This window comes from Aedes aegypti, chromosome 2 (assembly GCF_002204515.2).
Source record: "Aedes aegypti strain LVP_AGWG chromosome 2, AaegL5.0 Primary Assembly, whole genome shotgun sequence".
NCBI classification, from domain to species: domain Eukaryota; kingdom Metazoa; phylum Arthropoda; class Insecta; order Diptera; family Culicidae; genus Aedes; species Aedes aegypti.
Genome location: NC_035108.1, coordinates 411,528,387 through 411,600,475, shown reverse-complemented (window position 1 = coordinate 411,600,475; position 72,089 = coordinate 411,528,387). Strand labels below are relative to the sequence as shown.

General features: G+C 36.7%; 2 protein-coding genes across 4 annotated transcripts; one reads left to right on the top strand and one right to left on the bottom strand.

Annotated features, from left to right (window-relative positions):
• The first annotated feature begins 26,039 nt into the window (after window positions 1–26,039).
• On the top strand, window positions 26,040–49,059 carry LOC5569069 (diacylglycerol O-acyltransferase 1). 3 transcript variants are annotated; one of them, XM_021847341.1, is made up of 10 exons: window positions 26,040–26,715; window positions 26,779–26,885; window positions 37,905–38,073; window positions 46,905–47,033; window positions 47,100–47,191; window positions 47,253–47,414; window positions 47,591–47,737; window positions 47,855–48,201; window positions 48,263–48,429; window positions 48,490–49,059. In XM_021847341.1, the coding sequence occupies exons 3-10, from the start codon at window positions 37,958–37,960 to the stop codon at window positions 48,809–48,811; spliced, it is 1,482 nt and encodes a 493-aa protein (XP_021703033.1). In that variant the 5' UTR covers window positions 26,040–26,715; window positions 26,779–26,885; window positions 37,905–37,957; the 3' UTR covers window positions 48,812–49,059. The 3 variants fall into 3 exon arrangements, with proteins under 3 accessions (XP_021703033.1, XP_021703034.1, XP_021703032.1); XM_021847342.1 differs by lacking the exon at window positions 26,779–26,885; XM_021847340.1 differs by having other exon boundaries at window positions 26,177–26,885.
• A 15,012-nt stretch (window positions 49,060–64,071) lies between these two features.
• Window positions 64,072–64,515, bottom strand: LOC110675224 (histone H3.3 type 1). Its single transcript, XM_021839650.1, has 3 exons — window positions 64,315–64,515; window positions 64,159–64,250; window positions 64,072–64,096 (listed from the first exon to the last, which is right to left on the bottom strand). The coding sequence occupies exons 1-3, from the start codon at window positions 64,513–64,515 to the stop codon at window positions 64,072–64,074; spliced, it is 318 nt and encodes a 105-aa protein (XP_021695342.1).
• Between the last annotated feature and the right edge of the window lie 7,574 nt (window positions 64,516–72,089).

Genomic DNA, 72,089 nt, shown 5'->3' with positions numbered 1-72,089 from the left:
TTAGATATATCGTATTCACGTGATCGTAACCCACTAGCTGTTGTTGTCCCATCATAAGCATGTTCTGCAATAGTTTTAAACTTGTCCGTCCATTTGTTCGCTTTGCATGTTAGGCACATAAGAAGTGGCTCCTTATTGTACCGCCAGCTTTATGTTGTGTTAATTTGTGGCTTTTTGTCAATTAGTTTTATCTAAATCTCACTCGATGTAATAACTATGTGTCCCTAGACTAGTTACAATATTTTTGTTGTTTTTCTCAGGCTGGCCCTTCAGGCTTGTCCTGATTTTTTTAACCTGACTGGGGATGAACCTGCCTACGGCAGAAAATCCCTTCAATAAAAAGTAATTCAATTCAATTCAGCTTCATTTTTAACCACTAGAAAAATAAAATAGAAAAGGGATAACTTTTTTGTTTCTCGATATTTTTGCACCATTTTTTAAAAAACTCTTCTAGTTTGTGAGTCAGTGTCGATATTGATGATTGGTGGTCTGGTTCTGAAGGTATTCCAATGTTCCATGGGGGACCGACCATTTCCATGTACAATGTCTCAAGCGGCTATTTTGTTTTACGTCAATTTATCGAAAAAAATACGAAATGAGGTTTTTTGAAGTTTTCAAGATCTTTATTTGGCCAGCGTGGTATCAGTAACATAAATGCTTATTACTCAAAGACGGCTGCACAAAATTGCTTCATTTTTTTACAACATACTCTCATTGATGTATTGTTCTGAAGAAGGAATATCCGCATACGATAAAAAATCTGTAGCCTGAGTTATATACGTGGGTTATGGTTACGCAGGTCCCCCAAGGGATTTCGAAATATCTCTGGATCCAGATGACCAATGATCAATGTTGATACAGATTCTAAAACTAGAAGAGTTTTTTGAGAACTTGTGAAAATTTGGTGCAAAAATACCGAGAAACAAAAAAGTTTCCACGATTTGATTTTTTTCATGCGGTAAAAAATATTCAAATCGCGATAACTTTTTCGTTTCTCGATATTTTTGCACCATTCTTTCACAAGTTCTCAAAAAACTCTTCTAGTTTTCGAATATGTGTCGATATTGATAATTTGTCATCTGGATCCGGAGATATTCAAAAATTCCTTGGGGGACCAACGCATAGCGTCGTTAAGTAAACCGCAAGAATGTTCATAATAATGTAGAACTTTTGTTTTTATTGAAAAACTATTACATGGTCATGTGAAATAATTCTGAACCTCTTTATAAGCTTAGCATACTTCCAGATCGCATAGAAAAAATATATCAAATATCATATCCTTGAAAAAATTATACATGAATGCTCTGACCTTTCGTAAGTGGATGGCGATGAAAACACCTGCCCGAACTTGCCCGATCGCAAGAATAGCCTAAACGCAATACCTCTGTTTTTTTGAAAATTTAAAAAAAATCAAACAAAATACTATTTTTACCATCAAATTTTCACCAGACCAGCTTTATGTTATTTAATAGAATAATCATAAGTTATATATGGTATTTAAATTGAAAAATTACAAGCACAACTTAAAAATTTCGTTTTGAAGCACATTTAATTAAAAAATTGCCTACATTTCAAAAATAGTAGGCCTTGGAACAACTACAGGTGGTTTCCGCGTTTTTTTGATTCTGCCCCAGTGTGCACCATATATTACACAGTATTATAATTTGGATACTTTATATCGAACATGTATAAGTGGGTTTGATATATTTTTGAGAGGAATGATACAAAGGCAGTTATATTTATTTTACAATTTAGGCACTTTTTTATTATGATTTTAGTTATCTTAACAATATTCTGCATCAAGATTGTAACAACCGATGTTCGATAAAATTATCAAAAGCTGTTATAATTTGCTGCTGTTTTGCAATTACCCTCTGTCTGTGCCTTGGGCCAAATTGACCTCAACTTAAATCGTGATAAATACACGCAATTTCAATCAATTTTAGATTTTTCTACTGTTTTAGAAAGAAAAATAAAGTCAGTTTTACTAAAAAAATATGAAAAAAGGGAAGTGTTTCATGGCGGGGAGGAGTTATTGTAAAAATGGTAAAAAATCGTGAAATTTGGAAACTTTGAATGCTTATATCTCAGAAAGATTTTTACATAAAACTGTAATTTCTTCGGTAAAGATTTGCAACTGGGATGGGACTACTATGTTGCACATTGGATAGTTAGGTATTTCACCGCATGATGGTGCTATCAGGTCCGTCCCACTCGCGCTCAAATTGGGTACCACTTCTAGTACTGCATTTGGTCCCTCGGTAGTGCAAAAGGTACCCAAACTTGACAGATCGCAGTACACTTTTCACGGCATTCTAGATTACCTTATGAGCCATTAAATTTTGGGCAACTGCAAGGGACATGGAGGTCTTTAATTTGTCTTTGGTGCTATCTCAGAAAACAATATTTTTTGATCCCCCAAATTTAATAATTCTATAAAAATTCTTTTCAAGATATTTGAAAAAAAAAATCTATTTGAGAAGCAAACTACTCGTGGAAACGAAAAACGTGTGAAACAAAATTCACAAATCCTAACAAAAAAAGGCACAGCCCTTTAAAGTTCTCTGGAGCATATTGACCCTATAAAACAGACAAAGACAAATTTAGAGTGGTACTAGTTGTATTACCACGCAGTAGGCTGTTCGTTGATGCTATGCACAAGTACCGTACAAAGTGACAGTTTTGTCCCTTCTTAGTTTTTTCGGCTTTCCCGGTAAGTTTCCTCAATTTCAAACACGTTGCAACACTAGGCACACGAAAAAAAAATCTGAATCCAATAAATTGATTTCTAACCATCTCGTGACGCACAAACACCATTTCATTTCTATTAATATAGACGATACAAGATACATAGAATACCCCCAAAAATCATCAGATAAACGATCAAAATCAAAATAGATTCTGAAACAAGAGTGTTTTAACTAGTGAAATAAATATCGAAAAAAACATAAAAAAATAACCTAAAAATAATCGGGATTCAAATACTTTTGGTGTGAAAACATATTTTTGGAACTCGTCAGAGCATAAGCAAGGATCATTCGAAAACACGTTTTTGCTCCACACTGCCCTTGTGATTCTAGGTCAGATGCTTATTTGCCTTCTAAATAAGCAGATTAAGCTAAAAACCCTTCAAATATTGCATGGTAAATACTGTGAGAATAACCAATAAATTTATTTAATCGATCATAATTTTTGCCCATGTGCTCCTGAGGGAAGAATTGAACAAATACCCCAAGATATACTTTTTAACTACAATTCTGTATCAGTGTCCTGCATGATTATTGAGAATCTGTCCTAAATAAGACGAGTAAGACGAAACTAAATAAAGCTGGTAAACAGTAAGTTGTAAACGCAAGATGTTCTTGTTTTTAATAAAAAAAAAACGTTTTAATGGACAGAATGCATAGAGCGAAATTGTTGAATTATGCCATCGTTAAATTGGATATGGGACCTTCATTAGCCGAGTGGTCAGAGTCCACGGCTACAGAGCAAAGGCATGCTGTCGGTGTCTGGGTTCGATTCCCGGTTGGTCCAGAATCTTTTCGTAATGGATATTTTCTTGACTTCACTGGGCATAGAGTATCATTATACCTGCCAAACGATATGCGAATGCGAAAATGGCAACTTTGGCAAAGAAAGCTCTCAGCTTATAACTGTGGAAGTACTCATTGAACACTAAGCTTTGAAGCAGGCTCTGTCCCAGGACGGAAGTAATGCCAATTATCAGAAGAAGAAGATAATGAAATATGTAGTCAAACATGCCGTTTTTTATAATCCTTCATCTGGAAACATATTTTTAAAGAGATTTATGAAATTTGACTAACAACAGTCAGCTTACAGTTAGTGAAACAAGAAATCAATCTACAGTAATGGGCAGAATCGCATTCATAGACGGCCGAGGGTGCCATGGCCTCTACAAATAACGACTTAAATATTTTAATCAAAATGATTAGAATATGTAAATGCAAGGCCGAAACGCAAGTATGGTTTTGATCGCTTTTGGTCAATTATGTGTTATACATACTAAAAAAATCTTTGCTCTAGTTAGTTGTAGAAGTATTAAATTCTTACAGTATATCAAGTGAGTTTTCAGTCAGTGTTTTGTTCAGGTGAATCTGAATAGTTTTTCAGTGTAAGAAAAATCTAAATGTCGTAAAAAATACTATTGCATAAAGTTAAAAAATCTGAAAAAAAAAAATCAAAGTCGTTTTTAAAATTAGGTTGTTGGTCATTTACACCCTTTAACACTTTAACTTCCTTACTTGAAAACGATGAAGTGGTGTCAACTTTTCTATTCAATTTAAAATGGTGCTAATCACATCAAAAGATACATTCAAGAATAGTAGGCTATTGAAAAACGCTATGGAACATTCCATACAAAATGACAGCTCCGTTCACGCTCGTTTTTTCCAAATTTCCCGGTGAATATCCTGGGATTTTTATACACACGAACACGTCAGAACCCTTGATAAACAAAACGGAGAAAGAATAATTTAAATCCGTTGACCCGTTCGTAAGTCATTTCGTGACATACAAACACCATTCCATTTTTATTTATATAGATTATGGAAAGTGTACCAGTTATGGCTATAGTGGTTCCCTATTTGGCCATACGTGTTTTCTCGAAAACTTTCACATTTGCAATATTTTTGAATGTGTTAACATCAAGAAATATTTAATATTTAACTACTTAAACACACAGATTGACAAAAAATTAAAAGATTTTCAAATGATCAAGTATGGCGAAATAGGGAACCATTATGTCCATTACTGGTACACCTAGTATTGCATTAAGACTATGAACATTCTATTAACTACTCTAATTTTACCGAAGGATCACCTAAAAATATTAGAGGTGTATAAAAATGCCCAAAAACACACGAAGTGAACGCGAAAGTTTCTTTTTTTTCTTTTTTTGCCAAAAACATTTTTTGATTCTTAGAAAAATACACTTAAAAAATATGGGAAAGTTTCTCAGCATTGGATGGACCTTATTTTTTTTATTGCGTCATAAATAACGTTATCTTATATTCTTTGAAGGAAACGTGTGAAATTTTGACGGAAAATCTGAAAATTATTTAGTGTAGGTGTATAAATGTTATGGACATAATGGTTCCTTATTTCGCCATACGTGATTACTTGACTATCTTCACATTTTGAAAAATTTTGTGTGTTTTAATAGTAAGATTTAAGATCAATCTTGATGTCAAATCATTCAAAAAGATTTAAAATGTGATTGTTATTAAAATATAACATTGGGCCAAATAGGGAACCACCCAAGCAACACACATGTTATAATAGAGTATTTTTAAACTATATATGACCAGATTTGGTCATATATCAGTTGATAATACTCAATTATAACATGTGTGCTACTCGGACACTATGGCCATAACTGGTACACTTTCCCTAATTAAAATAAAATAGTCGACTTGAAATCGTGCAAAATGTTCGGGTAAACAAAATTCAAAAAATACATTACTCAAAATACCCACTAAGTAAGAAGAATTCATTGCCTTTCGAATGCACCATAGAAAGTTTTAATTAGAAAAAAAAATATCCCAAATATATAGACGAAAAACTTTTGTATGTTTTCGGGAGGGGGGGGGTGAACCCAAAATTTCGTAGAGGAGTGTATTAAATAGCAAAGCAGGTAAATCTCAGTTCATTTCCAAGTCCTAAAATTGTATTTTTCAATGATAATCCATCCAGCTTTTTACGCTAGACATGCCATAACTTTTGAATCACCCCTATTTGACGGTTCTTAAATACACTATAATTTTTTATAGTTGGATCGTAGCAATCTTTGTGTTGAAGTATTTTTTTCATGTTGACGAACAACACATATATTCGTGTTTCCAGGATACCGAATCCCAAAAAAGTTTCATATTTTAAATCCTTGTTATATTTTTTTGTTTTCTCTAATGCCAGTTTTATTTATTTTAGGAGGATGAAACTGTTGCAAAATTCATAAACTGAAAAGGAATTTCTAAATACAAAATTACTTCTGAATCTGAATGTATGCCAGTGATTCCGATTAATCTACCAGAACAAACTGATTTGTTGTTGATCAATTTGTCATTGATTGTCACGATTTCATTCAATATCATGGGGGATAGGTAGATGAGAGTAAATGACAAGTCCTACGTTATTCGCAGCTGCGTAAGGTACTGGTTGCTCTACCGTTACCAATAGAGCAAAAATGTTATATGGGTTTGTGTTGGTCAAGCAAGTTTGTGGGATAGAAATACCTGTTAGAATCAGGGAGAGCTTTCTGGGCGAGCTGGCGAATCTAGCAAAAGCGTGCGGAAGTTTGTGCTCTGGGTTAAGTCATTTGACAAAGGAGACTAAGGTTGTAACTTGGGACATGATGACGTACACTGTGGCTTTCCGTAAACCTTAGAAATTAGTAATTTATTCATGTATTTATTGATACATGGGAGAATTATCTTCCTTTACTCCTTTACCAGCAAATATTTGTATATATCTAAATGTATTATTTCGATGCCCGATGATTGAAAATAAAGGGAAATCCTGCGGTATACAAATCGACTACCAGCTCAAAGCGTATTGTTTCTATATGAAAGTGTGCAATTTTCGCTTCTGTAAATTATCCAGAATCCTAATATGATCAGCATTTCAATAACATCGATTATCGCAAACGAATGGCCGAGGAACAATGATAGGTAGGATAATTTCAGTATTTTGACGTAGTGTGACCATGTTGATGTAACTTTGCGTGTTCAAATCAATCCCATCATCCAAATAATCTGAAATTCGTTCACACCAGAAGAATTGTTGTGACTCCTAATAATTGGTTGCCTAAAATTGTACAAAATAAGTAAAAATTATAAGAAAATGGTTAAAAATATAAAATTCAATACGAAGATGTTGTAGATGCACACATCATCAAGCGAAAATTATTGACAGTTCGATCAACACTATGAAATCATTGCCTACTAAGACCTCGCTATAAAATCTATAGGCAAGAAATGTCAAAATCAAATCACCCCTTGTTGATTTATAGCCAGCGTAAAAAGCTGGATATCTAAAAGTCTTTTTGAACCAAGTAAAATTTTTGATAACTTTAAAGCTGTTCAAAGCTGCAAATCGATGACTGGTAATAAAAACTTCATCCTTTGACAGATACGCGTATTTCGACCTCACGTATCTGTCAAAGGATACAAACTCTAGTGGAATTAAGTGGTATAGTACTAAATTTGTTTTTTTCATCTACTTATAGGTATTCTACTAAACAGCTCGAAGATTTATTATCATCAGGAAAATAATATTTATTGCTTTTTTAAAAAAAGGCCCCCACATTTGTAAATCTGGTTCCAGTATTGGGCAACACATTTGCAACTTTTTAGATCTTCCATCAAAATGATTAACTTTGGTAGGCTAGAACCAAAGACAAATTAAAGACCCCCATATCTCTTGAAGTTGCCCAAAATTTAATGGCTCATAAGGTAATCTAGAATGCCGTGAAAAATGTACTGCGATCTGTCAAACTTGGGTACCTTTTGCACTACCGAGGGACCAAATGCAGTACTAGAAGTGGTACCCAATCTGAGCACGAGTGAGACGGACCTGCTAGAACCCAGTTATTAATGGACCAATTTGGATAAAATTTGTCACAGCATGTCAGGCATAATTTGAGTGTCAACATATATTTTTTTAGAAATTTTACAATCACGAGTTCAAAAGTAATAACGAATTGACTGCATTGAAATGTTTGACGAAAAATTGTAAACGATTTATTTAAAAACATGAAAGCCCCATACCAAAACTGGCTTAAGCATGCTTGTTCACCTTGTCTAAATCTACAACTTTGCTTGAAATACAATGATTCTTTCAATCTCTTGAGTTATGTCATTTAGTAAATTTGTCATAAGATTCTCTATGCTTTTCAATTCGTGACGTTCAGTGAAAATTTGATTCAAATCGGTTCATATGTTCATATGAGTTGAAATTGACCATTTTGCATGGAAAATCGAAAAGGTTGCAAATGTTTTGTCCAACACTGTACATACATTCAAAATAACATTCAACTGCCCTAAACCGAACCAGATCTGCAAATTAAATTACGTAAACTAATGACTGTCGCTCAGCTTTGCTGACAGCAACCGATAATGACCATCACCAGAACTCTGGCACGTGGTCTAAGCAAATGCGTCCTGATTGAGTGATTATGTTTTAATAATTACAGTTATTAGATCCTAATCACCATTATGTTGAATGTCCTGCTTTTCAGAAACGGTCCAGTTTGCAGAAGCCACAATAATAGGCAGTTTAAGCGGAACCGGCGAGGCAACTAGCAGTGCAGTCAAACAGGTCAGGAGGAAACCATTGGCCACCAGATTGCGGTTTGTATACAAAAGGCACGCTGCAAATCGCGTGAACAAATCCGGATGCATCCTTCTATTGTCAACAATCAAATTATTAGTGTCCAACATATTCCTCGCATTGGTACTCACGTCAAACCTCACACCAAACATCTATTTGGCGGTAGCGGAGACTGGGGAGACTTGATTACCTTTTCTTGATGTGGCTGTAACTCTAAAAATAAATAAAATAAATAAAATTCCACTAGAGTTTTCCTTTAGCAGATACGCGTATTTAAACCTCAACTGTGAGGCCGTCTTCAATGTCGTGTACTAGACTCGACTCGAGTCTAGTACACGACACTGAAGACGGCCTTACAATTGAGGTCGAAATACGCGTATCTGTCAGAGGATACAAACTCTAGTGGAATTAAATGGTATAGCACTAAATTCGGTTTTTCATCTACTTCTGCAGGCAAATTATAATTTGACGTGATTCCTGCACAAGATCTCTAGTAATCATGTTTTTCAATATCGTACATTACGAAATGACTCTACATATCGTTAAAAGTACTCAAAATTTAGTTCTTTCAACTGTATGTCTAATGGAGCGATTTAAAAAGTTAGGTGACACTTGATGTTTTTTAAACACATATAGGTATTTGGCTTTCATACCATTGAGTCCTCAAATTAAAGGGGACTAGTTGAAAATTCAGGATTGATCCAAATTTTTTAGCAAATACTTTCAATTTTCAGAGTCTCGAATCATATTATTTACTATAAATACTGAAGCCAAGTAATGTAACCCATAACATATTTATCATTAGAAAGATCACAATTCTAAGAAAATATCAGATTCCAAACAGTTTATTTTTTGTACTAACAACCCAACAAACATTTTTTTTTTTTTTTTTTTTTTGTTGGGTTGGTAGAGCCACTACGTCCATTAGATTGAACTTTTGTGGCATGTCCCTTTTTACTGTTCGCATCATTGAGAAGAACTAAAAGCTGGCCATGGCCATGAGTCAGGCGAGCAGCTTAAGCACCTTGACGCGTCTTTTCCCAGTCAGGCAAAATAGAGTTTATAAAACTCACAACCTTTTTGGGATTTGCAGTCCAAATTTCACTTGGTTGTAAATAACCCCCGTTTAGAAATTTGGATCTGCGCTTGTATAAAGCACTACAACTGCAGAGCAGATGTTCCGAGGTTTCACGTTCCATGTCACAGAAACGACAGATATCATTCTGAACCTGGCCAATTTTCTTCAAATGACATCTACTCGGACAGTGTCCAGTTATTAGGCCAGTGTAGACACAGAGAGCTCTCTTGTTGAGCTCTATAAGTCTTTTAGTGACAGTCATATTTGGAACTAAAAATCGTTTAGATTGATTACACCTTGTGGTGACCATCCAATTAGTCATCACCTTTTGTTGTTCCCATCTTTTCAATTCCATATTTAGTGCACAGTGCGATATGCCACAGAATGGTTCCGGGCCCATGAACTGTGAATCTGAACCTTGTTTAGCAAGCTCGTCTGCCATTTCATTACCTTCTATGCCATTGTGCCCTGGAACCCAATATAAACTTACCGAGTTCTTTTGGCACACCTTTCGCAATGAAAGAATGCATTCCCAGACAAGTTTTGATGAGCATTTATATGAGTTCAACGCTTTTAATGCAGCTTGGCTGTCAGAAAAAATACAGATATTTGCGTGTCGGTATTTTCGTCTAAGACAGATATTAGCGCATTCTAGTATAGCAAAAATCTCCGCTTGAAATACAGTTGGGTAGTTTCCCATCGCCACTGAACCGTGTGTCCCAGGGCCGTAGACTCCTGCTCCAGTTTTTGCCCCAATCTTTGAGCCATCCGTGAAGAATTTTATGGAGCCTTGACGAACATTGGGACCTCCAACATCCCAATCCGCACGCGTCGTATCGCATACATTGTAAGGGATATCATAGTTGTCCACAGTTTTCATCCAGTCTTCATGCATATTCATCACTGACCCACATTGTATGTGTTGTGAAATACTCAAGTGTCCGATAAGATCACCAGATTTGAAATTGTTCGATCTGTTGAGCCTTAGAAAACTCTTCTCCGCTTCTAATTGTACAAATTCGTACAACGGTAGCAGATGAAGAATAGCATCTAATGCTTTTGATGGAGTGTTTCGCATCGCTCCTGTTGTAGCAATGGTTACAAGTCGTTGAAGTTTTGATAGCTTTGCTTGTGCTGTGGCTTCTTTTGTTTTCGGCCACCATACTAGCGAAGCATATGTTACTTTTGGGCGAATTATGGAAGAGAAAATCCACATTATCATTTTTGGTTTCAAGCCCCATCTTCTACCAAAAATTTTGGAGCAAATCCAAGACGAACTGGTTGCTTTACCAATCACATATTCAATATGAGCATTCCAAGTCAACTTTGCATCCAAGATCACTCCCAAGTATTTAACCTGTTCACTAAGGTGCATTTGTACTCCTCCAAGCATGAAAGCTTTTAGGATGAACTTCCTTTTCCTTGTGAAAGGGATAATTACTACCTTTGAAGGATTTATGTTGAGGCCCTCCTGAATACACCATGAATGGATAAAATTTAGAGCCATCTGCATTCTTTTTGAAATGATATTGTCAAACTTTCCTCTCACTATAATGACTACATCATCCGCAAATCCCACAACCTCGAAACCCCTCTCTTCTAAACTTCTCAGAAGATCATCTACGACTAAGGACCACAATAGAGGTGAGAGGACTCCACCCTGTGGTCAACCTTTTGTAGCCCTTACTGATATAGATGAGCTTCCTAGCTCTGAAGTGATTTCTCTATTTGTAAGCATATTAGTAATCCATTTGATAATACTTGTGTCAAAATTTCTTTTCTTCATGGAGCATACCATGGAAGAATAAGAAGCATTGTCAAAAGCTCCTTCAATGTCCAAGAATGAGCAAAGTGCTATTTCTTTTATGGAAAGAGTTTTTTCTACTTTTGTTACGAGAGTGTGAAGTGCCGTAACTGTTGACTTACCAGGTTGATAAGCAAACTGCAAGTCAGATAGAGGACACTTCTGCATGTATGTTGAATTGATAAAATCATACAACACTTTTTCCATAGTCTTCAATAACATGGAAGAAAGACTAATGGGCCTATAAGATTTGGGATGCGTCCTATCCCGCTTTCCATTTTTTGGAATAAAAATAACTTTTACTGGTCTCCAAATGGATGACATTTTAGTGGAATAATAGTTGAACAAACCACTCTAAAGTTTATTTCAGCTGAATAAACTGTTGTTCAGCTGGGAAGTTTTGAATATTTGAGACAATTTGTTAAAATTACACGAGTTATTGATATTTAAATAAGTTGTTCAAAATATCTTTGTTGAAGTTATATTTGAATTATTTTAAACAAACTGCTCCTAAAATCTAATGGATTTCCAGCTCTGACATTGTTTATCAGTCAGACATAGTACTGCAAAAAAATATTAATAATAATGCAAAAATAAGGTTGGATCAAGTCTCCCCGGAGATCGAGTTTACCCAGTCTCCCCTACCGGATGAGCAGCTCGAAAATTGCCAAACATTAGTTTACGATCGATTATATTTTAATGCCAAACACTGCCGGACTTCTGCATCACTCGGTGTTCGAATTGGCATTTTAATGCGGGTCAGAAGTGTTGTTGTTGATCGAAATTTTTGGCCACACTTGAACAAACATACAGTGATTAAGATTTTTATCGATTAGCGACGTCAACATGGCAAAATAATCACCATTTAATCCGCAGCAGCAGCACCGGATAAACCCTCCCCCATTGTTGGCGGAGTAATTTAATTTGCGGCTTGGGGATAACAGGACCCCGACATTAATGGGATGAGAAACATCATTTCCGGCCAGCAAATTATCGCAGACCATCGGGCGCCGCGCTATCCATATTGTGGCAATTGGGTGCAATCTATCACAAAGTTAAGCTCGATAATCGCTCAGAACAGAGGATGCGGATGGCCGGCAATGAGGACCAGAGGAGAGCTACTAGTCAATTTTATCGGTACTCATCAGCAGTTCTCTAATAAAAAGAATTTTTTTCTTTTCAATTACATGTACCGTTTTGATTCATATTACGAACAGCAAATTCTGGACACTCTACTTTGTATGGGAAACATTTCACACGAAATGTTTCAATTTTTCCGTTCAAAAGTTCTCAATTTCAAGACTTGTTTTAGTAAGCTTTTTTCCATAAATATCTTTGAAAATTTACAATGCCCAACTACCTTAGATGTCACTTTAGTCGTTTGACGATTTCAATTGATGATTTGACTGTTCCATCCATGAGCTGTCCGGAATTCGTGTCCGGAATATGGGGCAAAAGTGAGGAAGCGTCCAGAATAAGAATCATGAAAAGGCCACACATTTTGATTTATTTAAAATTATTCAATTTGCGGAAGCGTATTGTTTACCCACCATTCGAAAGTTAAGGGACTCCGACGCTTGATAACGCTAAAGAATCATACAGAATGATTTATTTTGTATGCTCTATGCTGGGTTATACTTCACTAAGGCCTTAAGTGTCCGTAATATGAATCAAAACGGTATTACCGTACAAAATGATATTATCTCTAATTTCAAGCCACATGTGTCGTTTTGGAAGCATTACAGTTATCACGAACGTAGAAACATGTACTTTAACCAAAGTAGCAATATTTTTTCGCTAAAATTTCAATAAATAATCTCTTGCCATTCTCTAATGAGTCTTTAAGATTGTGGTAACATTTGGTTTTAATTGTGGAATGTTTCAAGAGTTGTTTGTAAAAACTACACATCTGTGGATAACGTGTGTGCCAGGCGGAAAACTTTAGAACAATGCATGTGGCTAAAAATTGAGGTAAATGAAAAAAACATCGATCTATACTTTGGTGCTGTCATGGCTCACTCAAATTATAAAATTTTTGTATGGACAAAAGTCCACGAGGGGGGTTGTGAAAATCTAAAAACATGACTATGTAGTTAATGGACAACCTTATAGGTAAATCTTTTGAACCTCAAAACAAACGTCATATAGTAAACCAGTTTGGACACCTCTGATAGAGCTAGTTGGTGTGTCAAGTGCCGGCAGCTCAGTGTGAATCAGAGGAAAACATATTTATCAGGCTGGCAAATGACTTAATTTATTTAAGGCACTGTTATCCAGTCTCCCAAAAGAAAAGCGAAAAAGCAATCATTGCCGATGATTTTTCTTGTTAGGATGTTTCCCTTTTTATGCTTTGTGCTAGCGACTGTTTGTACCACGAAGGACTCGAGTGCCATGTGAGATTGCAGTAGTTATCTATATCTGGTCCACTTTCCTCCAGCACGTGGCTGGTGTAATCATAAAGTTTCAGTAGGAGCTGGGTGATCTGTGTGGTTTCTTCTATAATGGTGATAATGATTGTATCAGTTATGTTGAGCACTAAGTTAGAAACTGTTCAGGGTGCTATCTTATGCCATTAATCGCCTACTTCTACAAACGACCTTAATAATGGCTTTCGGTTGTGCAGTTGATTTATTCTTTGCTAATTTGAACAATGATTGACCCTAAAATTATCGATTAAAGAAAGGCAGATTTTATTACATCTCTTATACACAGAATTACACGTATGAATGCACTTCGGTGCAAAGAAAAAAAAAACTACAAAAATTCACAGAATTATGTTATCCCTTTCTCTGTGCGATGGGGTAAAATCGATCCCAAATTTAAATTGTATTAACTTCACGGAATTTCAATCGATTTTCTATTTTTCTGCTGTTTTGGAAAGAGCATTTATTTCCATTTTACTTAAAAATATAAGAAAATTCAAAAGAGGGGGAGGGTCTTGCTGGGAAGTGTTATTGTGAAAACAGGAAATTAAAAAAAAACTGAAACTTTAGACGCTTATATCTCAGAAACAGTTTTGCATAAAACTATACTTCATTCGTTAAAGATTTGCAACAGGGGTAGGGCTATTATGTTACACATTGGTTAGTTGGGAACTCCACCGCATGATGGCGGAACGTCGGATAACAACTGCAGCAGAGAAATTCGAAGACGTATAATTGCCGGAAGTCGTGCTTACTACAGACTCCACAAGACCTCGCGGTCTGGTAAACTTCACCTCCGTACTAATTGTACCATGTACAAGACGCTGATAAGACCGGTAGCCTTATACGGGCAAGATACGTGGACAATGCTCGAAAAGGACCTGCAAGCGCTAGGAATTTTTGAACGATGTCTGCTTAAGACGATCTTTGGCGATGTATGTGAATGAAATTTTTGCCATATTTTGAAAAAAATATCAGAACTTCAAGTAAAAATGTTGAAAACAAAAACAGTACGATCAACAATTCAATATTTTCGGTTTGAGGCAATAGTTTGTATCAAACTATTATATATTGACAATTTTGATTTTATATCAAATGTGAATTTTTATAATGATAACACCATTTAAAAAGTGCGATCAACCCATGTTACAGAAACAAATGAAGCGAAACCAATGTTGTTAGGGTAGAATTACCAATTATCGCTATAGTACCAATTATGGTAACAGTGGGAACAACAAGCGATTTATGATGTTGTTTCACTAGAATATAACGGTCAGTATTCGCAGGTATGATAAAACTATTTGTTACCGATGATAATTAGGCCTTGATAAGAACATTTGTGCAATGCTCTTTGAAAAACAAACGTGCAATGATCTTCGAAAAACGAAATATTGCATTACGCATATGTCTGATACTTAGCAGTTTGCTAAAGGACATCCACACAGAAATTTATGCTTTCGTCCGGTAAAACTACTTCAACCGAATGAAAAATTGTTTAGTGAGTACAAACGAGCAAAGCTATGGCTATAACTGGTAAAAATAATGTAGGGGAAGACGGGGTAAGACCGCCCACCTAAGCAATTTAATTTAAAAGTCAAAATCAAGAAACAATAAATCCTTTTCCCACTAAGCATGTCGTTTTTTAAAGCCTTAGGCATGATCAAAAATATCACATGAGTTTTATTTGTTAAACATTATTTATTTCTTGAAGTTTGAAAAAGTGATGTCTTATCACGATTATTTTTAGTGACGTGGTAAAACCGCCCACCCACGAGGTAAAAGCGACCACCACGATTTTCGTATACAATTTTCCGAAAAAAAATATATCAGTTCCCTGTGATTCTAAAAAGTATGATGTTTTATGATTTCTACATTGATTAACGTGGATATTGAATAATTTTTAGTGTTAATTTATTTCCATTTTACTTAAAAATATAAGAAAATTCAAAAGGGGGGGAGGGTCTTGCTGGGAAGTGTTATTGTGAAAACAGGAAATTAAAAAAAACTGAAACTTTAGACGCTTATATCTCAGAAACAGTTTTGCATAAAACTATACTTCATTCGTTAAAGATTTGCAACAGGGGTAGGGCTATTATGTTACACATTGGTTAGTTGGGAATTCCACCGCATGATGGCGCCATCACAAAAAACATTATTCTTGTATCCCCCGCTTTTTATAATTTTTGAAGACAGTTTTTCAAGATATTTGAAAAAAGTTCATGTGCAAAATAAACAACTACGCTCAAATGCGTGAAAAAAATTACAAATCGATTCACTTACAAAAAAGTTTCAGCCCTTCAAAATTCTTCCCCAGAAAACAGACAGATGGTTAATAATGTTTGCTGTTTATCCATTTGTTATCTAGAAAAAAGATGAGGAAATTAGAACAACATTACTTGTTTTTAAAAAACATGTTGGTCTATATTTATTAAATTTGGTTAATAAAATTGATTTGAAAAGGATATAAATATTAAGATTATTCTAATGTTTAATATGAATGATAACAAAAGTTGATCCAATGAATGATCCAAAAGACAGGACTGGTAGTAGGTTTCTTCTGTAAAAAGTCTATTTTTAATGAAAGGCCACTAAAAATGACAATTCTTTAAAGGAAGCTTAGAAGAATTTCTCCTGAATTTGCTCTCGTAAATCCTGCTAAAGCTACTACCTTAATTAATTTTCTCAGGTATTACTTTGATATTTTTCAAAAACTATCCTAGAATTTCTTCCAAATATTGTTCACTAATCCTTCAACTGAATTCTTCAGTTATTACTCTAAGAGATCTTCCAAGGATTTACAGAATTTCTTCCAAGGATATCTTCAAAAAAATATTCCATAGTTTAAAAAAATAGCTCAAGATTTTTTTCAAGAATTCCACCTCCAGTTCATGTATATTCATCCACGTTGCCTCCCAGAAATCCAAAATCCTTGAGGAGTTCTTCAAACCAATCATTTTTTTAGGAATTCCTCCAACATTTCATCCAAGAATTACTCTACAGGGTTTTTTTTTTTTTTCAATAATTCCTCCGATCATCCCTACACAAATTTTGTGTTTCATGAAATTCCTCCGGAATAGTATGCTGAGCTACTTGGGCATTTCCATGATTCACTTTGGCATGGAGGGTAGGGTGCGACGTATTTTTCAAAAGTTCTCAAATCCATAAATTCGTGTGCTCTTATGAATTAAAATCACATTAAAAGAGAAAACTCAAAGTTTGAGCAAAAAATATTAAGATTTAGAAGTGGCGCAAGCGTCTTGAAGGTCAATTTTCTAGTTATAAAAATGGCCTTCTTGAAGTCACCATAACTTTGCTTTTTTTTTCTAACCAATTTTGAAACTTGAATTTAAAATTAAATTGAAAAAAACCTTGTAGAACACCAAATTTGTCTAAAATCAAAATTAGTTTTTGTGAAATTTAGTGAAATTTTGTTGAGTTTGTTGTTGTGCATGTAGTTTTCAACATGGTCAAACATATTTTTGTTTCAAAATAATTTAAAAACTGATACAAAGTCCTTTTCATAAATTTAACAAATGAAAAAAAACAGTTCCAGCTTTTCAAATATTGTTTTACTGTTTTTTTTTTTCATTTTTTAAATTTATTAAAAGGACTTTGCATCAGTTTTTAAATAATTTTGAAACAAAAATATGTTTGCACATGTTGAAAACTATATGCACAGCAACAAACTCGTAATTAAAGCAAAGTGCGTTATAAATTTAATTTTTATATTAAAAATGCAGAAAAAATGACATTTGGACATGACCTCAGAAAATCCGGAACATCTCCGGTGTCCAGTGGCCAATATGCATGGCCAAGGAAGTTCCTAAAACTGGACCAAATTTGCCGTCGACTGCTTCCAGATGCAACCAATTTCATCCATTTTTTATAAAGTTATAAGCATTTGAATTTGAGCAAAATTTTGCCTATCTCAATCATTTTGCCTATCCCCCGTATATCTCGATCTTCCCTATCTCCATGGTCCCTTCGATATTGAGATGTGAAGAGGCGACTGTATTATTATAATTATTTTTCCATTATCTTGGCAAATTATCTAGGGAATCTTCTAAAACTTCCTCAAGAGATCAAGAGTTATTTCAGAGATCCTAGTTCATCAAGAGTAACTTTAATGCTTTAAACTTTTTCGGAGGTTACTTTTGAATATTCTTTAGAAATACCTCACGGATTTATTTTTCACATTCCTGGAAGAATTCCTAAAAATAATCAAGACTTACTTAAGACAATGTCAAAGAATTACTGGAGGAATTTCTGTAGAAATATTAGAAGGAATCTCTGGAGCAATATCTGAATGTATCTTTAGAGAAATTCCTAGTTCAAATTTTTATAAATCCTGAACTCCTTTTGAAATTTCCGGAGTAATATCTGAACATTTGGACAAATATCTGAACAAGGTTTCAATGGAATTCCTATGGAGAATTACAAAAAAATACATATAGTAATACTTGTCATAATGTCACGAGGAATTCTAATAAGTCTTAGATCTTAGAGAAATCTTATCTGATCTCCACTGATGCTATGAAGAGTCAAACTAACTCCTATTGTGTTTCGTTTTGTTTTCTTGGTTCCTGTTTGATCTCATTTCGGCCTCTTGTTGGTTCCTTTGAGGTAATTTTTTCAGACAAGATGTCTCTAATTTTCCTCCTTGACTCGTTTGAAATACGCAAAGGACTTAGACAAGGCGATGGTCTTTCGTGCCTCCTGTTCAATATTGCGCTAGAAGATGTTGTGAAACGGCCTGCTTCAACATTCGGGGCACGATCTTTAATAAATCAGCCAGTTCATCTGTTTTGCTGACGACGTGGACATCGTCGGAAGAACGTTCCAGGTGGTTTCTGAACAGTATACCAGGCTGAAATGTGAAACAGACCAGGTTGGATTCAAGGTAAATACGTCGAAGGCGAAATATCTGCTGGCTGGAAGAACCAAGCGCGATAGAGATCGCTTGATGATCGACTGAGATGAGTTCGAGGTGGTGGGCGAATTTGTCTACCTCGCATTCATTAACAACTGCAGCAGAGAAATTCAAAGACGTATAATTGCTGGAAGTCGTTGTTTTTTTTTAATTTCTTTATTAGTATCATTCCAAGCATTACATTCATCATTTCTTATATCTAGGTGTTCTGTGTTATTAGACAACACTATCATCCTAATTTGGTAAAACAAATCTAAGATTTTATTAACATTTTGTTAACAACATATTACATTTCATTTGCCGTAGCAGTTCAGATTTTTTACAGGTGAGTTGATTTCACCTGCTTATAAGAGAAAAAAAAAACGCTTTGAATATACTTAACCTAACTTAACCTAAACATATAACACATTAATCGTGGCAATAGAAGATTGTAACGATTTTTGCCTGAAATTATTGATTATTTTATTTGACATTTGTTCCAATGTTTCAACATTAGATATTCTATGTAACTCATTGGTACTATACCAGGGAGGAAGCCTCAGAATCATTTTCAAAATTTTATTTTGAATTCTCTGCAGAGCTTTCTTCCTGGTATTACAACAGCTAGTCCATATTGGTACAGCATACAACATGGCTGGCCTGAAAATTTGTTTGAATATCAACAGCTTGTTCTTAAGACAAAGTTTTGATTTTCTATTAATAAGGGGATAGAGACATTTTACATATTTATTACATTTGGCTTGAATGCCCTCAATGTGATTTTTAAAAGTTAAATTCTTATCTAGCATGAGCACTAGATACTTAACTTCATCTGACCAATTTATTGGAACCCCTCTCATCGTGACAACATGTCTACTTGAAGGTTTCAAATAAAGAGCTTTTGGTTTATGTGGGAATATTATTAGTTGAGATTTGGAAGCATTAAATGAAATCTTCCATTTATGCAAGTATGAAGAAAAAATATCCAAACTTTTTTGCAATCGACTACAGATGACACGCAAGCTTCGTCCTCTGGCGGAGAGGCCTGTGTCATCCGCAAACAAAGATTTTTGACATCCCTGAGGTAACTCAGGTAAGTCAGATGTGAAAATATTGTATAATATTGGTCCCAAAATGCTGTCTTGAGGAACACCAGCTCTTACAGGAAGTCTTTCAGATCTGGAGTTCTGATAATTAACCTGAAGTGTACGATTTGACAGATAACTTTGAACTATTCTAACAATGTATGTTGGAAAATTAAAGTTTTTCAATTTTACGATCAAACCAGAGCAGACCAGTAGAGTAGCCTTCAGATTTGTTGGGACGGATCAAATTTGTTACACGTAAAAGTTGATGAGTGGTCGAATGTTCATGGCGGAATCCGAACTGTTCATTGGCAAAAATTGAATTTTCGTTGATGTGGGCCATCATTCTGTTCAAAATAACCTTTTCAAAAAGTTTACTAATGGAGGAAAGCAAACTGATTGGACGATAGCTAGAAGCTTCTGCAGGATTTTTGTCTGGTTTTAAAATTGGAACAACCTTAGCATTTTTCCATTTGTCAGGAAAATATGCTAATTGAAAACATTTGTTATATATATCAACTAAAAATGATAAGCTACTTTCTGGAAGTTTCTTGATGAGGATGTAAAAAATTCCATCATCGCCAGGAGCTTTCATATTTTTGAATTTTTTTAATAATAGTTCTCACTTCTTCCAAATCAGTCTCCCAGGCATTTTCGAAAACGTTCTCTTGATTGAGAATATTTTCGAACTCCTGAGTAACTTGATTTTTAATTGGACTAGTAAGTCCTAAATTAAAATTGTGTGCACTTTCAAACTGCATAGTAAGTTTTTGAGCTTTTTCGCAATTAGTTAGTAATAATTTGTTTTCCTCTTTCAATGCCGGTATTGGCTTCTGAGGTTTTTTCAAGATTTTAGATAATTTCCAAAAGGGCTTAGAGCCAGGGTCCAATTGAGAAATTTTATTTTCAAAATTTTTGTTTCTTAATTGAGCAAAACGTTTCTTGATTTCTTTCTGCAAATCCTGCCATATAATTTTCATAGCAGGATCACGAGTGCGTTGAAATTGCCTTCTCCTCACGTTTTTAAGACGGATCAAAAGTTTAAGATCATTGTCTTGCAATGTTCCTGGCTTCAACAATGGAATTTGTTAAAGTTTCAAGAGCATTGTCAACATCAATTTTAGTTTCTAAAGAAATGTTAACATCAAGATTAGAGTCAACATACGTTTCATATATATTCCAGTCGGCTCGTAAATAATTGAAAGTGGAGCTGATAGGATTGAGAATCGCTTCATACGATATTTGAAATGTAACAGGGACATGATCAGAATCAAAATCAGCATGAGTAATCAGTTGGCTACAAAGATGACTAGAGTCGGTTAAGACCAAGTCAATCGTAGATGGATTTCTAGAAGAGGAAAAACATGTAGGGCTATCAGGGTATTGAATTGAGAAATATCCTGAAGAACACTCATCAAATAAAATTCTGCCGTTGGAATTACTTTGAAAATTATTCCATGACCGATGTTTGGCATTAAAGTCATCAATGATAAAAAGTTTTGCCTTATTGCGAGTCAACTTTCGCAAGTCAGTTTGGAGCAAATTATCTTGCTGTCCAGAGCATTGAAAAGGCAAATAGGCAGCTATGAAAGTATATTTACCAAACTGTGTTTCAACAGAAACACCTAAAGTTTCAAAAACTTTAGTTTCAAATGACGAAAACAGTTGATGTTTTATACGCCTATGAATGATGATTGCAACTCCATCAAGTCGATCATTTCGATAAACAAAAAAGTTAGGATCTTTTTTTAGTTTGGATCCATGTTTTAAATAAGTTTCGGTAATAACTGCTATATGCACGTTATTAGCTGTAAGAAAATTAAAAAGCTTTACCATTCAGAGAACGAGCATTCCAATTTAAAATATTTAAATTATTATTTGGATCCATTAGAAAAACGTAATCCAATAACAATTTGATTTGTAAATTTGACACCTACTTGGACTGCTTCAGTCATAGTGGTGGCTTTGAACATTGCATCAATCATTAGATTCAATTGTTCAGTTAGAAAATTAAAATCAGAGGCAGACATATCATCTGATGATTTCCCATTGGAATTTTCGGTAGACGAAGAAGTATGGTAGGAGTTACCTGTGGCGGTAGGGTTTTTTTCCATTTGATTTGAAACAAGTAGAATGGGTACTCATGGAACGAATAGGGGAAGAGTTCAAATTACCTGCTACGATATCGGCAAAGGATTTACCGTGGGTAGATACATTCGAAATTGAAAGATTCGAACGGCTACCCATCGGATTAAAATTTGTTTGTGAATGAGCATGATTATGGTCTTCCTGGTGGGTATGATTCCTAATCAAGCGATCGTTAACTGAAAAATGAGCATTGTTCGATACTCTACCAGGCAAATTCCGGAAACGACCGTTATCGTAACGGATATTATCCTTCATCTACCTGGCACGAGCCTCAACGACTCTTTTGCGTGAAATGCATTCCCAAAAGTTAGATTTGTGAGGGCCCTTGCAATTGGCGCATTCAAACTTTCTGGTATCTTCTTTCACAGGACAGTCGTCCTTAGCGTGAGAAGAACCCCCGCAAATCATGCATTTAGCATCCATGCGACAATTTTTTGTACCATGACCCCACTTTTGTCACCGACGGCACTGAGTGGGGTTCTGGTAATTTCCTCCAGGTTTCTGGAAATGTTCCCACGTCACACGGACATCGAACATAAGTTTAGCTTTTTCTAAAGCTTTAATATTATTTAGTTCTTTTTTGTTAAAGTGAACTAAATAATATTCTTGAGAAAGCCCTTTCCGAACAATGCCAGATTGGGTTCTCTTTTTCATAATGATTACTTGGACTGGGGAAAATCCAAGTAAATCATTTATTCCATTTCTTATCTCTTCAGGTGACTTATAGTCACTTGAGAGACCTTTCAAGACAACTTTGAACAAACGTTCTGTTTTATCATCATAAGTGAAAAATTTGTGCTTCTTCTCTTCAAGATGTCTGAGAAGAAGTTCGCGATCTTTAAGAGTTTCCGGCAAAACGCGACAGTCTCCTTTCTTTGCGATTTGGAAGGAAACCTTGATTCCCCTAATGGAGTTCAAGATCTCCTGCCTAAATCCCCCAAATTCGGAACAACCGACCACGATAGGCGGCACTCTTTGCTTCCTCACTTGAATCAAAGAGCCTGGGCTAGAGGCTGCTTCAATTTGGTGTTCGGAAAATTTGTCTAGAGCATCGAATTGATTGCTCATTTCGATACAATTATTCATTTCACCCTTGGAAGAAACTTCGCATTCCGGGGAAGCGTCCTTTCTTCCATTCTTGCCACGTGTAGTGACAGTTTTAAAACCCACTTTTTTGGAAGGAAGTAGTGAATTCAGAGATTCACCCTTCCTTTTGTTAGTTGTTGATACCATGTTTAGTTAATAAACGAGAAAGACGTGACCTTCGAGAGGTTTTTTCCCTAGACAGCGTCCAAGAAGGATTACCACCGCTAGCTTTCGCCAACGGGTCCAACGAAAAATCGAAGGCACGGGTCCAAACAAGGATCGTAAAGGGATCAATAGTAGAAAAAATAGTACTGAAAAGTACTGTTTTAGTAGCACTGAAAAGTACCGTTTTTAATTTTAGCACTGAAAAGTACTGTTTTATTGCTTTAGGTAGTTTTTAAGAAAACTTCCAAGAGCAGAGAGAATTCGTGTACGCACAGCACGAAGGTACGATGCGCACTGCACACCTCCGTACTAATTGTACCATGTATAAGACGCTGATAAGACCGGTAGCCCTCTACGGGCAAGACTCTTGCCGCAAGAGACGTGGACAATGCTCGAAAAGGACCTGCAAGCGCTAGGAATTTTTGAACGATGTGTGCTTAAGACGAACTTTGGCGAAGTATGTGAATGAAATTTTTGCCATATTTGCTGAGTGAGTTGGCCTTGTTTTTTAGTATAAATTTGAAAAAAATGTCAGAACTTCAAGTAAAAATGTTGAAAACAAAAACAGAAATTTTTGTTTTCGTCCGGTAAAACTACTTCAACCGAATGAAAAATTGTTTAGTGAGTACAAACGAGCAAAGCTATGGCTATAACTGGTAAAAATAATGTAGGGGAAGACGGGGTAAGACCGCCCGCCTAAGCAATTTAATTCAAAAGTCAAAATCAAGAATCAATGAATCCTTTCCCGACTAAGAATGTCGTTTTTTAAAGCCTTAGGCATGATAAAAAATACCACATGAGTTTTATTTGTAAAAAAAAAAATTATTTCTTGAAGTTTGAAAAAGTGATGTCTTATCACGATTATTTTCAGTGACGGGGTAAAACCGCCCACCCACGAGGTAAAAGCGACCACCACGATTTTCGTATACAATTTTCCGAATCAGTTCCCTGTGATTCTAAAAAGTATGATGTTTTATGATTTCTACATTGATTAACGTGGATATTGAATAATTTTTAGTGTTAATTTATTTATAAAAAACTTAGTTATATACTTAGTAGCACCTTGAAAACCCCATATTTTTGGAAAATATGCGTGTTTGGCTTGTATTTTTAACAAAATTGATTTTATTTTACTTGAATAGTAATGTACAACATAGTAACAACTTTTAAATGTTTTAGACATTTTATTTGGTATAAATTAGGGGTGGCGGTCTCACTCCATCAACAGTGGTCGGTTTTACCCCGCTTGCGCAATTTTCACTACTAGGGCCTTATTTCAAAGATAAATATTTACAATTCATATTTCACTTTACTGAAGCATATTTCACATTTCTGTTAAGGCGAAGTAGCCCGTCATTCGTTTTAGCAGCAATGATGACTTTGTTGCGTGCAATTTCAAAGTGATTAAACTCATTCTTGATAGTTTATATTGACTTGAAAAAGTATCATTGTACGCGCAAACATGCATAAAGTATGCTGATACTTTTTCAGCTGTGTCAGTGCAAAACCAACTGATTTTCTTTGATTCGAAATCGTGTGATGAATTAGCAACAATCATCAACGGTGCGTATAAATTTCAATGATGGCCTACTTCGCCTTAAAGCATGGACGGGTAATTTGTTATGTTTTTACAAAAAAATCCCTTCCGAAATCCTTAAGAGAGCATCTGTTAAATTTAGATCAAATTAAATATCGACGAGCAAAAACTTTGTTTTTGATATTTATTATGAATAAAAATCACCCGAAATGTTGAAAATCTTATGTTTTTGGAAAGTGCTTGATAAACTTTTAAGAAAATCGCCATTTCCATGCCAAACTGAAGGTGGTCCGTCTTACCCCGGCGGGCGCTCTATCTTCCCCTATAAGAACTCAATTATGGCGCTTACCCCGTTTTTCCCTATAAGAACTCAATTATGGCGATACCCTGGAGGCGGTTTAATGTTTACTTTTTTTTCGTCCAATGAAATAAGAAGTAAAGCTTTTTTATAGGTGACTTCAATGACAAGACGGTACCGTAAGGCATTATATTCAAGTTTTATGCTAAATTACTAGGATTATTAAATAATACGATCGAAAACGTCCACTAGCAGCAGCTGTTAATTTCAAGTTAGAGAGCACCCTACTCAATTTTTGAATTTTCGCTCTTTTTCCCCCGAAATCGCATACCGGGACGGGAATGTGTGCTCATTTACGCTGTTTTGTATCACATTTTGAATTTTCACAACATTTCGACGCCTTTTCGGAATTTTATTTGCTCCCATCAATGCATTGGGATTAATTGCAAAATTGAAAAACGAACTGAGCATTTAAACAAAATCCATCTATTGGAACCTTTAGAAAACAATTGCAAATATTCGAGCTTTAGCACACAAAAGCTTCAGCTATCCGTTCTACAAATGTTCCCGCTATGCTTCGAGCTTTACACCAATCGCTTTCCCAGTTAGTTACAAGCTTTTGGATAACGAGAAGAACTATGTCTGTGTATGCATGGTAAGAACGTCGCTGCTGATAACATAAGTTCTCTCCTACACCGAAGTGGTAGTATGTGTATGTTCTGCACATAATTTCTTATGTTGTCACGTAGTCGTAGGACAACATAGGTCATGTGTCCGTGGATGGTTTGTTATTATTTTTGTTGATATACAGCGCACCTATGCTTTGCGCGTGTCATGCAAAATATCTGAGATAGATTTAACACACAAACAATTTGATATCATTGTTCTCAGTCAAATTCTGCTATCTGTTGGGGAAACTGCTATTCAACAAACTAATATGTTTTTGTTACTTTTAATAAACAGTTCGTAAACATTGGAGTATCTATCGTTGCGCCGGTTTCCTTAGTAGTAGTACAACCTATAGTACATCGCATCCAATAAACAAACAGAGAGTGAGACGCCTCATTTAGTCTCTCGGCCTATCTATATTGAAAGAATATACTGTAGATCGCTTCAACCTATACCGAACCCAGCACACTAAGAACCCTCCCTAGTTGCCTGCTTCAGTCCAGTACGTGCATTTGGGTCGTATTGATGGTTAATTTCACCACCACCCGCTTCATCGTCATCTCGCGTGCGTCGTCATAAATACCTACTGACTTTGAACACAGATAACTCCGCTCTCAGTTCGCATCCGAACGCCATAGTACTTTAGACTACAGACAGCGCAGTCCATTTTTTTGTGTTTCGTCCGTGCAACGATTCTTCCGACCGATCACTTCCATGTTGTATTTCTCGTCGACTGATAATAGGCATTAACCGAGCAGCAATATAAATGCCTTGAGATAGTACGCTGCTGATAAGCGACAGTTAATGTGCTTCGCCCAAGTTCGATTCCGGTGTTGGGGGAAAAAAGTGAAGCTGCTCTCGGGCGTTCAGTTAGAATGCAACAGTTGCAAGTGAAGCACTGATAGTAACAAAAAAGTGTAACGAGCATTGTTTTGTGTTATATAACTCCAGAGATTCGTCAAACATGTGTGCTCGTTCTTATTGTGACCTCGTATAACAATAGCATAGGAGTCAGTGAATATCATTTGCATCCAATCGAGTCGCAGCTCTTTGCGCATAGGAAGTGTAGAGTGTGAAGACATAAACATAAACCTATACTGCAATGAAGTTGGATTTGCACTTTTGATTATCGTTAATTGTGAGGAATTGTCACCGTCCAACATCATCGTAAGTGCTGTTCTTACTGTTCTCAATGAGGGAGTGAACCGAAACCGGTTTTCTGTATCGTAGTGTTTCGTACTATACCAACGTGCAAGTGCCTTGAGCAGGGTCATTAGGAGATTTAATGATCTCCATCAATTAGAGGTGTGCACTTTTTGCCCGCTAACTTACTCAAGGTCAGTATAATGTACGCGAAATGTGCTGCTCTAAGCAGTTTGATGCGTGATAATGGTCAAAATTCAGGAAATACTGTAACGTCACTAACTAGAGCGTAATTAAATTACCGGACAGCTGAACGAACAGTGGAGATGTAAACATGAAAACAGCAACGGGATCGAAGGTTATTCGCATCGGATAGTTGTTGACATGCTCAGGAGGGAAACATATAAAATGAGCAAGCAAAATAAACCATCCAAAGTGGAAAATTTATCATTCTATTTACGAAAGGTATTTCCCATGGAAAAAAAATAGAAGGCACCTATTTTATGACATGCATGTGACCTGCTGTAATCTCGAGATGAAAATAGACAACATGAACATAATTTGGGATAGCATCCAAAATCCATTGGAAATCAGCAATTGAATCAATAAACATCCAAACTATTCTCATCATGATTCTCACTGACAGATACATGATGATCTTTTCTTCATCATAAATGGTCCGTGTTCAGTCAGACCAGACTAGGTGACTTTTTATTCTTGTAAAGATTAGTAAAGGACTTCGATATTTTTTATTTTTATCATGCTATTTTAATGCAGATGTTTCATCAAACAGATAAATTATCATGTTACGACATATATTTTTTTGTTTTTCCTTATGCTTTGAGTACGTTTTGTAGACAACATTAAAAATTACATGGCCCAGTCAAACGATCAAATAGCGTTGTGAAATAACGTGCCAATCCATTCATATACTCTAAAGCAGTGGTTTTCAAACTACGGCCCTTGGGCTGCATGGAGCCCTCAAGATCTTTGAATGCAGTTCGAAGAGTGATTCCGTAAAACGTACAAGGAAACTGTTCATCATTCAAATTATAATGAAGCATAAAGTATTTTAAGGCGCTTGATGAGCTTAGTATGTAGGTAATAAGAATTTGAAGAACGATTAGTATGTATTGCTATTTTAAACGATTCAACGTTGCATTTAATTTGAAAGATCACTATTACAACACCAATTACAAAAGCTAATTTTATTCTGCTCATAAATCTCAAGAATCCGATAAGATTTTCTAAGCTTCCTAAGCTTCTAAGGAATTCTTGAGATTTCCTTTAGTGTCATAAAATTTTGCTGAGATTTCATTGAAAATGCTGAAGATTCCGCTGCAAATTCCCAAGATTCAATTCAAGAGTTTTTAGAATTCACTAGCATCCCGCTATCAATCCCAAACTTCCACTGAAACTGCGCAAAGGATCCTGGGAATTCTCAGCGGGACTGATAAAAATCCTCAGGATTCCTCAGAGAATCTCTGTAGTTATCTACGAAATATTTTATTCTAATAAGAATCTTTAAGGTGAAGATGAATCGAAGCCAAGTCTCAAATTTTCAAGAGCACGAATCTGGAGAACCAAACATCCGTTCAAGCTGAAAACTTAATCGATAGGTCACTAGCTGGTTGCGAAAAAATCTAAGAGTTCTACATGAAACATAAATGACTGCACAATAGATCAATAGAGTATCTTAAGAATCCTCAAGTATCTCATGCTCTCGAACAAGGAATAATCAGAATGCAGGATCCCGTTAATAGTTTTCAGAATCTTACTAGAAATCCCTGATTCGTACTATGATTTCACTGAGAATCTGAAATCTTCTATTATATTATTTCAAAATACACATCGACATTCTAGAAATTGTTGTTACAATTTTACCATTTTAGTGAGGCCCTTGACGGTTAGTTCCAGCTGCTTTTTTGTAAAAAATAATTTGGTATTAGTTTTCAATATATATTGCTATGAACTTTCAGCTGGACTAACGAGACAACAAATTTTGTTCGGTAAGATAAGGGAAAAACACCAAAACACAAACAAAAAGGAAAAAAGTCACCATGTCCCATAATGAAAAGCATCCGCATATCAGTCCCACTACAGATTTCCGCACTAACACAAAAATGATCCGTGTTTTGGTCATTTTCATATTTTCTTTTTCCGGGAATCGAAGTAAAAATCAAATTGTGGAAGTTCCATTGAGATTAAAACATTGTTCAATATCCTTGTAGGAGCTGGATCCTATTCTTGGCACTTTTGATTCACTTCACTGCCCATAATCGCATAACAGTCCCATGTCGACTTTTGACCGATTTGCGTTTTTTGCATAAATCAACTCAACATCGTCAGAAGATCGATAAAAAATGCTAAAAAAGTAGCCTTTGTTCCTAACTTGTACAAAAACAAACCCCACTTGTGTTGTCCCATCTTGAAAATATTCGCATAACAGTCACATCAAAGTCCGTATAGTGGCCGGGCTCAGAAGGGGGCACCACTTCTAGTACTACATACGGTCTCTCGGTACTACTAGTTATTCACTTATGTGTAACGAAGTAAAGGGAAATCAATTATACAGTGAAACCTCCATGAGTCGATGTTCTATGTCTTAGTATTGGTTCATGGAACCATACTTAAACAAAATTTCACGGTAACTATGACGACTCGCTCAAACAGCATTCCAAAGCATTTCTGTTCCTTGACTCGATCTTTCCATGAGTCTATGGTCCCTTCAGATATCGACTCATGGAGGTTTGACTGTATTTAATACACACTTGCTTACGGCATTGTAAATGTCATGTATTCACGTTTTTCGAAAATATTTTTAAATTAGTGGATATCACACATAATTATGTATTTTCAATTACGATGCATTACAGATTTTCATTTCATATTAATCTTATTTTATGTCCGTACTTAACCATTTGGGTGGTACAAGGTGGTAAAAATAAATAAGGAACAACAATAATAAAATAAAGTTCATTCTACATTTTTCATTTAAATTATGTAATGATTTTTTGCTGGATTAACTAGACTCGTCCTGAATCAGGTTGTTCTGGAATATCTCGAATCATTGACGTGTGTTTTGAGAAAGTATTCAATCCTATGTTTTTGTTTATCTGGTGATTCATCCATGGACATACAGTAAACTATCCGTATCTCGATATCGAGTTATAGAACGTGTAGTAAATGTGGGTTTTTTAAGGATACCTCAATGGTCCCTTTAACCAAAGTTACACTGATTTTGTGTTCTTTAACACGATATTTCCCTAACTCGATAGTCGCCTTAACATCGAGTTACGGAGAGTTGACTGTACTATAATTACTATTTTTTACGGCCAAAGAACATAAATAGCAAATGAAACATCCAGTGCACTAATAACAATGAGTGTTATAGTAGCTGTCGAACGAGCCGATGAACATGATGGGACTGATATGCAAATACATTGGTATATTATATTGTATATAATCGCATATCAGCCTCGCTACGATTTTTCTGCATTTTAAGGTAAATTTTCAACTTGAATTCAAAAGAAGTTTACTAGGTTTGTTCGTGTACTCAACAAACAGTGATATGTAGAAATTTAACACATTTTAGGCCAAATTGAGACTCAAAATGGAACGAAATTGTTTCCACATTTCAATCGTCTTTTTCTCAGGTTGTCGTTTTCCAACATGGGACTGTTGTGCTAAGAGGGGCAGTTCAGCAGTGGGGTTTTTTTGAAAGCTACGGAGCTCGTATTCGGCCACAATATGCATCGTATTAATGCGCTTCTTATTGCAAAGTTTCAGACAATTCGTCCGAAAAAAAACCTCTTATGCCAAAGTGAATCTTGTAAGTGCCCAAGTGGTTCTGCACCTTATTACTTAAATATTCTTAGTCCATGTTTTTCAATTCGTAGTTAGTAATCAAGCGTAATCAATAAATTTTACCAAAATAGTTCTAACGAAATGAAAGTTCTACATGCCTGGATTCTGATATTACTTTTGGCCTCTATAATGTAGAAAAAAGCTTCACTAAAAATTCATAATCACAAATAAGTATGCATGTTTAATTATAGTTTAATAATAGTAATGACTGCTGAATAAAAATATTGCCCAACTAGAAGCTAATAAGATGCCTTTTGGATTATATCCAAAGTCATTGTTCAGCATCAAAAATTGAAATGATTAACATTTCATTCAACACGTATTGAATTTTCTGAAAGGTTATATTCGACTTTTCAGAAATGTTATACCAATGTGCTGAACGAGACATTCTTCCTTCTATTAAAAAGCTAACATGCAACTCATAAAATGCATCTGTATAAAGTAGTTTCCAGAAGTCGAACAAACGTTTCAGCTTCTCCACAGTTCAGCTCGTTACAATTGTTAAGCATGAACAAGTTTAAGAGCTGAATAAGTGTTTTGGACAATCCTTATTCAACAGCGGTATATTACCAGGACATTTGTTCAAATAGAGGCTAAAATTACGATAAACATTTCTACCGTTGGACAACTAGTAAGAATTTCAAAAGAATTCAAACCATAGCCAAAGTTTCTTTAAATGGTCAGAATATTTCAAAATTGTGTTCGATTCATAATACAATCTAAATTTCAATCTACAAATATTGAATAAGATATCAATCATAATCGAAAATAAAACCTTTACCATATCTTATCAACTCTCCATACCTCGATATTTATGGTACGATCAAGTTATGGAACATATAATTATTACAATTGCGACTCTAGAGACTATCGAGGTAGCCATGAAAACCGACTCTTACTATGGTATTATAATTTGACATCGAGATACGGAATACCGAGTTACAAAGAGTTTACTGTAAATGGTTTAAATATGTTTAAATATGCCTAAAAAGTAAGTGGAATCACTTATTGATAAATAGTACATAAAAAACATAGTCAAATTTATCAAACAACTCATTAAATTATATTGATGATTTATAATTAATTTTAATTAATTTAAAATAACGAATAAATTAAAATAATTACCAAACATATAACTTCACAAGAAATTTATCTATTTAATTTAGATTGATTTTACTCCATGTGAACAACCATCATTGCCAAAAACTATCTCACTGTGCGGTAAAAATAGCTCACAGAGCTCAAGATGGATCAGTACTGAACAGACATACAGAAATAAGATTACCCAAACCCTTTGATTTTTTGGCATTTACTATGGTATAGTGTTTTCCTATATGCCTAGAAGTTTAGTACCGTCCTAATGTTCGTCATTCGTCAGCTACAACTTTGTCGAAGACCGTTTAAGAATTGGATAAAGTTCGTTGATGTCATGTCATGTTCATTAAGTTTGATTCTGATTTTGTTTTACCAACGTTGATCAATATAATTCAGGCAAATTTTTATTCCATAAAAAATCCATAAGGTTTTCAAAAACTTTCTTAATCATTTTTTAGGTAGCATTTGTAGAACGCTACATGGGATCACAGCTCCAAAAAGTAGAGAACCACTCAGTGGCGTAGTTAGGGCTTTCGGGGCCAGGTGCGGAGTTAAATTCTGGGGCTCTTTAAAATAGGGGCGTTATGCTAACATACAATCAACATATGACTAATCAACAGGACTGGTAGCGACTAAATATCCTAAAATATGAACTTAGAGACTTCATGTCTGAAAACCATGATCAGCAAGAAACTGATCAGAAACCACGTTTCAATAAAGATTCGTCTGATAATCCAACCAGTCATCTCTCAGAGGGTCTTTCTAAACATTTCTGTGAGGATTTTTTTTGACGTTACGCCAAATATAACTATATGTATTTTATGATTTCCTGAGAGCGAAATGCAGGTGTTTGCTTAAAGTTTACCTTCGGTTAATAATTCAAAAGGCTGAGAAGCAGGCTCTGTCCCAGTGGGGTCGTAATGCCACCAAGAAGAATTTTCTTCAATATTGCAACTTTAAATTTATCTGAACCTTGAGTTTTTTACCAAGTTTACTTAAGGAACTCTTCAACAGTTTCTTCCAAAAATGTCCCGAAAAAGTTCCAGGATCCAGGATTTCCTTAAGAACGTCTCCAAGGAGACGCTAAGGAAATTGTCCTGAAATAATTAGGTATCCCTGAAAAAAAACAGGTGGATATTTCTAAACTAAATCAAAAAAGTATCACTACATTTGGTAAAATATAAATGATAAATGATTTCCTACAAGAGAGAAGTCTTTGAAAGATCCCATGATATCTTCTACACTTTCGAGAAAGTCTTGGACTTGTTTCCCGAAAAGCTTATGAAGCAATTATTAGAAAATTTACTCAACGAAGCCCATAAGTTCCTAGAAGATCTAGATAAAATCCCTGGAAAATCTCGAGTGGAACTATTGAAGGAATAACAGGAAACATTGCTGTACCATTTTGTGGAGTTTAACCCTAAATTTACTACTAAATTGAAGAACCCATTGAGAATTATCTACGAAATGTTTGAAAGAATTCAAAATTTTTGGAGAGATGTATGAGAAATCCCCGGTTGAATTTATAATTAAAATTTTCGGAAGAATTCCTGTTAGATTTTGTGTAATAATCCTTGCTAGAATTTATGAAACAATTTTTGTGATAATCTGTGGGGTAATTCCTGAAGGAGTGGTTCACAATTGACACAAAGTAAAACTTAAAAAAATAGCAGGGCTTTTCAAAGAATTCTTGTTTGGTTTCCCAAAACAGTTTCTACACGTTTTTTTCAGCCTTGGAATAACCTATGTATAATTTTTCGGAAGAATTACCATAGGAATGTTACTCTAGTTATTAGTTCTGAGATGATTATTATTGGAGAAATTGGTAAAATTGAAAGTAGCTTTCCAAGTAATCTTGTAATAATTTCTGGGAGAATTACCGTGATCTCTTTGTTGGAACGATTTGCTATAGCAAATTGCGAAGCTTGAAAAATCATTTAAAGATAAAGAGAATCACAAGATGAATCTTTATAATAATCTCTGTAGGAATCTCTAGACGAGTCTTTGAATGTATTCCTGAATCAAGCTCTAGAATTCCTGAAGCTCTCCCATGGTGAATCGATGAATCTATAAACCTATCAAATAGTTGCTTAGTAATCTTTGGAGTACGAAAACATATTTTAAAATACATGGAGACCGGCTTGGTTTAGAATATGGCTCATAATAGAAAGTTTGAATGTATTCCTGAATCAAGCTCTAGAATTCCTGAAGCTCTCTCATGGTGAATCGATGAATCTATAAACCTATCAAATAGTTGCTTAGTAATCTTTGGAGTACGAAAACTTATTTTAAAATACATGGAGTTTTCCAAAGTAATTCTTGTCTTTCTCAGGCTTAAGTACTAGATGAATTATTATTAGTATTAGATTAGTATTAAACAAGTATTAGATAAAACGAGGTTTTGTTAAAAAAAACTGTTCTAAATCGTTTATATGGTTCAGAGGCCCCTCCAAACCTGATTTTCCCTTCCTGTCTTCATTTTAGTTTGTTAAAACCTGAATTTCTATTGCTATGAGAAAAAGTTATCATGCATTCGGGGCCCGGTGCGGACCGCATCCTCCGCACCCCCTAGCTACGCTACTGGAACCACTGCTACAGAGCTTTGTGTGACAATTCTTGCAAAAATTGTAATATCGCGTTGTTTTTGCTGGTAAAATGCCCAAATACGTCATGATGCATGTTAACACATCAATAGGGTCCTAAAGCCCTGTCCCAATGTTACCCTGTTACAATGTTACCAAACGCTTAAGTTTAGGCAAAAAAAAACACATGTTTACTCAATTTAAAAATGATTTTCGTTATGGGGGGTCCTGTAACCTCGAGGTTATGCTTTCGCTTCGTAAGCGGAAGGTCATGGGTTCGATTCCCAAACCCCCATACAAAAAACTCTGTCCAGCCACCAGAAGACGCCGCGCGAAGGAACGTGTATTGTCGAACACATTCATCCTCCGTCAGTATCGGATGGTGACTGAGACACAGCGATCCTCTTTGTAGGCTGTTGCCTCACACGACACGGAAACATGGCAAAATAAGCCACGCACACCAATGGACTACGGCTATATGGATATGGACTGGACCAAGGGCAGCACTCTCCTCTACCTACCTGCTCAGTATGAGAGAAATAGCAATTAGAACTACGATATAAATAGATTCTATGGCTACACAGCTATAGAAACGATATGATAGTCGGCATAGTAGCGACCAAGTGCACGGAGTGCTTAACAAATAAAAAAAATGGAATAAAAAATAAAAAAAAAAGATTTTCGTTGGTTGAAGTCAATAAAACATTTTTTTAATGTTTTTGAGATTTTGTCACACCCCTTGGATTAATCCCAAATTTTTGGGTATATTTTGTTTTCCGTGTCCCTTCCGAAATGTCAGATAGGAACAACTCCAGTGTTAAAACTAAAAGCCCTGTGGCATTCTTGTCGACAAAGTGAACGTCAAACATGACCAAAAGTGTCAAGGTTAATATTTGGAATAATTTTTAAAATTGAATTTTAAAATGTTATAGCCGTTATTTGAACTGGAAAAATTGCTAAAGTAGAAGCTCTTTCGTATTATTGAATAACAACAATAAGTCATTAAACATTTAAGAACCCAATTCGAAAGTAATTTTACATTATAATCGCGACGCGAATGATGTTCAGCATTTGCATGACACATCACAATTTATTTTGTTCTATGTAAAACCCAAAGAAGATTAAAATAATTAAAACTATGCATCCTAAGAAGGTCTGTGATCCAAATTTCAGCTGATCATATTGAGACTACGCGGGGCATCAAATAAGATTTGTGTTTTTGGACTATTTATTTGTTTAAAAATATATAAAGCACAAAAATGACAAAATAATTATTTCGATACGATAGTCCACTAAAAGTTTGCTTAACAAAGTGAACGTAAACGGGGTGTTAAGGTATGCAAAAAAAAGATCAACTCAAATTTTGAGCAACTTCTGGTTTGTCTGTAATTGAACAGAAGACAGTTCTACGATTCTCTCGGCGCGTTTATCAAAAGCCTATTACAATGATAGCGATCCCATGACTGTTTTCCGGAATAATCATTAAAACGTGTTATTTTTGACGGAAATGCAAAATGGGGTGTTAAGGTATTTAAGTTATGTTAAAGAAAATATGTTTTGCCAACAGCAAAGAATTATCTCTTTGGCCAATAAGTTTTATATTTTCCATTACATAGGTTGGTCTAATTGCATAGGTTTTCTACAACCTAAGTTGATGATACTTCAACAACATTTTATTGAAGTTGCTTCAAAAGTAAACCGTTTTATTTCAGTTATTTTGAAATGATTTCTGTACTGAAATGGATTACGATAATAACCTACTCAGATTTACTCATCTGCAACTTGACTCACATATTTTTCTCAATATTGTTTCCTAGTATTGTAAATAAATGTTTTGAGCCCATGAAATTCAAACAAAATTCGAAATGTTGTCAATATCGAGAAACCACAATACTTTATATTGATAGACAGCAACTATCACACAATGCAGCTCCTCCTCCGAACAAATCAATCATTTCAGGTGACTGATATATCGAGTTCCGGCTTTTCTGCAACTTGTCAAACTTGGTATAGAAGTTCAATCCCTTAACATCCCATGTGTCCTTAACACCTCATTTTACGGTATCTGAATTATGTATATGTTTCATTTATTCATTAACAACAAAAATTGTTCAAGGTAGAATATCCAGAAACGCTATCTTAGTGCAGAAATAGTCGATCGAATTCGTTGGAAAGCAGGGGTCACCTTTAAAATTGGTAATTCAATTAATAGGTATTTATAATGACTGGTAGACATCAACTCAAGCGTGTGCTAGAATAAGGGTGTAAGTCGCATGATCGATTTCTCTTCGATTAGTTATTCAAACTGGTTGTGGTACTTTTTCCCGTATATCGGTGACTCGAACGCCACTTACACCGTTTCCCCGAATGACCCACTTCCAGGAAAAAATGGAAAGTCAGTGCTTATATATTTAAAAGGTGTTTCAAAGATTTTCAATTTCAGTACCTAATAAAGAAATTTGACCGAATTTTTCAGTTTTCATTCCAATTACTCGACGGGAAACAAAGTCACTGGTACTCTCATTGACACACAACTTATAAGGCAGCATCCATAAATGACGTAGCATTTTTTGGCCAATTTTTAACGCCCCCTTCCCCATCGTAACCTTTTTTCCCATACCTAATACATGGTTCTCCCCCTAAAATGCTACCTCTTTTATGGACGGTCCCCAATATGCCTTTTGCCCTACAAGCACCGCCTTATGAATCACAATCGATGTCAATTTATCTGAATGTGGGAAATCATACCTCGACCCGAATAAACAAGAACCCATTATGTCGATTTGTTTTGCCATGGATATCGTTTGAAGCCGAGAACCTGTGTCACAGTAGAAACAAACGACCAGACAGCATGCACAAAAAAATGGTGCCGCGCATCGCATTGCAAACCAAAGACCGTGAACTTGGCAGTCAGTGAACTGTTCAGCGAATGCGATCACTTTTACTTTGTTCTACTCCCGTTCAGTGGTGTACCTTTGGACAGTCGAAAATTGCACCTTTCCTGTTTTCGGAACAATAACGATGATCAGCTTGATAGTACGTTTATATTGCCGAAAAAGCAAAGACTATTGAGCTGTTGAAACAAAAAAAACATCGTAAAATCACAAACAAACATACGTAATACTTAGAACAAATTTCTTTAAAATTTAAAGTCTAATTCACACCACTACCATCTGGTGAGCATGTTTCACGAAACACTATTTTGTGCAACGGAACCAGCAGAAGTGTGAAGCGTCAAACACAAAAAAACGAGCGCGCACCATCCCATAATGATCGTAATAAGTAGTCGATGGAAAATTCGTCTGTGTTACGTCTGATTATCTGTGGTAAAACGTTAGGCGCGCGTTTTATCATTCTATCTAATCTAATCATGCCGAACGGTGCCGGTTGAAAACGTGTGTTGCCATGAAGTGATTGCGACAGATCAGTTGGAGACTTCGTCGCGGTCCAGTTCAGCGCCGATGTGTTTTTGATACGATCCAAATCTTATCGCAACGCACATGCAAGCTTCCCTCTGATGTTATCTATGCATTTCAAATCACTATAGTTAAAAGATTAGTACCCCAAGACGACCTACTTAATCCATTCTTAATTAGATTGTAGCTAAAAAACAAAAACAATATACAGATAGTAACTCTAGAATTGCATGTTGCCACCTTCGCCTCACAGGAACGCAAACCAAAGCATCAACAAAGAAACCACAGTACCTGACGGCTGAGAGGATGTCTCACGACACAGATGATAACAAAGTTCGCTACCGGCGAACGCAAAGCGTGACCCGAGCCGAAGAAATCACTAAGAAGGAATCGAAGGAGCGGAAATCACAGCCGGACAAACCGTGAGTATGCACATTTTGAACGATTGGTCAGAGCCTTAGTGCAAAGTTCAGATTGCTGCAAATAATTAGTTTGTAAGCAAACTGCCCATACTCGCATAACAGTCTCATATTATATGGGATTCCCTATATAAATGGGACTATAATGCGAGTATGGGCAGCAAACTAGAGTTTGAAATCTTTTAGATTACGTATTAGCACCACCCCTGATACGATAGTCCAACCACGTGTGAGAAACTACACGCGATACCCCCATATCTTATTTCCCAGATGACTGCTGTCTACACAATATCGTATCAGTTGTTCTAGTTTATGCATTCTTTTCAATAGCTACCAATTCGTCAAGTGACAGAAGAATACCACCTCTGTACTCGATATGTGTAATAGATGAATTGAATTTATGAGCACTGGAAGTCTATTCGTGAAATAATGGTGTGATGATTAATTTTGTGAAGTCATTCGAGTTCGGCGTCGTTTGACTGCCGTGTCATCGTTAGGTTGAGTGATTATGAAAACAACATTCGAATTGAATATTCAAAACAACTGATTTTCCCAAATCAAGTGCTGCCGATTATATAATTGATAAGGTGATTCATTTGTTTATATGTACACATTGGTGAAAATGATGTTGAAAATCGCATCAATTAAGCTTTTCCCGGAACGACCATTCGTTGTGTGGACGTTTCTTCTCCTCCTTCGTCTTTCGAGCACTTCCACAGTTATTAAGCTTACTTTGCTAATTAACTGATTTTACGAGTGTATCGTGTGGCAGGTACGAAGGTACTCTATGCCTGAAGTGGAGAAAGTTTTCTTTACGGAAAGATCCTCGACCGGATGGATTCGAACCCACGAGGCTCAGAATTGTCTTGCTGAATAGCTGCGCGTTTATCCTACGGCTAGCTGGGCCCCGTTCCTGGAAAAGCTTAATTGATGCCTCAAAGTAAAACATTGATTTTCCAAGTTTTCCTTGATTTTTGTATTGATCATCAATACAAGTGTTTCAAAACACATTACATATGGCGGATGAACAATAATGGGCAACCATGCGTTTCCATGAGTACGTTCTGAAGTATTATGAATCGATGGAGATGGTATGTAGGGGAATATGCTCCGAAACGCCTTCGTATTATTTCATTACATTTGAGATGTTTGCTCTAACGTTACGCAAACCAGATAAAATTCTGTTGATTGTTTGATCAAATTGATTTAGAAGAAATGTTCAAATGATTGAAATTGAACCGGAAAACGAAAATGGTTTACAGAAGATGATAATCTAGGTCATTTATGGGGGGCCGAGAGAGCCATGACTCCGAAGGGCCCCCATAAATGTTACTTCATTTATAAATTTATTAGTAATGAAATGTTTGAAAAATAACTTGAAACCAATAAGCGAAAGCAACTTTTTAAAATCAGATCAAACGATATAAAAAATCAAGTACCCCCTTGAATTTTTTGATGTACCTAATTATTACTGCGTGCGTTTGAAACGCAAATATAAAATATGGGACCACCAAACGCTATTATATTTTTCACAAGGAAGGTGAAGTCATTAAATTTCTTTGCTATGTGACATAGACCATAGTTGCAAATTTGTAACTGTGTGTTACCGCATTTGTAGCCCAGTTAAATAAGATTTGCACGTAAAACACATACAGCAGTAAAAGTTACGACTATTTGATATCTCCTTACGTTTCCAGCTGCATTAAAAGATTTTTTAAGACAATTCATGTCGTAAGCATACAGAATGCGATTTATATATCTGCGGATTAATGAGGAGTATCAATATATTTAAATATCGCAAAACACGCAACTCAAGGATTAATCAGCATAATTAAGGTTTTGTGTCAGTGAATCATAGATTTGTTTTCGGCGAGAAGTAACGTACAAATGAATTGCCAGATTGTCCGGACGTTTCGGTCGTTTTTCTGGCCTACGACCATCTTCTGCGGACTAATCTTCTAGCCGTTTGTTTACAGTTGAACTCGACCAAGTCAAGTCTAGTACACGACACTGAAGACGGCCTTACAGTTGAGGTCGAAATACGCGTATCTGTTAAAGGATACAAACTCTAGTGGAATTAAATGGTATAGTACTAAATTCGGTTTTTTTCATCTACTTATAGGTATTCTACTAAACAGCTCGAAGATTTATTATCATTTTAAAATATGTTGAAAGTAGTCACGGTGTCTTGGGTAGAACAACAACAACGATATCTACCAAATGAAAGCTAAGGCTTTCCCCTTTCATTTGAGACCGGTTTGGAAATGTTCTATCGGGGGGTCCTGAACATTTTTTTTTTTTTCAAAACAGTACGATGCCGTTTTTTTCATTACTGATTTCTAAATTATTGTCCACACAGTTATTTTCGTTCATGCTTATCTAGGTAGCCATGAGAAATTTTGCTACGAATAGTTAACCAACAAATAAAAAGGACTTAGCATTTAAACATTTTTTAATACAATTATTTAATCAAAATTTTAATCCAGGTAAATACGGTTTACAAATGCTCACTATTGTACATTACTACAGCTCTAAGAAGCTGTCGATTATATGCTTCGGTGTTCTCCGAAACCTTAACACGATTCCAAGCAACTTGAAAATCGAAATGCACGGTTTCACTGGCTTGTTCCCCGTATTTGCTCAAACCACTTCCTGTGCTTTTATAAAACTCCGGGATATGATAGCGCAATATATGGAACTTCGAGCTATTGGGTAAGCCTGCTTCAATCCACGTTTTCGAAAAGTTCTCAACGTTTTCTGTAAAATCATCAGCTAAACTCTTTGGAAAACAACTTTTATGTACCTGATCAAATTGATCAAGCGCCTGAAATACAAGTTTTCAATGAAAAGAAATAATTTAGAGAATAGTACGATAACTTACAGTTCCTAGCAAGCTGAGGTCCCCATTCGCTTTCAAAACATGCCGATTTTTCAATAGCTTCTGACAGTTTCGGCCGGTGAATCCATATTTGCTGTGGCGTTGACAACTGCTGATCCTCACCTGTGATAAACGAATTAATTTTAAGGTCATTTTTATGAATCACACAATCAAACTGCTGATTCTTACCCATTCCTCGGCAGTATTTAGATCCATGGATTCTACTTTTTTGTATATAACATTTACAACTCCTAGCGTTATATGCAAGGACGGTGGTGGGCAAAGATTAACTATTTGTACGTCGGGTGACCCATTCAGCAATGGCTCGTCAATACAATTGAAGAACTGCTTCGCCAGTTTATGGTCCGAGCCGAGACATTTTTTTATTATAGCAGCAGTTTTTCCTTTCAAATAGTTCTATGTGGACTCGTTAATAATGTCAATAATAATTTGAACTTCGAGCCTGAATCGATCATCATTTCAATAAGTACTTGACCCACCTTACACCATATCATCTCATCGTTGTTGAATGTCCTGGGACCATCTTCGAACGACTTGAATTTTTTTGCTTGTTGAATTCTTCAATTTTTCGTTTCTTCGGGATTGATGATGACGGCTTGTATTTGTTCGGATCTGTCCTACATTTCTTCGCAAAATGATCAAAGAAATTGCAAATGCGACATTGTTCATGCTTAGCTGGGCAAACGTCATCTGTTTTATGCGGACTATTTTCACACCTACCGCATTCGGTGATCGTCTGACCCTGGGTTTGACGCATGGTCTGCACATTGGAGAACTTCTCATTGATTTTGTTCACAAATGTCCCTCCGCCGGTAATACTCATAACGTTACCGTGGGGATGTTGGTTCAGCTCACGCACTTGTTGTAGAATGGACAAATGAGAGTTTATCAGCTTGGTCAAATCATCCAGATTGTTATTCGATTTCTCTAGAATTTTTCTCCGAAGATCTGGTGGGGCCAACATTACCACTTTATCAATCACAGCAGCATCTTTACTCACACGTTCAGTCGACCCGAACTGACATTTGCTGGCCATTGTCTTCGCCTTCAACAAGAACTTATCGAGTGTTTCACCAGCCGATGGTTGTAAGTTCCAAAATGAGTAGCGCTCAAACGTGTCATGTCGCTTCGGTGAGAAGTGCGCATCCAACCTACGGATCACGGTGCTGAACTCGTCCCCATCTTCTGTGGCATCAACATCGTGGATTGCCTTCCATTTCGTAGACTCGTTGAAGTTGTCGACCTCCCCGGCAAGAAAGATACTCTTCATGCTTGCCGGAGTTCAGATAGGAGAACGGTCTCGCACTCAAATGGTGGAATTTTGAATGATTGATCTTCCATTGCTACTGTAAAGAAAATAACTTAATTAGCTTTGAATCTCCTTTCTGTAAACAAATCCTATAAACATTTCTTCGTTTATTATTCCTTTGACTAACACGTGGCGTATGTTATGGTATGCAACCCTTAGTTGCTATGGTAACCACTCGCCGTGTTATTTACAGTTAAAGCAAAGCAATCTTTGCGCGAAGTTCAAATGATGCCATAGCAACCACGATTTTGGGGTGGTTGAGTTCGGCGAGTGAAAATTTTTACTTGAGATAACGAATCTCTTATTTGCCCGGCAGATCCATTTTATTTTTCACGACCCAATTCTGTACGACGATACCTGCACCGGTCGGATTTCTATCCACCGCTAAAGCATCTCCCTTTTTCGAGGCGAGACATTCTTGCCTGCACCGGTAGGACCTTCATCCTCCGCAAAGGCATGTCCCTCGTTTGAGGCGAGATTTTCTTTTACCTGCACCGGTTGGATTTCCATCCACCGAAAAGGCATCTCCCTCTTTCGAGGCGAGATTTTTTTTTTCTTATTAAAGTACTCACTTCAACGCTGTTGTCTCGTACACTCGTGGATTTCTCGTCGCCAATATGTGGTGTTTTATTCGAATTGATTGCATTCCACTGCTGGTAGAAAAACTAACTGCCTCTCGTCTTCATTTTTCACCCTACGCCTGCTATGATGTTGTTAATTTAAATTTCTCGCAAACCACCACAGGTGTAATTTATAGGCCGCTTGTAGCAAGTGGTTGCTATCTCGTTTCACAATGTGGCCCCAACGGAACGCTTTTACTTTTTTGTATAATTGTTCTACCAATAAGAAGGCTTCTGGTCGTAACTTTATATTTCCCCCCAATTACTTTATAACATGCTTGCACTATTTTTCGCTCAATTCTTCTTAGTGTTCGCCGGTTTCCTGAGGTCAGCGCCATCGCATTTAACCCAAAGGTTATTATTTGTTTAAGTTATTATGTTTATTTTTTGTAATGAACGGGAGAAGCATTTTGCTGGCGCGTATTCCTTGAGAGCATCTCCGTTTAACATTATTGGGCCTGTCTAGCACTTCGGTAGGATAAGCTCCGAGATACCGCATAAACGGCTTGGCTTTTATACCCATGGACGCTATCTTGTAGGTACCTTCGTCTGTTTCTTTGGTGGATAATGAATCCCGAAAAATCAATTCGGACTTTCCTGAATGGATCTGGAGTCCTGCCTCTAGCAACAGTCCTTATAAGGTAGTCCACGATCTCATCAATCTGTGCAAGGTCCTTGTTGATGATAAGAATTTCATCTGCATTTGCAGGGATTACCGGTAGGTTAGTGGTTCTTTCTTGACCTATTGAGATTCCAGGAAATATCCTTCAACTTCCTCAAAACGTGATGAAGAACTATAGTGAATTATATAGGCGATAACGGGAAACCCTGCTTCACTCCTTTTCCTTTATCTATAGTTGGCGTTTTCTGTTTTTCCGTAACGCGTTTGTCACGGATGTTTGGTTTACAGAATCGATTGCTTGTTTGAAGTCAAGCGAAAAAACGTATAGATTCTTTCCATGGTTCCAATATTCTTCCACTAACATCACTGTGAAGATATGATCTTCTACCGATCGGTTGCTGAGGAATGCCGCTTGATAGGACGATATTTCTTCAATATTCTCATCCAATTTTGGTTGCATGTATGATATTTCGAGCAATTTCACCTGGTGCTTAACTTTCAAACAGGTACCGTAATCCGGGGTATCATTGATCAGCGGGGTAACATTGATCGGAATGACCCATCTCATAAAAAGTTCGTATCGCCATTTATTGATGGAACATTTCCAAATCATGAATGGTGCTTCTCTTTCTTATATTCATAAGCTAATTAAAGTAAAGATTTTTGCGTAAATTGCGTTTACTTTATGCGAAAATTTGTCTATTTTTCGAAACAATTATTTCAATGGGTAAGCATGACACTACCGAACATTCATGTCTCACATAAGTTCTGCAAACGATATGAGCAAGGAAAATGCGATTCTTACTAAAAATGGCATCGCCGAAGACGATTCCGTTGTCAAAATTTTCGTAAGTATACTCAATTAGGCAACATTAACGAATTACTATTAAGAATATAGAATTTCCTTAGGAAATTGCCTACCTTTAGGCGTATTCCGTGGTTCGAGGTGTTTTTAATTTTAAAATAACTTAAAAAGTAAATGACTTGTAAGCAATTGGCCTTCATATTCGGCTTCAGAAGCCATGATTTAAGTAAGTAACGACATTTTCAATATTACCGAACATTGTTTACATAGGTGATCAATGTTACCCCATATGAGCTAAATAAAAAAATCGCTTAAAACATTTTTTAAACATGCTTAAATCTTTCAAAAAACAAAATACAGTATGTAGTCTCGAGCTATGGGTGACAGTACTTGTTTTAAAAATATAAAATTTGCAATATTTGTATTTTCAAACGAAATATTTGAGAAATATTCAAAAAAAAAATGATCAATGTTACTCCGGATTACGGTACTTCGTGAATTGACAAATTTCATGATAGCGAAATTGAGCATATTTGTAGTTCTCTGTCAAAATTGCATGCAAATTTCTCATGAGAAAACAAAGTTACAGCATGTAAAATTTGAGCATTTTGTTTGAAAATAGGCTTTCACTACTATTATTTTGAACACATATAATTCCGTTTGTTTTCACATAAATCAGACGGTGCATGCACAAGATAGGAACTAACAATAGTTTTAATTAAAAATAGCATTTAAATCATCACGCGAAACTACTCTCAATTTGCTCAATGACATGTTAGGATTTCCTCCACAACTTACATTTTCTGTAAATTAATGGTTTTTTTTTCTCGCAAAACTACCTGGTCCAGAGAAACTAGAAGAGTGTTTTTTTTTTTTAACTAAAAAGCAACCAAGAGCCCCAAGATACCTTAGACTTGACTTCCTACGATAAACTACAATGTTCTACCACAGATAACCAGACGTAACACTTAGAACAAACCGCGGTTGAAATCATAGTCGCGAGGATATAAACGTCCAATGCTAAAAGCATCGTGGTTGGCCGATCGATCAACAGGTGCAGTAGAGTGGAAACGTCAAACACCAACAAAAACGATGCGAGCGCTGCAGATGGTCGATTGACCACCTACATTATATTCGAATGGATCGTTAAAAAGGTGGTCGATGGACAGCGATCAGAGTGTGACGTCTGTTTGTCTGTGGTTCTACTACAACTACAAAGCTCCTAAAACTTCAGAAAAACTTGCGAGCAGAATATTCTTGCTACTTAAGAAATTAAAGTATACGCATGTGACCTACAGTTGAGGCACAAAATCAGAGCAGTTTGTCCATCTCCTATGCCAATATCCTGAACCATTCGTTGGGATAACCCCCTTTGTCACAGGCATACACTCCCGTGCAGAAGTTTGGGTTCACCCCCTCAAAAACATGCAAAAGAATTCTATTCATATCTCTGTGATTACACGTCCAATTGAAACTCTTTAAGCCGCATTCGAAAGGCAAAGAGTTATTCTTACTTCGTATGTATTTTTCCAAAATATTTTTTTTAAATTTTGTATACTAAATTTTTACTTACAGTTGTGACATTTTTCAAAAAACACACTGAAAAATCATATCTAATTTCCTCAGCATTGGGTCGACCAAAATTTTAAATCAAAATGTCTTTAGAATCGTAATCTTATATTCTTTTAAGAGACCCCACGAAATTTTGGCGGAAAAATCTGGAAAGTATTCAAAACAATGAAACAGTCAGTCAAGTCATCGTGCAAAAGTTTGGGTTCACCCCTCAGTATGATGCAAATCGTGCAAAAGTTTGGGTTCACCTGAGCCACACGCACATCATTTTTGTCATTATCTCTGCAATTTTTCAACCGATTTTATTAGTTTAAACCTTTTTTGAGCGCAAATAATGGCGCGTACATGATTGGTTTGAGATTTCACAGATTTAAGTAAGTTCAAGTGAACCCAAACTTTTGCACGATACACCATACTGAGGGGTGAACCCAAACTTTTGCACGATGACTTGACTGACTGTTTTATTTATTTTGAATACTTTTCAGATTTTTCCGCAAAAAATTCATGAGAGCTCTTCCAAGAATATAAGATTACGATTCTAAAGACACCTTGCTTTAAAATTTTGATCGATCCAATGCTGAGAAAATTAGTAATGTTTTTTCAGTGTGTTTTTTGAAAAATGTCACAACTTTAAGTACATATTTAGTATACAAAGTTCAAAGAATGTTTTTGGAAAAATACATACGAAGTAAGAATAACTCTTTGCCTTTCGAATGCGGCTTAAATAGTTTCAATTGGACGTGTAATCACAGAGATATGGACTGAACACTTTTGCATGTTTTTTAGGGGGTGAACCCAAACTTATGCCACTCCCGTGCATACTTTTTAAAATTTGCCATGTTTTGTGATTTATTAGAACCATGTTCAAAACTTTTTTAATGCACTAACTTTGCTCACTTTGTCTCCAAACTACATGTTCTGCCATTTAGCCCGTACATGTAACGATCCATCCTTCCAGGAAGCTAACCCATTATTGGCGATTCTTTCTTTCCTTGTCACCATTTCAGATGCCACCGACCGCGGGATTCGCTGTTCTCCTGGAGCTCGGGCTTCGACAATTTCACCGGTCTAGTCAATTGGGGCTTTCTACTGCTCACGATGGGAGGCTTTCGACTAGTTTTGGAAAATTTTATCAAGTACGTAGCTAATTTACTTCCGCCGGAATATGTCCGCGTTTTAATGATAGTTTATGATCTTGCTAGATACGGAATCCGAGTGGATCCGGTACAGTGGTTCGTGGTGCTCACGGGAAGAAATGAAGGCCAAGGTCATCCCTCGTTGCTGTTGATTTTGTGTAAGTGTTGATCGATATATTTTGCTTCTGATGGATATTTAAACCATTTTGTCCGTTACAGATTCGATAGTTCCTATACTGATATGTTTGATGGTGGAGAAAGGATTGGCTTCCGAAGTGATAATGGAAAGCGCCGGCATGATAGTGCATGTAGTTAACATTCTCGTGTTGGTTCTCATTCCCATGGTTGTAATTCATGTCAAAGGGCAAGCATTCAGTCTGGGTAAGTGCTGTATTATTTTGTTAATTACATACTGTCTGGAGTGATTAGCTACGTTACAAAAAGAATATAGCTTAATCGAACGATGCGAATGACCCAGCAACCTTGCACTTGAAAACAAGTTATAGCGCTCACGTTAGCTCACACACCTGAGACTGATTGGTAATTTTAATTTCTAGTTGGAGCTATGACGGTGTGCTTCGTGTACTGTATCTTGTTCCTAAAGATGTGGAGCTACGTACAGGTAAACCTGTGGTGTCGCAATCAATACAAGCATAGCAGGAAGCGTTCCGGTCGTCGACAGAGCATTTCCATTGCTCAACTGCGTAAGTATACAAACTATCACAGAATCTCACCCGGCGACCTGCTGAGCTATTCACCTACACACGCCGATAATTAATGCACAAATTGTTCACCGGGATTTCCTTACAATCTATTGCTAGAAAATGAACGCGAACATGACCAACCAGGACGGCAAAACGGAAACGGCGTGGCAACGGGTGCTGAGAAAGACAAAGTACCAAAACTGGTACACTATCCGGACAATCTGCATCTGAAGGATCTGTTCTATTTCCTGCTGGCGCCGACGTTGTGCTATGAACTGAACTTCCCACGTACTTCGCGTATCCGAAAGCGCTTCCTGATCAAACGAATCTTAGAAGTGGTCATCGGAGTTCACATTGTCATGGGGCTGTTCCAACAGTGGATGATACCATCCGTAAAGAACTCTTTGGTCCCGTTCTCCAACATGGATCTGACCAAGATGACCGAACGATTACTTAAATTGGCGGTACTAGACTTAGAATTTTCCTAAAGGTGGAACAAACTTAGCAATAATTTCTGTTTTACAGATTCCAAACCACCTGATGTGGCTGTGCTTCTTCTATCTGACCTTCCACTCGTTCCTGAACCTGATGGGAGAGTTGCTTCACTTTTCCGATCGCAACTTTTACAGCGATTGGTGGAATGCCAACAATATCGATACGTTCTGGAGGACTTGGAATATGCCTGTTCACAAGTATGAATAAGAAATTCTCGTTGACCATACTCATAGCTGAATAACTAATTTTTGTTGCAGATGGTGTGTCCGTCACCTGTACATCCCGGTCGTGGAGATGGGCTATTCTCGGATTTCCGCTTCGGTGTTCGTGTTCTTCATCAGTGCCTTCTTCCACGAGTACCTGGTGAGCGTCCCTCTGAAGACGTTCAAGATATGGGCCTTCATGGGTATGATGGCGCAGATACCGCTCTCTTTCTTTTCGAAGTTTATGGAAAAGCAGTACGGATCCAGGTGCGGCAACATCGTAGTCTGGGCGTCCATTATACTTGGTCAACCGTTGGCAATCATGATGTACTACCATGACTACGTCATTACGCATTACAACGATGTGCTGGTGTGATTCTATTGATCTACTTACGCGTGGTCTTATGTTCCTTCGCAGAATATACTGACTTCGATACGAACCAACGAAGCATATCAGTTAGACCAAATTAGAAAACATTTCGATTACACATCACAGGAGCACAAACAAACGTGTCATAAAGCCAAACATCACAAGTTTTGTCTTGCATTTTCGTCACTTATACGGTAAACTTTTTCTCTGTACGTTTATTTTTTTATAATAAAAATATTTTCGAAAAATAAAAATCTTTTGCAAATATTAGGATGGATAGACAGTTCCTTTGATCATCAGATATGGATCCCACGCATTGGTAACTTATTTGCAAATTGTTCCAATAGTTCCAAAATGAAGCTCTAAATTTAATTCCTCAAGAAACTCTTACAAGTAATCTAACTTGAATTGTCTTAGAAACTTCTCCTGACTTTGAGTCAAAAAAAAAACCGATAGTTATTTTTTTAACTCATTCAAGAAGTAACATTTTATAAAAAAATATTAATCCTATGAGAATTATACTGGAATTTTACAGGAAGCCCAGTCTCCCAGAAGAGTTTTCTAAAAGCCATATAATGTTTTTGTTGAAAAAATGTAAATGTTGATGTAAATCAATTTCAAGGTTTTCTTTTTCTTTTTGTACAAATCAATAGTGATTATCATTATTCTGAGCTATCCTTGCAAACTTCTAGGATATATCCCAGAAACATTTAGTTCATAGAGAAAACTTAATTAATAGCTAAACGAAACAGTAAGAAATCCTGGAAGGATTCTTAACCCGTATAGGCCTAAGTGAAAGCAAACATTCTAAAACTATCACCGCTCTGCGAATTATTAATGGATTCAAATGATTTTTTGTCAGTCTACTGGCACACATATCTAGTTTCTGTAAGTGGACAGAGGAACGCGGAAATATTCCTGTGGTCGGAGTTATTCGGGTGGATCACTGGATCAGGTCGGATAATTTCCGGAATCGGTTATAATGTGGCCACTACGTGACGGAATTTTAAGAAAATTGCATCAGTGTAAACCGATTGAGAAACGATTGAATGGAATAACTATGAGTTTTGCATTTGATTAATCCTACAAATGACCATTTTCGGGTCCCGGGACGCCTCAAACTTACGATAAATTGACCAATTTGTATCTGAACATCTGTGCCAAGCTTATGGGAACGCATTGTAGTGCACAATTATGTTTGATTTCTACTTTTCGAGAATTAAAACGGTTCAGTATCCAACAATTCTATAGCCGGTTCTTCCGGACTTTACATCCGAATGGCCACATCCGGTATATTTTAAACGGTGCACAACTCTTCATTTGTAATGTTTAATATCATATCTTAATGGTTTATGCAAATTAAAATGACTGTCATTGCAAATAAATACTGGTAACTTGGCGTGTCTCAAAAAATAGCCCCTTTTTACCCGACTTGACCCAGTGACCAACCGGAATAACTCCGGCCACAGGAATATTTCCGAGTTCCTCTGGCCACTTCTATAAACTAGATATGTGGGCCAGTGAATTGACAAAAAATCACTTGAATCCGTTAAGAATTCTCTGAGCGGTGAGGGTTTCAGTATTTTTGCTTTCACTCAGGCCTATACGGGTTAAAGTAATCCTTAAAACAATTCGAGAGGGAATATTTGGAGAAACCACAAGGGAGCCTTCTCACGGCATTGTATGCAGGTTTCCTTAGTCAGGCCTAGTCAGTGTTGATAGACTCAAACTCAAACCTCAATCAATACGCTCTCTCGTGAGGGCAAACTCATTAGAGATCTGCTTCGCAAATCTCACGCTTGAGATTTTGAGACAAAATCACTCAGTTCTCAAACTCCCTGGGCTTGGGATTATATTTTCCAGGGAGCGATGAGTTTTGATAATTGATCGCTGTTGTTAGTAGCTTTGATTAGATGTTGGGTGAATTTCAAAGCAATGGCAACCTTTTTATTACAAAATTTAGATTTTGTCTTCTGACCTAAAGATTCTGGTTAAACTACTGCATAGTGCGGCTATCACTCATCAAAATTACTTTCACTTCGGGAAAATATAATTTCAATCTGGCGAGAAGATTACAAAGTGAGGGTGGGTTAGGAGCACAGTCAGACCCTTGAATGTGCAATGTGGGGTAGTAATTGGGAATGCCATTGACGGTTTGTAATCTTCTACGAGGTTTTCGAAAACCAACAGGGCGCGTGCACCGGGTTGCGGATAGGAGCAAAGGGAGATCAATAGCATCTACTTAAAATAATAGAGCAAAAAGCCGTTCCATGATTAGGTAATGTTTAGCGATCTTCTATGGTGTTCTAGTACTATAAAATTCTTCACTCACTGGGAATTCTGGCCTTGATAATATCAATAGTGATAAAAACATAAAATAATACCTAATACTCAATAAGTACAATGTAGCTTCAATGTAGTCATAAATGAAATAAAATCAATTTTCTATAATTGACAAGGTTTTGAAGACAATCAATGAGTGAAAGAACTACCTATTAGAAAAGCCACATCAGCTAAGTCTATACATATACAAATGTTGGTCATAGGGTCATGGCGAGCATTCGGTATGTATGTCTATGACTGATTCTAATCTAATAGGGGCACTAGAAGACCACGCGGACAATTTCGAAACAAATTATTTTTATACATCGGTCTTATGATCCGAAAGGCTCAGCTATGCTGTAATGTCATTTTTTAAGCTATTCATTAGTGCTGTTTAATTGTTTATTATTCTAACAAAACTACATAATTACTCATTACTAATCACTGTTCCTATATTCTCTCTTTCTCACCTTCTTATCTGTTGCATGATTATGATCATTACTAATATAATGCATGAGTATGCACAATAAGAATAATTTCAGAACTGTAAGCAGTCCATGGATAACTGGATAGAATAGCTTCGAAAAGGATGCTCAAAACAGAATAATTCTGGTCAGGGAAGTATGAACCACATGAGTAAGTAACACATTTCATTTTAATAATATCAAATATTTTCATATAAATCAGCACCGCCAATCAGTGAACTGAATTATAATTTTATATCTGTACATAATAAAAACAGATAAAGTTTGTAAAGTTGTCACCATCGATTGAATTGCGTTCTTTATAGTAATGTTCAATCATTATCAAAAGCTCCTAAAGCGTCGCATCGTGCCATCAGCAGTTCTTAGCATCACTCTCATATTGTTATTACTTTGTTGTTTATTAAATTTCTATAAAGCGATCAGTTCATTCTTTCTTACTTGTACAATTGTTTGAAATTTTAATAAATCAAACCAAACTTCAAAACTCAAATTAAATTGCTCTCAGCACATTTACATTTTGCAGCATTAATCGCATTACTGTGTCAAGTCTTCTCCAATTTCCTATACCCTACCCCAACCCTTCCTATCATTTCCGATGGTGTTCAAGTGGTCCGCATAGACTATTACGGCCATTACCTATCCCTGCCCCCGGCTTTGGACTGACTTGCGCTCTCATTGCCCCACCAAACGCTGCAAAATGAAAATGAAAATGAAAATGAAAATCACTCAGTTCTCAAACTGTAAAAAATGATTCAGTCGCAAAACCCGTCAAAAACTCGTGAAACCCGAATGTTGTTGTTTACGTTAGAAAGGATTACTATAATTTTACCATAATAACAAGAAAATATTGCCGTGTGTGAGTAAACTGTGAAAATACTTGACAATGCGTCATACAGGTGAGCCAACTCATCCATGATTTTTGGACTGCTGAGTTGCGTGATTGACAATTCCCGCATGAAAAATCTCAAGCGTGAGTTATGAGAAATTGAGTTTTTCACAACACTGTCCTTAGTCCAATATTCCTAGGAACGATTCCTACGCGAATCCTTGTAAGAAAATCAGTTAGAGTTTTTGAATAATTTTCTGGAATCACTGAAAGTGACAGTTGGTTGGTTCTGAAGGTCTAGACGGTTGGTGGTCTAATGGCTACCGCTTCTGCTTTATAAGCAGAAGGTCATGGATTCAATCCTAGGCCCGTCCTTTTCCTCGTACTTTGTAGTTATATCTTTCACTCGCTTCTATCTTCCACTTTCAATCTATCACAGTTGATCTATCACAGTTCATAGCATTTGCTAGAACCAGAGACGGACGAAAAAAAACCTGTCGGGCCCCGGAACCCACCTTTGAATGACGGCTAGAAAGGTCTAAATCGTGCATAGGCTACAGCAGCAGACAATAAATTGTGATCACGAATTCGCGCATTCACCCCTAATCAACCGTACATAATTCCAAAGCACCAACTACAGCCAAGTAAAATAAGTCACCGTTCGTAATACAGCTGAAGAATCTACCCAATTGAACCACAGCAGTACCACAGATTACAGCTGGATAGAAGATTCAGCACATTCTGAGCAAACGCGAGAATTTCGTTGTAACGATCAAATAAACACCACTTTTCTTAACGAATAACTAAGTAATTATAGATATAATCGAATACACAGGAAAAACAATTTGGATTATGCGACTGATCGCGCCGTGTGGCTACAGTGGACAGAGAAGCAGATGCGTTTGATATCATCATCAGAGCTAGTCAGTCATCCACAGTGCTCTGATGTTCGATATCAGTGAAGTCATCCACTGAGAAGACCAACGATCGGCTTGGTCAGTGCGAGAGCACCCCAGCCATCGTTGGTTGTCTATCGTCGCCGCATCCAAGCCTCGGATAATCGCTCTCCGCTTCGCTATAGGCTGGACAAGGACAGCAGCATGGGTAGTGAAGATAAGACTCGTCTGTCCATCTATCCATCCGTAGCCGTTTATGCATAGCATGGACTGCAGCAATCTATTGTCCATCCATCGAGTCTGAAACAATACCGTCTGGGAACCAAACAGCAAGCCTCTCTGTCATAAAATTATCTTTATCCCTACACCTACTCACATAAACTGGCGTTGATGCAGAGGTATATCCGGTCTATTGTGGGCCAGTTTTAAATGCATCATCAATTCTTCCCACTTCCCCTCATTGGTCAGCATTCAAACGTGGCCAGGGATTGAATCCTGAGAAAATTGAGAGAATCTCTCACGTATCGCTCTCTGTAACAATCATAGCATGCAGCACATTTTGGGAGACTGTTTGTAATACTGCTACAACTTTAATCAGATGGGGGGGGGGATAGCAGTGCATGATAAAACCCCTCTGAACAAGCTATAAACATGAGGGACACTATTGCTATTGGGCGTTCGGGGATTGTTTATCGTGCCATTAGAGTAAAAAACCTACCTCCAACGAAAAACAAGCGAGAAAAATTGAATTTATCATCGCTCTCTCTTTGGGGCTCTTGTTCGCTGCTCCAATTTATCATCGATCATAGACCACAACAGATGGGATGCTTTCTTCGCTTGCTTTGATCGTGCTTCATAATCAAATGAGAGCGAATTCTACAATGCCTGGACGTGGCAATGTTGCCTAAAAAAATAGAAGATCATCAGCACTTATACACAGAGGGTGTCTGTTAGTCCCAAGTAGTCACCTTGATGGTTCATTGTGTATGCAGCTGATCTGGAGTAGTAACCACGGGCAGCCAATCAAGCTCAAACTCAATTTCCTGGAATCATCGAAAGCATTTCTTGCATAATCAGTCCATTAATTCAAGTTTTTGAAAATGAAACGAAACTACACTGAAAAAAATCCACACGTTCGAACCTAATTCTTTTCAACGTGGATCTGTCGTGTCAAATGGCAAGGTGAAATAACGTGTAAAACTTGTGATTCTGCTAAGGATTGACTTTGGTTCGATAGCAAAGTCTTTTACACATAATTTGAACGTGTTTTACAATGGCGATATCCATCACTAGTAGACCTAGTTTGCCTATCATGACATGGACTCACATTCGCCATTCACGCGCGACATGTTAAGCAACATGTTATTTTTGGGAAAACCGGGCGCCCATAATGGGTGCCTGGAATCGAAAAATCACGCAATCGCTAATATATCCTACAGCAAAAATATCGATTATTTGTAAATTAACGTGTTTTACATTTGAATTTCGATTGTCGATAGCGACTGGTTTTACACCATCGATTAATGTGTTTTACAATTAGTGAAAATTCACGTGTGAAACACGTTGATCGAGCTTGTAGAATGTTTTCAGTGTAGATGGTAAAGTAGGGGAACTTTGTATATTTTCGACACTTTTGTTCCCTATGTCATTATAATATTTGCAGGTCACATATCGAAAGCTAGAGGGATTTTTTCAGTACATTACTAACGCATTTTTGCTTTTCCAATTTTGAAAGATTTTCTTTTACCGTACTAAACTTCAAATTGCTGCACTAACGGGGATGGTGGTCTAATGGCTACCGCTTCTGCTTCATAAGCAGACACGATCTTCTGCTGGTTTATTCCTTCCCAAGCAACCAATAGTTCGGATTTTACTTAAGCAGTGAACTCAAAAGTTCACTTCTAGTAGATTTTGAGTTCAAATGAAACTATACCGCTGAATAACAGAACATAACGGATACTAACAGAACTTGATTCTTGAAAAAGTAACTCATGAACTTATCAACAACTAGAAAGTTCCGAACAAGTTCAAGTAGAACCTCGTCCGTACTTTATGGCAAACATCATTCTATTTAAGCATCTTAAATGAACTTTATGTGAACTGAAGTTCGGTTAATTACTTAAAAAGTGAGCTGCTTAAGCTAAAACATGCCCTTTTATCTGAACTTTTGTTTGCTTGGGTAGGCTTGTCCCTTTCCTCGTACTATCTTCCACTCTTAATATTTATATCACACGTAAACTATTCGTTTATAGCAATAGCTAGAACCAGAGATGGACAACTGTTTCCCTACCGTTCCATTCTAATATCATTATAGCACGCCTTTCCTTACACTTGATATATAGGCAGTCCGCTAACTAAAAAGCAAGCCTCTTTGCTATAAAATTATCCTTACCCCTATACCTTTCCGCTCTACTGCGGGCCAGTTTCAAATGTCATATCAATTTAACTCTCCTTTCCCCTCGTCTGTCTGTATATTGAAGTGGCAGGCGCCATTGCTGGCCAAAAAATAAAAGATCATTAGAATGAAAAATGAGTTTACACCTGTTTTCACTATTGGAATTTATGTTTGCAGTTACATTACAGTACTAATGTGTTTGGAACATTTTTCAAAAAAAAAAATCCATGGTTATTTCCATATAAACCTTTGTCTTTGGGCCATCTTTGAAACACCACCGAAAAAGCTGAAAATTTCACAGAACTCTTTTTTTATGGTACGGATAGTAAGGATCTTACCTTGCATACACGTTTCACATGGCAAAACCAGTCCGTATTTCTTGATTATAATACCTGTGGCCAGTATCTCAGTCATTAACTGCGATGTCAATCATGCAAACAGTTTTTTGATTCACAACGCTCGTTCATAGCACCCACCCGATCCACCAGATCAGATGGTAGAGACCGTTGCTTCGCCTTGCCACAGCAGCAATTCGATCACCACTGGCAATCGTACATTCAATTTCATTCACTTCTGGATAAGCTTTCCAACCGATACAAGGTTCATGTCCAAGTCCATGAAGAAACAGCACTCCGGTCAGCACAATCTGCTTTTCTTCACCGGTACGCCCATAACATTGAATTTGGCAGTTACCAACACCTTTCTGCTGTCTTCTTCACAAAGCTAGGTATACTTTCACGAGGGTTCTCAACGGAAAACGATAAATTCACGATTGGCGCACATGTACGAGCTGGCACCGGAATCCATAATCCAATTATTCTTCTGTTTCAGCCACAAACCAGAATCTCGCTACTTGTGGTCAACCTTCTAACAGTGGTGGTAAACGATCGATTTACCTTTTCCGCGCAATCCGCCGGAACAGCTTCTCCTCGCTTTTGGGCCAACTTCAATCTTCCAGGTTTCGTAGTTTTCGTGCGTCAGTTTCGCGATTAGGTACATATCTTTCCATCCTGTACTTTTGCAGGGCCCAAAACCTCTTAGATGGTGAATGGCCGTAGACCGGGTATCTCACTCTTGGTTGAAATAAAACTTCTGATCTTGGTAAGAGACAAACTTGGAATGAACTTGGATTTTTTTAACATAATCACCTAAACTATGCCAACTAGATCTCATCGCCAACAGTCCCTAGTACGGCTGGGAATGGTAATAGTAGTAGGCGCGATTTTGACGGTTTACATCGGCCTTGTAAAATTCAGGCTAGTATTTGCTAGTGTGGTTTAGAGGCCGCAATATGCCGGATAGATTCCACGCTTGTGCACTCCGGTTCAGAAGAAGTTCGTGAAATTTTCCCTTCGTCAAGAAATTAAATGTTAAGTTAGGCAGCATCCATTTATTACGTGACGCTAAAATTGAAAATTTTCGACTTCACATGGTTTTCTCACTACAGTAGTTTAAAACCATAAATCTCATCAACTAGCCAATGTTGGGTGTAAGGAAGTAACAAGATGCTATCAAATTATGTATTCAAGAAACATAAGTATTCAGGATAATTTGAGTATAGCAACCAAAAACAAACATTCTGTTACTTATTGGTCTAATCTTAGATCGCACAAAATCAAAAAGCGCTTAGAACGAGCAGAAACCTAAAGCGATTGGAAAGCACGTACAGGATAATGTGCTTAAGAGTAGCAAGTGCATACCGGACGGTATCTAAAGAGGCCGTGTGCATCATAGCCGGGATGACGCCCATCGGGCTCATCATCAAGGAAGATGTTCAATGCTTCAACCAAAGGGGTACCAGAGGAGTTCGCGACACATGTAAAGAGGAAACGCTCAGAAGCTGGCAGCAGGAATGGGATAACTCCACTAAGGGTAGGTGTCAGATTGGTATAGTAGAAACTATGGGGAAGTGAACTTCCATCTGACGCAGTTTCTGTCAGGACATGGTTGCTATAGACAGTACCTGCATAGGTTCGGGCACTCAGAATCTCCTGCGTGCCCCAATTGTGCTGGTGTGGAGGAAACAGCGGAGCATGGCGTGTTCGATTGCCCCCTTTTCATTGTTGTGAGAGGTAGCATGCTCGCTACATGCGGAGGGGACACGTCTCCCGAAAATATAATAGAGAATGTGTGCGGAGGCCGAGTGCTGGCATGCAGTAACTACGGCTGTCACTCACTAGAATTGCAGCGCCAATGGCGCACAGTGCATAGGCTGGTTTTAGCGGGTCGTCGTTGGTGCGTCATCCCCGCATTCTCTGAGTTAGCTTCTCAGATCCCATCTGTTTGCAGATTTCCCCCTGACGAATTGTGATGGACAAAGGCAGAAATACGTAGAAAGAAAAGTCTCCGCTGGATATAGGCGTAAAAGCGAAAAATGGATTCTGGCGGAAACGGGCAGAAATCCAAAACAAAACTGGTCTCTAATAAGACAAAATAGATAAATCTATGTATGAATATAGAAATTTTGCGATGGGAGAAGGTATAAGCTGGATCGATTGAAAAGACTGGAATCGTAAGAGAAAAGCGTCCTGATCGGCAAGCTGATGCATGTAAAATTTAATCCTAATGAACCACTGAAAATATAAGCTTCTAGGAACGAAATAAACTTATAGAAGCGATCAGTGCGAGATTCTATAACATTCCCCAGAAAACCATTCCCCCGAAAACCATTCCCCAGAATTCCGTTCCCCAGAATGAACCATTCCCCAGAAAATCGTTCCCCAGAATGTAACATTCCCCAGAATTCCATTCCCCAGAAAGCTATATGAATATCCATTTTTTTTTTCTTTTTTTAATTATTGCTTTGCGTGAGTCACCTTATGTGGGGGCGCAGATGGCCGTAGTGGTAAACGCGCAGCTATTCAGCAAGACCAAGATGAGGGGCGTGAGTTCGAATCCCACCGGTCGAGGATCTTTTCGGGTTGGAAATTTTCTCGACTTCCCAGGGCATAGAGTATCTTCGTACCTGCCACACGATATACGCATGCAAAAATGGTCATTGGCATAGTAAGCTCTCAGTTAATAACTGTGGAAGTGCTCATAAGAACACTAAGCTGAGAAGCAGGCTCTGTCCCAGTAGGGACGTAACGCCAGAAAAGAGGAAGAAGAGTCACTTATGTGACAGGCTAAGGTCTGATATGACAAAACAAATATGTAGGTAGGAGGGTTAGGGACATAATGAACACACGGGGCAAAATGGACACCCCTTACTCTCTGGGAATATGCATATTTCAGCAAAACTTTATAAATCGTACGAAATCTGTATTGTATATGAACGTTTTGACGGTATAAAAGTTTACGCTTTGCTTCATTTGTCCTCTGAAATTCTACAATTTTTTTTTCTCAGCTTCAAATTAGTTTATAAGCAAAGCAGAGGAAGCGGTGGATTTATTTTAAAGCAAAGAAACATATTTCCATTGTATGTAAAATAAGCATTTACCTAAAGTGTCCAATATGCCCCTAATCCCCCTATTCATGAGTATTTTGCATATTATTATAATACACCCTTTTTTAATACATTCCCATAAAATATACAGACTATATGTTTATTTTTGCATATATAATGATGCACCCTTCTTTCAGTATTATCTCATTAATGATATAGGCAAAATATATCGATGGAGAGCCCATATAGCAAAAGGTCACTTGGCATAAAATAATTTGGTATAAAGCCATCCAGCCATACTTATGCTCCTTCTTTTCAAAAAGGATGTTCTTCATGTCAGCCAAATGGTCATTGGCCAAATGATCATTATACCAAATGGTCCTTGATCATTTAATCAATCATGCCAAATGCCTTCTTGCCATTTGGTATCCTTACGGAAAATTTTGTCTATATCGTCAACAGGATAAGACTGAAAGAAGGGTGTATCACTATTTTGTGCAAAATTAAACAAGTCATTTGTAATTTAGATTTGACGCAAAGAAGGGCGTATCATTTTAATGTGCAGAATAGTAAGTTTTTATTCTGCCGAGTTTACGTAATCATTATATCGGAAACGTATAATATGATACTACGAACGTATTTATTCTAATCGGTGTAGCCCTAAAAAGTAAGAGATGATGCAGCTTCTTAAAACATTGATGAAAAGCTGCATACATCACTACATTTGATAAAAATTGGACATACATGTGAAATTATACATTTGGAATCTACTATACCGAAAGAAGGGTGTAGCTCTATTTTGTGCAGAGTAGTGATGAGTTGTATATTCTTTTAAATAAATATTGAATATTGTGTTTCCCCATAGACTGATCTATCAGTTTTTATAAGTGCCAATAAAAGTGAAACTACTGTGATAGTTCATTTGCAAATGAAATTTGAATTATGCGTAAATTGTTCATAATTAGCAGCACCAATGCTAATCTTTTGATGTACTTGTAAACAACTTTGTAAGGAGTTTAATTAAATAGATTATTTCAAAACTTTAAAGTAGGTATATAATTTTCTGGGGAATGGTTTATTCTGGGGATTGGTTTTCTGGGGAATGGTTCATTCTGGGGAGTGAAATTCTGGGGAATGGTACATTCTGGGGAATGAGATTCTGGGGAATGGAATTCTGGGGAATGGGTTTCGGGGGAATGGTTTTCTGGGGAATGTTATAGAATCCAGTGCGAATCTAGTTGTTTTGGATGATTGTATTATAGTCAGTATTCCTGCACTATGCTGTAGTTGATACTCGGTCACCGAAGAAAAGAGTCACATATTATCCTGAATGGATCAGTCATTATTCAACAAGATTGCTCAAAATGAAACACATGAAACGGCACCCTACACTAGAAAATGTTGATGCAGTGGCGCTCCTTCAAATTACGCCACCTAGACGCTTTTCAAATTTATATTGATAATGTTCAATTTGGAGATTTTACATTTTTAATCTTTTTGAATATTTTAACATCAAGATATACATATACTGTCACTTCTGTAATGAAGCAGTATTATTTAATTGATAGTATTTCACAAACTATTATTTGAAAGCATTTCTTCAAATTGTTCAAAAATCACGTTAATTTGACTAGCAATATTTTTTTTTATTTTCATGTTTTTTCAACTTTTGTTACAACTTGCAAATATTTATTCACCTTCAAACAAGAATTAGTAAAGCTTCCCAGAATAAAAATGATTTTTGAATAGATATCGAGTTATGGAGATAAATTTACCTCTCACGACATCGACTAGTGGAGATATCGAGTTATAGAAATATCGACTTATGGAGAGCACGATGTATGGTAATTTGAAGGGACTTAAAAATCCATCGAGTTATAGAGTATATCGAGTTACAGAATATCGAGTTGTGGAGAGTCGACTGTATCCTATATTTTACTGCTGAAACATAAAAAAACTTTTCAAAATGTGAAGGCATTCGAGATATCACATATGGCGAAATAGGGAACCACTATGGCCATAACTGGTACACCTACCCTAATCTGTTTACCGAAATTTAAACACTTACGATACCGTGAGTGCAATCGGAAGACACGTTTTATCTTTTTGAATATCAGCTGATACTATGAGTAGGGCTGTGCAAACCCGACTGCAGCAAATCTGCTTTCCTGATCAAGTATCAAATTGATTGCTCAATATTTTGAAAGCGGTGAAAGTGGTTCTCGTCGATCCGATGCACAAATTGTCATCCATTATACCGATCAATAAGAAAAGACCAAAACCAACGTTGGATACTATCGAGCTGTGGCTATGCTATCAGCGATACCGAAGTTCTTTGAAACTCTACGAAGCAGTTCAAACGAGATTTTTACCTTCTCGACACAGATTTATAAAAGGGAAATCTATTGTTATGAACCTAGGCGAAATTGATTCAAATCAATCAACTACATTTCGGAAGGATTTCATGGATGTATGCCGATCATGTCAAGATTTATGCCCGGGAGACCGTCAAAGATCTGGGAGTGACTCTTAATTGTGCCCTTACGTTTATTGACCAAGTCAATCGAATCGTACAAAAAGAACTTCTTGTTATTGCTCTTGTTAAAAAATTTGGAAGAAGTCTGGTTGACCCTCACGCGATTTTGTCGGATTTCAATGATTTTTTTATAATTTCACGCCAGCATGTCATGATCAGTTGGCCACAAAAATGTGATCAAGTTAATTTGGGCAGGTGGTTACATTCTATTCTCCCACAGGTATCGAAATAGCTCATGGTCTAGAGGGTTGGACATGAGTCGAGAATTTATCAAGGAAAGTGTTGCCTGATAACCAATCACTACTCCCTAGGCTCGCATTTCATTAGAATAGATCTCGCAGATAGCAATCGATGTGGTTGTGGCGAAGGTTACCAATCCATAAACCCATAAACTTCAAAGTCCTTGTTCCGTATATGTCGCAGAATTGGCGGCTATACATTATGGATTAGAGCGAATTGCCTCTCTTCCCTCTGATCAATACTTCATTTTTACAGATAGCCTCAGTTCTATAGAGGCTTTTCGTTCAATGAAACCGGTAAAGCACTCTCTGTATTTCCTTAGTGAAATACGATCAACTCTGAGTGCTTTATCAAATCAATCATATACTATCATCTTGGTTCGGGTCCCTTCCCATTGTTCGATTCCTGGCAGTGAGAACGCGGACTCGCTCGCCAAGGTGGGCGCTATGGAAGGCAATATTTACGACCGCCAAATCGCCTTAAACGAAATTTTCACTATTGCTCGTCAGCACGCCTTGATCAGTTCGCAACAAAAATGGGATGCAGGAGACATGGACAGATGGTTACATTGCATTCTCCCGCAGGTATCGAAAAAACCGTGGTTTAAGGGTTTGGACGTAAGTCGCGACTTTATTAAGGTAATGTGTCACCTCATGTCCAACCACTAATCTTTAGGCTCGTATTTCTATAGAGTAGGGCTCTCAGACAGCAATCGCTGCACTGTGTTTTATTTTCTCGAATCCATGCGCTTTTTGAATAGCGCCCAAACCATTGATTTTAGCGATATAGTTTGTTAGGAGAAGTTTCTTGGTATATTAAAGCGCAACTTTTGATGCAAAAAAGTTTTGTGATCAATCCACCTAGCAGTGAGATAGAAAAACTATTTTTTCAAAACATTTAGATAGACATATGGTGTCTTCAGCAAAATTGTAGAATTGACTATTTGAAACAACTTTGTCGAAGACACGATTTTTCTATCTCTTATACTTTTTGAGATATATGCCGTTGTATGTGAATGGCCCCTAAAAATCATATTTGTTATCATAACTTTTGATGTTGGATAACGTCTTACGGCAACATACTGGGGTACAATTTCTAAAAACGAAAAATCGCTCGCGTCACGAAAAGTGGTTAGATTTTGACTGTTAATAACTTACAAACGCCCGGATATAATTTCAAGATTCTTGCACCAATCGATTGGAAATCTTTCTACGAATCTACTCTAACAATGAAAACTATTGATTTTTATGACTAAACTATTGAAAAATTGGGAAATATCAAGGTATGTCTTATTTCCATAGAAAAGCACATTTTTCTTGTGTATTTCTGACACAGACATCATTGAGCGATATCTTAGCCACTTTCGTCATTCAAAGGGAAACGCCCCTTTCGGTCTGCTTCTTGCTCCTCTTTATTCTATCGTGTTCAGTCGAAGCCAGCCAAAGTCCAATCAGCGACGCGCGCATCAGTCAATCGTCGACCAGCAACCGGAGAAGGACTCCTATTGGAATAATTTTTACATATTCGTCACAATCTAGCTAGCCTATCGAATGAGCAAACCATAGAAACGAAGGATGGACAAGGAAGCATACAATTACCGACCGCATTTTAATTGAATCTTCTTCGGTAATCTTTTGGTGTGTTTCTGTTTTACAATGGAATGAAAACCCAGTTCGATCTAAGGTGACTACCCCTAACCGTCCTTTTCAGGACGACAATTTCATTTTGAAAGAGTTATGAGAATTTTCTATAGTGACGAGCGACATTACTGGTGATTGGTGATCAGGGCCAAATAATGCTTTTCGAGAATCACAGTGCCAAGAAATAAATTCCCCTGTGGGCATGAGTCGGATAAATTGCGGACGACACTAGAATGTAGAATCCATCCCGGTTTGCCTCGCATTTAGCGATGATTAAATAATTCCGTTATAATTATAACGATTATAATCGTCGCTTTTTACATGCATGCTAGAGCGATCAGTATCAACTTTTCGAACAAAGAGCTAAAACTAATCGGCAACAGATTTGTTGATGTTTTGATTTGGTATGAAAGTGCTACCGCCGCCCGACCCGAGCGACGGGAACCTAGGTAAAACTTCGTTTGGCATTTCTCTCCATTGAAAACAAATCAACCGAAATTATAATTTATAATTAAATGAAATGTCTCTTGTTGTAACTCTTTTACGTGGAATGCATTGTTGTAGTACTAAAAAGGGTCGTTTTGTTTGAAATCGTGCTGTAATTCAATTTAAGCGCCACGAATACGACGAGCCAGCTGGCTGTCCTTCGGCACGCTTGGCGTGGATTGCGCACAGGTTGGTATCCACAAACAGACCGACCAGATATGCCTCGCTCGCTTCCTGCAGAGCCGTGACGGCCGAGCTCTGGAATCGCAGATCCGTCTTGAAGTCCTGAACTACAAACCAGGCACTTGCGGATCAGCAGCTCCGTCGATATCTGGTAACGACGAATCTTACGCAGAGCAACCATTCCCGGCAGATAGCAATGCGGCTTCTCGCCTCCTCCGGTGGTTGTGGTGCTCTTGCGAGCGGCTTTCGTAGCCAGCTGCTTGCGAGGGGCCTTTCTTCCAGTGGACTTATGGGCAGTCCGATTGATACGAGCCATCGTCGTAGTAATGGTCTTGCTTTAGTGGGAACTGACTTCGGAGTTTGAGGTTGGGGTACTTTTCCTATAAGTCCGCGAACTCCATGTTCTCCTCTTTGCTCAAATCGATGTTGAAGTTGCCGTCCGTCCCCAGATACCACTACGAAGCAGACGAAGTTCTTCATGGCGCGGAAATTCTTCGAGTATCAAAAGGAGACCATGCCAATAGGCACTGGAGAAGTACCTCAAACTGGCTTCGGAACCCACTAGAGCAACCAATCTAAGTGGGTCATGTGAGGACCTAACGTTCAACCGGAATATTTGTTTGGAGAGTAAGTGTTAACGCTCATGTTTCTTCTTCCATCAACCAGTTCTATCGGTGTTGAACTGTTAACTGGACCAACCAAATAATAACACACAATGTCCATAATAAGTGAGAATGGACATGCAACAAATAGTGTGACAATTGATTAGATTTTTAGCATAAGAATTCTTTCATAATTTCGTGACGGTCTCAAGCTAGGAAATAGAAGAAGCTAACGTTATCCAACGTCAACTTGGCGGTCGTATCTCGGAAACAACCTCTTACTTTTTTCCAAGATTTTTAACATTTTTTGTGTTTTCTACAAAGTTGTTAGTCATGGAAAAACCCGTGTTTTTGCTGAACATATCATCACCCTATCTTTTGAAGTAACAAAGTAATTCATAAATAACTCTTTTTTTAAGGGTAGTTTACTGCCCCTCTTTGCACAACAGTCCCATGTTGGAAAACGACAAACTGAGAAAAAGACGATTGAAATGTGGAAACAATTTCGCTCCATTTTGAGTCTCTATTTGGCCTAAAATGTGTTAACCCAAGAAACATTTGCCTATTTTATAATCATTTATTAAGCAATTTTTCACAACTACATACTGAATAGTTGCTTTATTATATTACTTTGCAGCTGCTACGCACACATTGTTCAAGCAAATCTGGCGAAATTATTAAGCTTCTTACCATTTAGTGACTGTAATCATATATTGTAATGATGTTTATTCAGGTTTCACTTAGCTTAATAAGGATTGATGATTTAACAACGATAGTTTAACAAACTACATTATTGCAGTTTAATTCAGCATCATGTTTAACAACATTTTAATTATTTCGTAGTGAAGCCTTTGTTCAGGCGTTGTTCACTCACATTTGGAGAAGTTATAAAGCGTATCGTTGTATATTGACTTTATTCTACAACTTCAAAATCGCTTTATAAGCATTCATCTCAGCTTTTATTCAACTGCCACAAAATTGATTGAAAACAAATAAATGACTAAAAATAGCTAACCTGTATACATCAGATGCAGTGTATACCTTTACCATGAATTAATAACCACACTTTTAATAATTACCTGAATACTGGATTCAAACTCGAGACCTTCCCATCGTCAGCGGTATTACCTTGCCATCTGCGCCATCCTTGAATTCACATATCAGCCTTCCAGTGCCCAATATAAACCTCTTGTAGCTGATTATTGATCATGCTTGAGCTTCTATTCAACAATAACTAATCAACACGTGCTATGCTGATCAACAACTGAATAAGCGCATTACTTCTGCTGCTGTTCAGTACTGATGCGAACTCAGTACAGCTGAACTCAGTCGGCTATTTATAGCGCACAGTGAGGAAATTTATTTCAATGCCGGTCAAAAATAAAGTTTATTCACAAAGTAAAAACAGTCTGAAATGATTAATCGAATTTCATAATAAGTTTTAACTTGTTAAAACTTTAATTGAATTGTTCATCTAACTATACTAAAATTCATTTATTAAATGTATAATATTTCTACTAGGTTAATATTTTAATTATGTGTCGTACTTTTCCCATCTATTAAACATTATACAAATATAAAATATATTTCAATCAATAATCCTATGTCAGAAGACTGATTCAAAATATTTTCTAAACATAATTGAATATTGTATTGAGAAAGCATCAGTTATTATTGTATCCAACATGTTTTTATATATTAGTTAGTTAGTGGCGAATTCGCCAAGGGCAAAAAGCCACTCAAATAAAAATAAATAATAATAATATTAGTAAGTTGAACATTGCAATACATTAGGAATACAACGCAATTTTTAGATATTTTGTCCATTTTTCAAAAATTTGGCTATGGTGTGACCTCTTTTGTAAAGCTTCTTTGTTGCTGAACAATGTGTTTAGTAATAGTTATTTAGGACTTCTTTGGATGACCTGCTCGGATGATATATCTATGTTGTATTAGGATTTTATAAAATACCTATTCAGCTTTTAATCATGTTCATGTTAAACATGGAAACAGCTGAAGTGCGAAGCAACCAAGACGTTAGTTCGTCTCCTGTACATCTGTTTACACAACTATATTTGTTTGGTGGAATATTGGCTCTTTAATAGAAGGAAAAATGACTTGTTCAACTCATTAGTAAAACAATCTTCACAAGTCGGCAGAGATTCGTTGGAGAAGTTTAATAAGTGTTGATTCTACTATTATTCATTCCAATGAAAAATGTTGAACATTGACTTAAATTTGGATCTAAATACCATCTTCTCAGCTCTTTGTTGGGCATTTTTTCAGCTGTCACCATTATTCAATAATAATTAACTATGTATGTTTATTTGTGACACTTGACTGTAAGTTGGGTAACCACTTTCATGTAACTATTGTTAAATTATTATTTATACTTCGATTATCATTAAAAATGTTATGATTAGTAACTTTTTCCGATATCAATAACGTCGCAGATGATGATCACTAGGGTAAGTGTTCCCTTAGTTGTGGGTGTTCCTATAGTTGCGGTAGTGCCGTTTTCACTGATTTTATTATATTATCCACTGAACCGACACTGCCAATCGATGTATTGGCTTGTTGATACATGAAATAGTTGAAAAAGCGTTCAAATTGCTTCAAAACTGATGAAATATCACTAAAATTGCTAAAACTGTTTTTACTTGTACCAATAGTTGCGATAAAGTGTTCCTATAGTGGAGGATCCCATAAGAAACCCACGGTTACCGCAACTATAGGAACACAAATTAAAAATTTACCGCAACTATAGGAAGAGTGTACCAATAGTGGAGGTATTATTTTTCACTGACATGCCGTGGATTACTGCGATGAAATCATTTTTCTGATTAAGTCAATGGTTGTTACTTTCCGTTACAACATTAACATGTACAAAAATTGCCTTTTTTTTAATTTAGGCGGTAAAATGAAGTTAAATAGTGCTTAATCCAATGTGATTCGAACTTTACCCTCGTTGATCCATTACGTCGCCATTACGTCCATTTCGTTAATCCATCCATCGCATACACGTCTTGGATTTGATTTGAAAAAACATTTGAAACATTTGAAAATAACATAAAAAGACATAATATGTTTTGCTTGAATAAGAGCATACTCATATACTGTTATTCACATTGTTTATAAGTTTTACTAATCATGCTGGTCAACATTTTAAGTATTTGACACTGAAACTTTTGTACGATTTGTTGTTAATCAAATGTTCAATATGCTACTTAAATGATGGCTACAATCTATAGAAGCTTTTAATCAGTCAATTGTTAAACTTCTTATGTGTTGTAGAACAAAAGCTACTATATTTGCATTTTCGGAGGTTTATTCAGCTCTTATTCAAAACACAAACTGCAAGTGGAATAACAGCTTTTTTATAAGTGGAAATTAATTTTATTCAATTAATGATTCAACTAAAAATTTGTTCAGCAATGGTTGCTGCTATGCAGCTTGTATTAAACACGTAAGTATCTTAAAAGCTACCAATTGTTCCTTGGGAAATTTCTACATATCACTGTTTATTGAGTACACGAACAAACCTAATAAATTTCTTTTGAATTCAAGTTGAAAATTTGCCTTAAAATGCAGAAAAATTGTAGCGAGACTGTTATGCGATTATATACAATATAATATACCAATGTATTTGCATACCCGTCCCATCATGTTCATCGGCTCGTTCGACAGCTACACGCAAAAAAATTGTGCGGTAAAAACTACCATTTTAGGGGGTTAACTTAAGCGCTCGCACCGGCAATTTTCAGCAGACCAGAAATGCGCTTGATTTTACCATGTCTGTTGTCGAAATCAGATTGTAGTAAATTATTTCTGTCAAATGTACCAGTAATGTGGTGGGATGTACCGTAAACATAGTAAATTGGTCAGAAATTCCATGGTAGTTTCAAGAATGGGCGTAGTCAGCTAAAATAGTATTTTTTACCACAGAATTTTTTCCCGTGTACTAAAACACTCATTGTTAGTAATGCACTGGTTGTTTCATTTGCTGTTTATGTTCTTTGGCCGTAAAAATTTAGTTATTATAGTACAGTCAACTCTCCGTAACTCGATGTTAAGGCGACTATCGAGTTAGGGAAATATCGTGTTAAAGAACACAAAATCAGGGTAACTTTGGTTTAAAGGGACCATCGAGGTATCCATGAAAACCCACATTTACTACACGTTCTATAACTCGATATCGAGATACTGAATAGAGAGTTACGTATAGTATACTGTAGGTATGTCCATTGATGAATCACCAGATAAAAAAAAACATCGGATTGAATGCTTTCTCAAAACACGGTGTCCGGCCATTTGGCCGAACGCCGTTTGGCCGAATGCCGTTTGGCCGAACGCCATTTGGCCGAAAGGGTCATTTGGCCGAATGCCGTATGGCCGAATCATGAACAAAAAATCAAATTGCTACAACGCTGATGTGTAGGATTCATAAGTGTGACCCAATAACTGATAAGCTAATTAATTTGTTTATGATGTGACGGGACGTCATGTTTGTCACACTTCACGTTAAGACTCTGAGGTGATGATTGATTCGCCACTGGATTACCAATGGTGTAATAAGGTTTCAAGCGTTTTTAATGATTTCATCAGAAATTTTTCCTTCTTTTAAACATGAGCTATTCTTTCTAGTTATACTGGTTCCATTACTATCGGCAATGATTGTCCTTATTTTTTAATTGGGAATTTTTCCTTCTTTAAATCATCGGCAATTCTTTGTTGTTGTACTGGTGAAATAAATTATTATATGCATTGCACTTATTTTAATTTTCATAAGAGATTTATCCTTCTTTTGTTCATAGGCTGTTCTTTCATGAAATAATTCAAGGAAATATTTTTCATAATTAATTTAATTAAAACTTAAAATAAGTTCTTTTCAAAACATATTTATTTAGCTCAAGGGTTTTAACTCACACACTCCGGAAAAAATCATGCGATTTTACGTCTTTTGGATGCACATAAAAGAAGCGAGCCAAATGACGTGAATTTGTGTCTCATTTTAAATACGATGGTGTCTGATTCGGGAAATGTCAATCATAGCGGCATCGTTTTCAAAATTACATTTTTCTTTCAATACATCTTTCAGAACTCATTTTTACGTCATTTCATCACTTACATAATGTGCCATTTAGTCATAATGTGAATTACGTCCGGAGTGATTTTCATTTTTTTTTTAAGAGTGTAGATGAGATGTTCTTCTCCTCCAAGATTGAAATTACAACTTGGGAACTGAACACTGCACCGTTTCTTGAATATAGCAATAAACGACTCGGTAAACACTTACGTCAAAGAAGTACACTGTTTCTCCATTGTGAAAAGAAGCAGCCAAGACTTGTTGATGTCAGAACTATGACATATATTACTTAGTACGATTCGAGGGATCGAAGCAAGCCGATCCAGCAGAAGGACGAATAACATCTGCTGGTGGCTATTACCACTAGCATAGCATTGAACAACTGCTTACATTTAGGATTTTCTTCTTTCAGCTCTGACTGTTTCTTCAACTAACACTTAAAAGCTTATGTATATCAATGATGATATTTCTTTTTTTTATGAAAAAGCTGAATAAGTTCTTTGAAATTCATAATAAATCCATGCTAACTGTAGTTCACTTTTGTTTTCAATTTCGGCCAAACGGCATTCGGCCAAATGGCGTTCGGCCAAATGACCCTTTCGGCCAAATGGCGTTCGGCCAAACGGCATTCGGCCAAATGGCATTCGGCCAAATGACCCGGAACCTCAAAACACACGTCATGATGTGGAAAGCGCTTACAGTCATGACTCCCAGTCATGAGAGACCCAGATGATCTTTTGGATAATGCGAAAATGGAATCCGATGGAAATGTTTCGAGATGATCCAGAACACCCTGATTCAAGACGAATCTGGCTAACCTGTTATATGGGAGATCCAGAATGACGAAACAAATTTTTCAGGCAACTTCGGAAAGCCTTGACCGCAGATCTAAAATACAGTGGCTCGTGGGATGTGCCGAGCCAAAGTCTTTCTGTATTTTCCCAATAAGCAGTTGAAGAAGACGATAATTGCTGATGGTTTTTATATGGAAATCTTGCTTTCGCGTTGAAAAGTTTTTATTTTGTACACTTACAAGCAAGTATTCCTTTAGTCAATTTCACCAGTTATCGAAAAACGCAAAAATAAGTTTTAGTTCGATATTCCTGAGCACCAGCAAAGAATAATTACCAAATTTAAAAAAAAAAATACAGAATGAACTTTATTTTATGTTATTTTTTGTTCCTCATTTATTTTTATTCCCCTCGTACCATCCAAATGGTGGACTACGGACATGAACGAAGATTAATATTTGTAAGGAGCCGGATCCTATTTTTGGCACTTTTGATTCATTTCGGCAGTAGAGTTTTTTGAAAGCTACAGAGCTCATGTTTGGCTACAATATGCGTCGTATTGATGCGCTTCTTAGTGCAAAGTTCGGCCGAGAAAATCCCCCCATGCCAAAGTGAATCATGGAAGTGCCTAAGATGTTCTGCACCCTATAAGCCTTATCTAAAATGAAAATCTGTAATGCATCTTAATTGAAAATACATAATTTTGTGTGATATCCACTAATTTTAAAAAAAGAATCGAAACAACGTGAATACATAACATTTAATGCCGTAAGTAAATATGTATTAAATACAGTCAAACCTCCATGAGTCGATATCAGAAGGGACCATAGACTCATGGAAACATCGAGTCATGGAACAGAAATGCTTTGGAAAGCTGTTTGCGCGAATCATCATAGTTACCATGAAATTTTGTTTAAGTGTGGTTTCATGAGTCAATATTAAGACATAGAACATCGACTCATGGAGGTTTCACTGTATAATTAATTTCCCTTTGCTTCATTATCCATCAGTGAATAACTAGTAGTACCGAGAGACCGTAAGTAGTACTAGAAGTGGTACCCATTCTGAGCCCGAGCACTATACGGACTTTGATGTGACTGTTATGCGATTAGTTTCAAGATGGGACAACACAAGTGGGGTTTGTTTTTGTACAAGTTAGGAACAAAGGCTACTTTTTAAGCAATTTTTATCGATCTTCTGACGATGTTGAGTTGATTTATGCAAAAAACGCAAATCGATCAAAAGTCGACATGGGACTGTTATGCGATTATGGGCAGTGCAATGTTCAGCAAAAACACGCGTTCTAAGATCTTCAACAACTTTGTAGGAGACATAAAAAATGTTAAAAATCTTGTAAAAGAATTTTTTAACATAAAGTACATGAATTTGTATGAAAAAACTAATTAAAAAT

Bases quoted from the DNA above. Each gene is read 5' to 3' on its own strand.
- LOC5569069 (XM_021847342.1), top strand. From the start codon at position 37,958: ATGTCTCACGACACAGATGATAACAAAGTTCGCTACCGGCGAACGCAA. The intron at 47,415-47,590 runs GTAAGTGCTGTA...TTTAATTTCTAG, and splicing joins AGGGCAAGCATTCAGTCTGG to TTGGAGCTATGACGGTGTGC. The intron at 47,738-47,854 runs GTAAGTATACAA...ATCTATTGCTAG, and splicing joins CATTTCCATTGCTCAACTGC to AAAATGAACGCGAACATGAC.
- LOC110675224 (XM_021839650.1), bottom strand. From the start codon at position 64,515: ATGGCTCGTATCAATCGGACTGCCCATAAGTCCACTGGAAGAAAGGCC. The intron at 64,251-64,314 runs GTTTGTAGTTCA...ACGGCTCTGCAG, and splicing joins TGCTGATCCGCAAGTGCCTG to GAAGCGAGCGAGGCATATCT. The intron at 64,097-64,158 runs GTCGTATTCGTG...GACCCTTTTTAG, and splicing joins GAAGGACAGCCAGCTGGCTC to TACTACAACAATGCATTCCA.